The 71,433-nt window shown below is 48.6% G+C and overlaps 1 protein-coding gene across 3 annotated transcripts; it reads right to left on the reverse strand.

Moving 5' to 3' along the window:
* Window positions 1–26,904: 26,904 nt before the first annotated feature.
* LOC102165146 (MLV-related proviral Env polyprotein) lies at window positions 26,905–35,103 on the reverse strand. 3 transcript variants are annotated; one of them, XR_014836228.1, is made up of 2 exons: window positions 31,069–35,103; window positions 26,905–29,794 (listed from the first exon to the last, which is right to left on the reverse strand). XR_014836228.1 is itself a non-coding variant. In XM_085009086.1 (2 exons), exon 2 carries the CDS (start codon window positions 29,557–29,559, stop codon window positions 27,595–27,597), a length of 1,965 nt encoding a protein of 654 aa, XP_084865212.1. In that variant the 5' UTR covers window positions 29,560–29,794; window positions 33,658–35,103; the 3' UTR covers window positions 26,905–27,594. The 3 variants fall into 3 exon arrangements, 2 of the variants coding, with proteins under 2 accessions (XP_084865212.1, XP_084865211.1); XM_085009086.1 differs by having other exon boundaries at window positions 33,658–35,103; XM_085009085.1 differs by having other exon boundaries at window positions 26,905–30,234.
* Window positions 35,104–71,433: the final 36,330 nt, after the last annotated feature.

The raw sequence follows: 71,433 nt of genomic DNA on the forward strand, positions 1-71,433 counted from the left end.
ACATTCCAGAGCTCAAACCATAAAAAGAGGCCCCACTGCTTTCAGCCAAGGACGAGGCCCTCAATATCCAACCTGTGGAAATACTGGAATGGGGGGAAGGACCATTCCCTGCTTCGGAACATACACGTCAATAGATGAAATCACACACTAGCTATCCACAGTAACAAATTTCCCGAGAATGAAGCTGGGATACGTCTTGTGGGTATTTCACAGGTTGATAAGAATACGTCCAGTCTAATGGGGTGCTGGATGGAAATGGGTGACTAGTTCCACTGCTGGCTTGTTTGTGGTGTACGCCATTGTCAGGAATTTAAGGAGTCTCTCTTCTTATCAACCATGAGCCCTCTGATGAGGGCTACATGGGCAGGTCTTGAAGTTTCCCCCTTGGACGAGCGGGGCCTCTGGCCTGCCAATTGAGGGTCTAGAGAAGGAGGAGGATGGTCCCAAATGGAGACTGGTTTGAGGGGACCGAATCCTGGAACTCTGTCCCATTGTCATTCAGACCCTGCTGAAGGGTGCTCAGACCCCTTCTTAGATGCCAAGTCACTGAGACATGGAGAGGCAGAGAATTCATGTCCTAACACCCCTTAGAAAGAGTCGAGAGATCCACCTCACCAGCAACCTCACAGACCTGATCCCACACGTGGGGTGTGCTGCAGAGAAGTGAATTCTCACTAGGCCCCTTATGTGTGGGTGGTTGAAAAGATGTTGAGCTGTGAGTCAAATCTGTGACCATGTAGAATGCAGTACAAATGGGATGGTTATCTGTCAGTGTGAAGGGCTGACCATGGTAAGATAGGGCTACACTGTGTAAGGTGGAATATCTCCATACAAACAGAGGAGTTATTTTAGGAAAAATGCTTTCATTTTTGATAGGCGTTTGGAAGACTGATGGAAAATCGTGGTTGAAGAATTTGACTGCTCTCCTGGCTGAGATATGCCAACCTGGACCAGCACAGATAACCTTGGATGAGGAGGATTTGAGAGAATGTGAAGGGAGGAAGAAGCCGAGAGAGAGAGTGAGAGAGAGAGTGAGAGAGAGAGTGAGAGAGAGAGTGAGAGAGAGAGAGAGAGAGAGAGAGAGAGAGAGAGAGAGATTTGGATACAAGCCACATTCCAAAGCACAATTTCATTCCCAAGCCCTTGTCTGTGTTTCCGGGGAGTATTAGACACAAAGGCTACAAAAGGACTCTTGCATGAGATTTTCACTCGTTCTTGGCCTGTCTCTAGAAATATGACGGTTGCAAGCAGTCCTCCCTGCTTGGCGCCCATGTCTTCTCAAATGACACGAGGTGTGGGTCAAGTTAAATGACACCCTCTATTTTCCCTAAGCAGAAAATCCCTTCCTATTGAAAGGGCAGCTCAGAGGGTGTCCTTCCTCAGTCGTCCCATGATTTAATTGTCCAGGTGATATTTTGTTTCTGTGTTTGGAGTGACATCTTTTCTCTCCAAAAGAGATTCTGTCCTGTGTATTCGTGTGAGGCAGTGACTGAGAAAGTCCTTGACCCTGAGGTGCTACACAAGTTATCAGAGATCCATCATGATAGAGAAAATTGGGTTCTCCAGGGTGTGGAGTTGCTCTCCTTCTGAAAGGTGCAGTCCCAGAGGTGGCCATGGCACTGATATTATGCCCATATCATATTTTTTCTGTGAGAAAAGAGGAGTGTGATGGGCCATATGTGGGACATTCTCACCCTCAAACCTTGAGAGTTCAATGATGGACACCATGAGCTCTAGCTCTGGAGGTATGTCGTAGTTGATGGAAAGGAGGATCCATCAGATGGGTGCTCCTCTTGGATGAACACTATTATCTCCATCTGTAGACTCATAGCCACCACTCTCATCAGGCTCCCAAGCTCAATGTGGATTCTAGAGGCTTGGTGTTTGCACATGTGATATCTTCAGGGGATCAGTGGGCAGAATACCTCAGGGGAGTTCCTACATGTGAACAAAGAATTGTGCTTCATGGCCATTTGAAACAAGACATCCCAGGGCACAAACAAGGAAGCCATGCCCCAATGCTCCCCACCAAGCGTGAGGCCCTGGATGTAACCCCTGAAGAAGACATTCCCAATGGGGCATTTTCAGCTCCACACTTCTGAATCCATATTTCCATAGCCTAAGCCACAGGGGAGCCCTCCAAACAGAGGCATTTTAACCGAGAGGTAACCGGTCTATTTCAGGTGCCTTTTCCACAGGTGGATAAAAACAAGCCCTCCTTCTCATGGAGTGCTTACTGGGAGTGTGGTGCCTGGGGCCACTGCCAGTGTGTTTGTTGTGTCTACAAGCATAAGGAAGGAAAGGTGGGTCGAATGTCAGATCTTCCAGGAGCCCTGTGGTGATGCCTGCAATTTCGAGGGTATTGAAAGTTCCATCCTGGAAGGGAGTGGGCTCTGTCCCTGACACTCCTGAGGCTAGAGAATGAGGAGGTCTCTTCCATAGAGACTGGTTTTGGTTGACAGACATCTTGCACTCTGGGCTATGGTTGGCCAGCCCACTGGCCAAAGATGCTCAGACCATTGTTTGGATGCCCAATCATTGAGACATGAAGAGTCCTAGACTTCATATTCTATATCCCCTAAGAACGAGTCCAGAGATCCACACCCGAGCAAATCCACCATACCTCATGGACCAGGTAGGGAATGCTGCAGAGAAGCCATTTCTTGGGAGAGCACTCATGTGAACGTTGTTTCAAGGGTGTTGGTCTCTGAGTCCAATATGGGACCCTCCAGACCGAAGTACATATGAAGTGGTCAGCGTGCCCATAAGAAGGGCTGAATATGGGAAGTGTTGTGGTAGGATGACTTGGTTGCGGTGTCTCCACACAGCACAGGAAGTCTTTCTGGACCACGGAATTTATATGTGATCAGACCTAGGATGACAGGGAGAAAAGGCTGGGGGATCACTTGGACCATTCTCTTGGCTACGATATTTCATCCATTATCACCACAGGTCAACTTGTAGCAGGAGGATTCAAGAGAAATTGAAGGGGGCAAAGGGGAGTGTGAGAGAGCTAGAGAGAAGGAGATCAAAAGAAGGAGAGAGAGAGGTACAGGAGCTGTTGAGTCTAGCAACGGTCAATGGCAGCATTATTTCTCCAAGGACATGTCTTGGTTTAAGGTGGATATCCCACAAATGGGACAAACCAGCACACGTGTACGAGGGTGTTCTTCCTTCCGGGCCTGAATCCCAAAATGTGTCCATTACAATCCCTGCTCCCTACTGGAAACAGGTTTGAAAGCCTTGGTATGGTCCCTATACCTTCTCCAATGGCTTGGGTGGGGGGAAAAGTGTTAAAAGATATTCCATAGTTTCCTTCCCTGGAGAAGCCTCCTCCCATGGAAAGGGATGCTCGTATGTTGTTCTTCCTCCACCGTCCATTGATTTCCTGTTCAGGCTCCGTGGGGCGTGGGTCTTGTCAATCCCATATTTTCTTTCCACATGAGATTGTAGACTGTGTATTCCTGGGAAGCAGTTCTTGAACCACCGTGTTGAGCCTGACACACGTTCAGGGGAAGAGCCATCCTTCTGTAGAGAGCAGGTGGGCTCAGAGGAGGCGGAGTTGCCTTCCATCTGAGAAGTTCAGACCCAGGGGTTGCCATGGCAATGGCATGCTGCCCACCAAGCCTTGTGACACCACAGACCCTCTGTGAGAAGAGAGGCGAGGGATGGGCCCAAAGTGGGAAGCTCTCACCGTCACCCCTCAATTGATGTATATTGGGCAGCCTGAGCTCATGATCTGGAGGTACGTTGATACTAAATTAAAGGAGGATCCATTGCATGTATTGGACACTTGGGTGATAAGTATTCTTTCCAGCATTCTTCCCACGGACACCATTCTCATCCGGCTCCTGAGTACATAAATATCCATGGCTCAGGCTTGCGTTTGCATTATGATATATCTAAAAGGAACCAGTGAGCTTATCACTGCCCGTCTTCTCCCACAGGGGAAAAAAGACTACTAAGTATTCCCGGGATGATAAGTCACATTCCAGAGCTCAAACCATAAAAAGAGGCCCCACTGCTTTCAGCCAAGGACGAGGCCCTCAATATCCAACCTGTGGAAATACTGGAATGGGGGGAAGGACCATTCCCTGCTTCGGAACATACACGTCAATAGATGAAATCACACACTAGCTATCCACAGTAACAAATTTCCCGAGAATGAAGCTGGGATACGTCTTGTGGGTATTTCACAGGTTGATAAGAATAAGTCCAGTCTAATGGGGTGCTGGATGGAAATGGGTGACTAGTTCCACTGCTGGCTTGTTTGTGGTGTACGCCATTGTCAGGAATTTAAGGAGTCTCTCTTCTTATCCACCATGAGCCCTGTGTTGAGGGCTACATGGGCAGGTCTTGAAGTTTCCCCCTTGGACGAGCGGGGCCTCTGGCCTGCCAATTGAGGGTCTAGAGAAGGAGGAGGATGGTCCCAAATGGAGACTGGTTTGAGGGGACCGAATCCTGGAACTCTGTCCCATTGTCATTCAGACCCTGCTGAAGGGTGCTCAGACCCCTTCTTAGATGCCAAGTCACGGAGACATGGAGAGGCAGAGAATTCATGTCCTAACACCCCTTAGAAAGAGGCGAGAGATCCAACTCACCAGCAACCTCACAGACCTGATCCCACACGTGGGGTGTGCTGCAGAGAAGTGAATTCTCACTAGGCCCCTTATGTGTGGGTGGTTGAAAAGATGTTGATCTGTGAGTCAAATCTGGGACCATGTAGAATGCAGTACAAATGGGATGGTTATCTGTCAGTGTGAAGGGCTGACCATGGTAAGATAGGGCTACACTGTGTAAGGTGGAATATCTCCATACAAACAGAGGAGTTATTTTAGGAAAAATGCTTTCATTTTTGATAGGCGTTTGGAAGACTGATGGAAAATCGTGGTTGAAGAATTTGACTGCTCTCCTGGCTGAGATATGCCAACCTGGACCAGCACAGATAACCTTGGATGAGGAGGATTTGAGAGAATGTGAAGGGAGGAAGAAGCCGAGAGAGAGAGTGAGAGAGAGAGTGAGAGAGAGAGTGAGAGAGAGAGAGAGAGAGAGAGAGAGAGAGAGAGAGATTTGGATACAAGCCACATTCCAAAGCACAATTTCATTCCCAAGCCCTTGTCTGTGTTTCCGGGGAGTATTAGACACAAAGGCTACAAAAGGACTCTTGCATGAGATTTTCACTCGTTCTTGGCCTGTCTCTAGAAATATGACGGTTGCAAGCAGTCCTCCCTGCTTGGCGCCCATGTCTTCTCAAATGACACGAGGTGTGGGTCAAGTTAAATGACACCCTCTATTTTCCCTAAGCAGAAAATCCCTTCCTATTGAAAGGGCAGCTCAGAGGGTGTTCTTCCTCAGTCGTCCCTTGATTTCATTGTCCAGGTGATTTTGTTTGGGTGTTTGGAGTGACATCTTTTCTCTCCAAAAGAGATTCTGTCCTGTGTATTCGTGTGAGGCAGTGACTGAGAAAGCCCTTGACCCTGAGGTGCTACACAAGTTATCAGAGATCCATCATGATAGAGAAAATTGGGTTCTCCAGGGTGTGGAGTTGCTCTCCTTCTGCAAGGTGCAGTCCCAGAGGTGGCCATGGCACTGATATTATGCCCATATCATATTTTTTCTGTGAGAAAAGAGGTGTGTGATGGGCCATATGTGGGACATTCTCACCCTCAAACCTTGAGAGTTCAATGATGGACACCATGAGCTCTTGCTCTGGAGGTATGTCGAAGTTGATGGAATGGAGGATCCATCAGATGGGTGCTCCTCTTGGATGAACACTATTATCTCCATCTGTAGACTCATAGCCACCACTCTCATCAGGCTCCCAAGCTCAATGTGGATTCTAGAGGCTTGGTGTTTGCACATGTGATATCTTCAGGGGATCAGTGGGCAGAATACCTCAGGGGAGTTCCTACATGTGAAAAAAGAATTGTGCTTCATGGCCATTTGAAACAAGACATCCCAGGGCACAAACAAGGAAGCCATGCCCCAATGCTCCCCACCAAGCGTGAGGCCCTGGATGTAAGCCCTGAAGAAGACATTCCCAATGGGGCATTTTCAGCTCCACACTTCTGAATCCATATTTCCATAGCCTAAGCCACAGGGGAGCCCTCCAAACAGAGGCATTTTAACCGAGAGGTAACCGGTCTATTTCAGGTGCCTTTTCCACAGGTGGATAAAAACAAGCCCTCCTTCTCATGGAGTGCTTACTGGGAGTGTGGCGCCTGGGGCCAGTGCCAGTGTGTTTGTTGTGTCTACAAGCATAAGGAAGGAAAGGTGGGTCGAATGTCGGATCTTCCAGGAGCCCTGTGGTGATGCCTGCAATTTCGAGGGTATTGAAAGTTCCCTCCTGGAAGGGAGTGGGCTCTGTCCCTGACACTCCTGAGGCTAGAGAATGAGGAGGTCTCTTCCATAGAGACTGGTTTTGGTTGACAGACATCTTGCACTCTGGGCTATGGTTGGCCAGCCCACTCGCCAAGGATGCTCAGACCATTGTTTGGATGCCCAATCATTGAGACATGAAGAGTCCTAGACTTCATATTCTATATCCCCTAAGAACGAGTCCAGAGATCCGCACATGAGCAAATCCACCATACCTCATGGACCAAGTAGGGAATGCTGCAGATCAGCACTTTCTTGGGAGAGCACTCATGGGAACGTTGTTTCAAGTGTGTTGCTCTCTGCGTCCAATATGGGACCCTCGAGACCGAAGTACATATGAAGTGGTCAGCGTGTCCATAGGAAGGGATGAATATGGGAAGTATGGTTTAAGGCTGACCTAGTTGGGGTGTCTCCACACAGCACAGGAAGTCTTTCAGGACCACGGAATTTATATGTGATCAGACCTAGGATGACAGGGAGAAAAGGCTGGGGGATAACTTGGAGCATTCTCTTGGCTAATATATTTGATCCATTATTACCCCAGGTCGAATTGTAGCAGGAGGATACAGGAGATATTGAAGGGGCGCAAAGGGGAGAGTGAGAGAGCTAGAGAGAAGGATATCAAAAGTAGGAGAGAGAGAGGTAAAGGAGCTGTTGTTTCAAGCAACTGTCAATGGCAGGATAATTTCTCCAAGGACGTGTCTTTCTTTAAGGTGGCTAGCACACAAATGGGACAAACCAGCACACTTGTACCAGAGTCTTCTCTCCTTCATGGCCTGACGCCCACAATGTGTCTATTACAATCCCTGCTCCATCCTGGAAGACAGGTTTGAAAGCCTTGCTGTGGTCCCTATATCTTCTCCAATGGCATGGGGTGGAAATCAGAGTAAAAGATATTCCATAGTTTCCTTCAGGGGAAAAGCCTCCTCCCATGGAAAGAGATGCTCGTGTGTTGTTCTTCCTCCATCGGCCATTGTTTTCCTGTTCAGGCTCCGTGGGGAGTGGGTCTTTTTCAATGCCATATTTTCTTTCCTAATGAGGTTGTAGACTGTGTATTCCTGGGAAGCAGTTGTGGAACCACCGTGTTGAGCCTGACACACGTTCAGGGGAAGAGGCATCCTTCTGTAGAGAGCAGGTGGGCACAGAGGAGGTGGAGTTGCCTTCCATCTGAGAAGTTCAGGCCCAATGGTTGCCATGGCAAGGGCATGCTGCGCACCAAGTATTGTGACACCACACACCCTCTGTGAGAAGAGAGGCGAGGGATGGGCCCAAAGTGGGAAGCTCTCACCGTCACCCCCAATTGGTTGTACCTCGGGCAGCCTGATCTCATGATCTGGAGGTATGTTGATACTAAATTAAAGCATGACCCATTGGATGTATTGGACAAATGGATGATAAGTAGTATTTCCAGCATTCTTCTCATGGCCACCATTCTCATCAGGCTGCTGAGTAAATAGGCACTGCTCAGGCTTGCTTTTGGATGATGATCCATTTGAAAGGGACCAGTGAGCCTATCCCTTCCAGTCTTTTCCAACAGGGAAAAAAAGACTCCTAAGTATGACCGGGATGATAAATCTCATTCCAGATCTCAAAGCATGAAAATTGGCCACTCAGCCTTCCAAAAAAGACGAGGCCCTCAACATCAACCCTTACGAAATACTGCAATGGGGGCAAGGACCATTCCTTGCTTCGGAACGTACACGTCCATAGATGAAATCACAAACTAGCTCTCCACAGTAACAAATTTCCCAAGAATGAAGCTGGGATATGTCTGGTGGGTATTTCACAGGTTGATAAGAATAAGTCCAGTCTAATGGGGTGCTGGATGGAAGTGGGGTGACTAGTTCCACTGCTGGCTGTTTGTGGGGTACACAGTTGTCAGGAATTTAAGGAGTCTCTCTTGTTATCTTCCGTGAGCCCTGTGGTGAGGGCTCACCTTGGGCAGGACTTGAGGTTTCGCTCTTGGACGAGAGGGGCCTCTGGCCTGCCAATGGAGGGTCTAGAGAAGGAGGAGGATTGTCCCAAATGGAGACTGGTTTGAGGGGACCGAATCCTGGAACTCTGTCCCATTGTCATTCAGACCCTGCTGAAGGGTGCTCAGACCCCTTCTTAGATGCCAAATCACTGAGACATGGAGAGGCAGAGAATTCATGTCCTAACGCCCCTTAGAAAGAGGCGAGAGATCCACCTCACCAGCCACTTCACAGACCTGATCCCACACGTGGGGTGTTGCAGATAAGTGAATTCTCATTAGGTCCCTTATGTGTAGGTGGTTGAAAAGATGTTGATCTCGGAGTCAAATGTGTGATCATGTAGAACGCAGAGGCAATGGGATGGTTATCTGTCAGTGTGAAGGGCTGAGAATGGTAAGGTATGGGTGCACGGTGTAAGGTGAAATATCTCCATACAAGAAGCGGAGTTACTTCCTGCGAAAAGAATTTGTAGTTGATAGGAGTTTGGAAGACTGATGGAAAATCTAGGTTAAAGAATTTGACTGCTCTCCTGGCTGAGATTTGCCAACCTGGACCAGCACAGATAACCTTGGCTGAGGAGGATTCGAGAGAATGTGAAGGAGGAAGAAGCCGAGAGAGAGAGAGAGATGAAATTTGGATACAAGCCACATTCCAGGGCACAGTTTCATTCCCAAGCCCTTGTCTGTGTTTCCGGGGACTATTAGACACGAAGGCTATATCAGGACTCTTGCATGAGATTTTCACTCATTCTTGGCCTTTCTCTAGAAGTACGTCGATTGCAAGCAGTCCTCCGTGCTTGGCACCCATGTCTTCTCAAAGTACACGAGGTGTGGGTCAGTTAAATGACACCCTATATTTTCCCTAATCGGCAAAGACACTTCCTATTGAAATGGCAGCTCATAGGGTGTCCTTCCACAGTCGTTCCTTGATTTCATTGTCCAGGGGCCTTTAGTTTGGGCGTTTGGAATGATGTCTTTTCTCTCCAAAAGAGATTCTATACTGTGTATTCGTGTGAAGCAGTGACTGAGAAAGCACTTGACCCTGAAGTGCTGCACATGTTATCAGATATCCATCATGATAGAGAAAATTGGGCTCCCCAGTGTGTGGAGTTGCCTTCCTTCGGAAAGGTGCAGTCCCAGAGGTGGCCATGGTTCTGATATCATGCCCATGGAGCCTTGTGCCCAAAACAACCTCTCTGTGAGAAAAGAGGAGTGTGATGGGCCATATGTGGGAAGGTCTCACCCTCAAACCTTGAGAGTTAAAGGATGGACACCCTGAGCTCTTGCTCTGGAGGTCTGTCGAAGTTGATGGAAAGGAGGATCCATCAGATGGGTGGTCCTTTTGGATGAACACTATTATCTCCATCTGTAGACTCATAGCCACCACTCTCATCAGGCTCCCAAGCTCAATGTGGATTCTAGAGGCTTGGTGTTTGCACATGTGATATCTTCAGGGGATCCGTGGGCAGAATACCTCACGGGAGTTCCTCCATGTGAAAAAATAGTTGTGCTTCAGGGCCATTTGAAACAATACCTCCCACGGCACAAAGAAGGAATCCATGCCCGAATGCTCTCCACCAAGCGTGAGGCCCTGGATGTAACCCCTCAAAGAGACTTTCCCAATGGGGCATTTTCAGCTCCACACTTCTGAATCCATATTTCCATAGCCTAAGCCACAGGGGAGCCCTCCAAACAGAGGCCTTTAAACCAAGATGTATCCGGTCTATTTCAGGTGCCTTTTCCACAGGTGGATAAGAACAAGCCCTCCCACTCATTGAGTGCTTACTGGGAGTGTGGTGCCTGGGGCCAGGGCCAGTGTGTTTGTTCTATCTACAATCATAAGGAAGGAAGCTGGGACGAAGATCTGATCTTCCAGGAGCGCTGTGATGATGCCTGCAATGTGAGGGTATTGAAAGTTCCCTCCTGGAAGGGAGTGGGCTCTGTCCCTGACACTCCTGAGGCTAGAGAATGAGGAGGTCTAATCCATAGAGACTGGTTTTGTTGACAGACATCTTGCACTCTGAGCTATTGTTGGCCAGCCCACTCGCCAAGGATGCTCAGACCATTGTTTGGATGCCCAATCATTGAGACATGAAGAGTCCTAGACTTCATATTCTATATCCCCTAAGAACGAGTCCAGAGATCCTCACATGAGCAAATCCACCATACCTCATGGACCAGGTAGGGAATGCTGCAGATCAGCACTTTCTTGGGAGAGCACTCATGGGAACGTTGTTTCAAGTGTGTTGCTCTCTGCGTCCAATATGGGACCCTCGAGACCGAAGTACATATGAAGTGGTCAGCGTGTCCATAGGAAGGGATGAATATGGGAAGTATGGTTTAAGGCTGACCTAGTTGGGGTGTCTCCACACAGCACAGGAAGTCTACCAGGACCACGGAATTTATATGCGATCAGACCTAGGATGACAGGGAGAAAAGGCTGGGGGATAACTTGGAGCATTCTCTTGGCTAATATATTTGATCCATTATTACCCCAGGTCGAATTGTAGCAGGAGGAAACAGGAGAAATTGAAGGGGGGCAAAGGGGAGAGTGAGAGAGCTAGAGAGAAGGAGATGAAAAGAAGGAGAGAGAGAGGTAAAGGAGCTGTTGTTTCAAGCAACTGTCAATGGCAGGGTAATTTCTCCAAGGACGTGTCTTTCTTTAAGGTGGCTAGCACACAAATGGGACAAACCAGCACACTTGTACCAGAGTCTTCTCTCCTTCATGGCCTGACGACCAAAATGTGTCTACTACAATCCCTGCTCCATCCTGGAAGACAGGTTTGAAAGCCTTGCTGTGGTCCCTATATCTTCTCCAATGGCATGGGGTGGAAATCAGAGTAAAAGATATTCCATAGTTTCCTTCAGGGGAAAAGCCTCCTCCCATGGAAAGAGATGCTCGTGTGTTGTTCTTCCTCCATCGGCCATTGTTTTCCTGTTCAGGCTCCGTGGGGAGTGGGTCTTTTTCAATGCCATATTTTCTTTCCTAATGAGGTTGTAGACTGTGTATTCCTGGGAAGCAGTTGTGGAACCACCGTGTTGAGCCTGACACACGTTCAGGGGAAGAGGCATCCTTCTGTAGAGAGCAGGTGGGCACAGAGGAGGTGGAGTTGCCTTCCATCTGAGAAGTTCAGGCCCAATGGTTGCCATGGCAAGGGCATGCTGCGCACCAAGTATTGTGACACCACACACCCTCTGTGAGAAGAGAGGCGAGGGATGGGCCCAAAGTGGGAAGCTCTCACCGTCACCCCCAATTGGTTGTACCTCGGGCAGCCTGATCTCATGATCTGGAGGTATGTTGATACTAAATTAAAGCATGACCCATTGGATGTATTGGACAATTGGATGATAAGTAGTATTTCCAGCATTCTTCTCATGGCCACCATTCTCATCAGGCTGCTGAGTAAATAGGCACTGCTCAGGCTTGCTTTTGGATGATGATCCATTTGAAAGGGACCAGTGAGCCTATCCCTTCCAGTCTTTTCCAACAGGGAAAAAAAGACTCCTAAGTATGACCGGGATGATAAATCTCATTCCAGATCTCAAAGCATGAAAATTGGCCACTCAGCCTTCCAAAAAAGACGAGGCCCTCAACATCAACCCTTACGAAATACTGGAATGGGGGCAAGGACCATTCCTTGCTTCGGAACGTACACGTCCATAGATGAAATCACAAACTAGCTCTCCACAGTAACAAATTTCCCAAGAATGAAGCTGCGATATGTCTGGTGGGTATTTCACAGGTTGATAAGAATAAGTCCAGTCTAATGGGGTGCTGGATGGAAGTGGGGTGACTAGTTCCACTGCTGGCTGTTTGTGGGGTACACAGTTGTCAGGAATTTAAGGAGTCTCTCTTGTTATCTTCCGTGAGCCCTGTGGTGAGGGCTCCCCTTGGGCAGGACTTGAGGTTTCGCTCTTGGACGAGAGGGGCCTCTGGCCTGCCAATGGAGGGTCTAGAGAAGGAGGAGGATTGTCCCAAATGGAGACTGGTTTGAGGGGACCGAATCCTGGAACTCTGTCCCATTGTCATTCAGACCCTGCTGAAGGGTGCTCAGACCCCTTCTTAGATGCCAAATCACTGAGACATGGAGAGGCAGAGAATTCATGTCCTAACGCCCCTTAGAAAGAGGCGAGAGATCCACCTCACCAGCCACTTCACAGACCTGATCCCACACATGGGGTGTTGCAGATAAGTGAATTCTCATTAGGTCCCTTATGTGTAGGTGGTGGAAAAGATGTTGATCTCGGAGTCAAATGTGTGATCATGTAGAACGCAGAGGCAATGGGATGGTTATCTGTCAGTGTGAAGGGCTGAGAATGGTAAGGTATGGGTGCACGGTGTAAGGTGAAATATCTCCATACAAGAAGCGGAGTTACTTCCTGCGAAAAGAATTTGTAGTTGATAGGAGTTTGGAAGACTGATGGAAAATCTAGGTTAAAGAATTTGACTGCTCTCCTGGCTGAGATTTGCCAACCTGGACCAGCACAGATAACCTTGGCTGAGGAGGATTCGAGAGAATGTGAAGGAGGAAGAAGCCGAGAGAGAGAGAGAGATGAAATTTGGATACAAGCCACATTCCAGGGTACAGTTTCATTCCCAAGCCCTTGTCTGTGTTTCCGGGCACTATTAGACACGAAGGCTATATCAGGACTCTTGCATGAGATTTTCACTCATTCTTGGCCTTTCTCTAGAAGTACGTCGATTGCAAGCAGTCCTCCGTGCTTGGCACCCATGTCTTCTCAAAGTACACGAGGTGTGGGTCAGTTAAATGACACCCTATATTTTCCCTAAGCGGCAAAGACACTTCCTATTGAAATGGCAGCTCATAGGGTGTCCTTCCTCAGTCGTTTCTTGATTTCATTGTCCAGGGGCCTTTAGTTTGGGCGTTTGGAATGATGTCTTTTCTCTCCAAAAGAGATTCTATACTGTGTATTCGTGTGAAGCAGTGACTGAGAAAGCACTTGACCCTGAAGTGCTGCACATGTTATCAGATATCCATCATGATAGAGAAAATTGGGCTCCCCAGTGTGTGGAGTTGCCTTCCTTCGGAAAGGTGCAGTCCCAGAGGTGGCCATGGTTCTGATATCATGCCCATGGAGCCTTGTGCCCAAAACAACCTCTCTGTGAGAAAAGAGGAGTGTGATGGGCCATATGTGGGAAGGTCTCACCCTCAAACCTTGAGAGTTAAAGGATGGACACCCTGAGCTCTTGCTCTGGAGGTCTGTCGAAGTTGATGGAAAGGAGGATCCATCAGATGGGTGGTCCTTTTGGATGAACACTATTATCTCCATCTGTAGACTCATAGCCACCACTCTCATCAGGCTCCCAAGCTCAATGTGGATTCTAGAGGCTTGGTGTTTGCACATGTGATATCTTCAGGGGATCCGTGGGCAGAATACCTCACGGGAGTTCCTCCATGTGAAAAAATAGTTGTGCTTCAGGGCCATTTGAAACAATACCTCCCACGGCACAAAGAAGGAATCCATGCCCGAATGCTCTCCACCAAGCGTGAGGCCCTGGATGTAACCCCTCAAAGAGACTTTCCCAATGGGGCATTTTCAGCTCCACACTTCTGAATCCATATTTCCATAGCCTAAGCCACAGGGGAGCCCTCCAAACAGAGGCCTTTAAACCAAGATGTATCCGGTCTATTTCAGGTGCCTTTTCCACAGGTGGATAAGAACAAGCCCTCCCACTCATTGAGTGCTTACTGGGAGTGTGGTGCCTGGGGCCAGGGCCAGTGTGTTTGTTCTATCTACAATCATAAGGAAGGAAGCTGGGACGAAGATCTGATCTTCCAGGAGCGCTGTGATGATGCCTGCAATGTGAGGGTATTGAAAGTTCCCTCCTGGAAGGGAGTGGGCTCTGTCCCTGACACTCCTGAGGCTAGAGAATGAGGAGGTCTAATCCATAGAGACTGGTTTTTGTTGACAGACATCTTGCACTCTGAGCTATTGTTGGCCAGCCCACTCGCCAAGGATGCTCAGACCATTGTTTGGATGCCCAATCATTGAGACATGAAGAGTCCTAGACTTCATATTCTATATCCCCTAAGAACGAGTCCAGAGATCCTCACATGAGCAAATCCACCATACCTCATGGACCAGGTAGGGAATGCTGCAGATCAGCACTTTCTTGGGAGAGCACTCATGGGAACGTTGTTTCAAGTGTGTTGCTCTCTGCGTCCAATATGGGACCCTCGAGACCGAAGTACATATGAAGTGGTCAGCGTGTCCATAGGAAGGGATGAATATGGGAAGTATGGTTTAAGGCTGACCTAGTTGGGGTGTCTCCACACAGCACAGGAAGTCTACCAGGACCACGGAATTTATATGCGATCAGACCTAGGATGACAGGGAGAAAAGGCTGGGGGATAACTTGGAGCATTCTCTTGGCTAATATATTTGATCCATTATTACCCCAGGTCGAATTGTAGCAGGAGGATACAGGAGAAATTGAAGGGGGGCAAAGGGGAGAGTGAGAGAGCTAGAGAGAAGGAGATGAAAAGAAGGCGAGAGAGAGGTAAAGGAGCTGTTGTTTCAAGCAACTGTCAATGGCAGGGTAATTTCTCCAAGGACGTGTCTTTCTTTAAGGTGGCTAGCACACAAATGGGACAAACCAGCACACTTGTACCAGAGTCTTCTCTCCTTCATGGCCTGACGACCAAAATGTGTCTACTACAATCCCTGCTCCATCCTGGAAGACAGGTTTGAAAGCCTTGCTGTGGTCCCTATATCTTCTCCAATGGCATGGGGTGGAAATCAGAGTAAAAGATATTCCATAGTTTCCTTCAGGGGAAAAGCCTCCTCCCATGGAAAGAGATGCTCGTGTGTTGTTCTTCCTCCATCGGCCATTGTTTTCCTGTTCAGGCTCCGTGGGGAGTGGGTCTTTTTCAATGCCATATTTTCTTTCCTAATGAGGTTGTAGACTGTGTATTCCTGGGAAGCAGTTGTGGAACCACCGTGTTGAGCCTGACACACGTTCAGGGGAAGAGGCATCCTTCTGTAGAGAGCAGGTGGGCACAGAGGAGGTGGAGTTGCCTTCCATCTGAGAAGTTCAGGCCCAATGGTTGCCATGGCAAGGGCATGCTGCGCACCAAGTATTGTGACACAGCACACGCTATGTGAGAAGAGAGGCGAGGGATGGGCCCAAAGTGGGAAGCTCTCACCGTCACCCCCAATTGGTTGTACCTCGGGCAGCCTGATCTCATGATCTGGAGGTATGTTGATACTAAATTAAAGCATGACCCATTGGATGTATTGGACAAATGGATGATAAGTAGTATTTCCAGCATTCTTCTCATGGCCACCATTCTCATCAGGCTGCTGAGTAAATAGGCACTGCTCAGGCTTGCTTTTGGATGATGATCCATTTGAAAGGGACCAGTGAGCCTATCCCTTCCAGTCTTTTCCAACAGGGAAAAAAAGACTCCTAAGTATGACCGGGATGATAAATCTCATTCCAGATCTCAAAGCATGAAAATTGGCCACTCAGCCTTCCAAAAAAGACGAGGCCCTCAACATCAACCCTTACGAAATACTGGAATGGGGGCAAGGACCATTCCTTGCTTCGGAACGTACACGTCCATAGATGAAATCACAAACTAGCTCTCCACAGTAACAAATTTCCCAAGAATGAAGCTGCGATATGTCTGGTGGGTATTTCACAGGTTGATAAGAATAAGTCCAGTCTAATGGGGTGCTGGATGGAAGTGGGGTGACTAGTTCCACTGCTGGCTGTTTGTGGGGTACACAGTTGTCAGGAATTTAAGGAGTCTCTCTTGTTATCTTCCGTGAGCCCTGTGGTGAGGGCTCCCCTTGGGCAGGACTTGAGGTTTCGCTCTTGGACGAGAGGGGCCTCTGGCCTGCCAATGGAGGGTCTAGAGAAGGAGGAGGATTGTCCCAAATGGAGACTGGTTTGAGGGGACCGAATCCTGGAACTCTGTCCCATTGTCATTCAGACCCTGCTGAAGGGTGCTCAGACCCCTTCTTAGATGCCAAATCACTGAGACATGGAGAGGCAGAGAATTCATGTCCTAACGCCCCTTAGAAAGAGGCGAGAGATCCACCTCACCAGCCACTTCACAGACCTGATCCCACACATGGGGTGTTGCAGATAAGTGAATTCTCATTAGGTCCCTTATGTGTAGGTGGTGGAAAAGATGTTGATCTCGGAGTCAAATGTGTGATCATGTAGAACGCAGAGGCAATGGGATGGTTATCTGTCAGTGTGAAGGGCTGAGAATGGTAAGGTATGGGTGCACGGTGTAAGGTGAAATATCTCCATACAAGAAGCGGAGTTACTTCCTGCGAAAAGAATTTGTAGTTGATAGGAGTTTGGAAGACTGATGGAAAATCTAGGTTAAAGAATTTGACTGCTCTCCTGGCTGAGATTTGCCAACCTGGACCAGCACAGATAACCTTGGCTGAGGAGGATTCGAGAGAATGTGAAGGAGGAAGAAGCCGAGAGAGAGAGAGAGATGAAATTTGGATACAAGCCACATTCCAGGGTACAGTTTCATTCCCAAGCCCTTGTCTGTGTTTCCGGGCACTATTAGACACGAAGGCTATATCAGGACTCTTGCATGAGATTTTCACTCATTCTTGGCCTTTCTCTAGAAGTACGTCGATTGCAAGCAGTCCTCCGTGCTTGGCACCCATGTCTTCTCAAAGTACACGAGGTGTGGGTCAGTTAAATGACACCCTATATTTTCCCTAAGCGGCAAAGACACTTCCTATTGAAATGGCAGCTCATAGGGTGTCCTTCCTCAGTCGTTTCTTGATTTCATTGTCCAGGGGCCTTTAGTTTGGGCGTTTGGAATGATGTCTTTTCTCTCCAAAAGAGATTCTATACTGTGTATTCGTGTGAAGCAGTGACTGAGAAAGCACTTGACCCTGAAGTGCTGCACATGTTATCAGATATCCATCATGATAGAGAAAATTGGGCTCCCCAGTGTGTGGAGTTGCCTTCCTTCGGAAAGGTGCAGTCCCAGAGGTGGCCATGGTTCTGATATCATGCCCATGGAGCCTTGTGCCCAAAACAACCTCTCTGTGAGAAAAGAGGAGTGTGATGGGCCATATGTGGGAAGGTCTCACCCTCAAACCTTGAGAGTTAAAGGATGGACACCCTGAGCTCTTGCTCTGGAGGTCTGTCGAAGTTGATGGAAAGGAGGATCCATCAGATGGGTGGTCCTTTTGGATGAACACTATTATCTCCATCTGTAGACTCATAGCCACCACTCTCATCAGGCTCCCAAGCTCAATGTGGATTCTAGAGGCTTGGTGTTTGCACATGTGATATCTTCAGGGGATCCGTGGGCAGAATACCTCACGGGAGTTCCTCCATGTGAAAAAATAGTTGTGCTTCAGGGCCATTTGAAACAATACCTCCCACGGCACAAAGAAGGAATCCATGCCCGAATGCTCTCCACCAAGCGTGAGGCCCTGGATGTAACCCCTCAAAGAGACTTTCCCAATGGGGCATTTTCAGCTCCACACTTCTGAATCCATATTTCCATAGCCTAAGCCACAGGGGAGCCCTCCAAACAGAGGCCTTTAAACCAAGATGTATCCGGTCTATTTCAGGTGCCTTTTCCACAGGTGCATAAGAACAAGCCCTCCCACTCATTGAGTGCTTACTGGGAGTGTGGTGCCTGGGGCCAGGGCCAGTGTGTTTGTTCTATCTACAATCATAAGGAAGGAAGCTGGGACGAAGATCTGATCTTCCAGGAGCGCTGTGATGATGCCTGCAATGTGAGGGTATTGAAAGTTCCCTCCTGGAAGGGAGTGGGCTCTGTCCCTGACACTCCTGAGGCTAGAGAATGAGGAGGTCTAATCCATAGAGACTGGTTTTTGTTGACAGACATCTTGCACTCTGAGCTATTGTTGGCCAGCCCACTCGCCAAGGATGCTCAGACCATTGTTTGGATGCCCAATCATTGAGACATGAAGAGTCCTAGACTTCATATTCTATATCCCCTAAGAACGAGTCCAGAGATCCTCACATGAGCAAATCCACCATACCTCATGGACCAGGTAGGGAATGCTGCAGATCAGCACTTTCTTGGGAGAGCACTCATGGGAACGTTGTTTCAAGTGTGTTGCTCTCTGCGTCCAATATGGGACCCTCGAGACCGAAGTACATATGAAGTGGTCAGCGTGTCCATAGGAAGGGATGAATATGGGAAGTATGGTTTAAGGCTGACCTAGTTGGGGTGTCTCCACACAGCACAGGAAGTCTACCAGGACCACGGAATTTATATGCGATCAGACCTAGGATGACAGGGAGAAAAGGCTGGGGGATAACTTGGAGCATTCTCTTGGCTAATATATTTGATCCATTATTACCCCAGGTCGAATTGTAGCAGGAGGATACAGGAGAAATTGAAGGGGGGCAAAGGGGAGAGTGAGAGAGCTAGAGAGAAGGAGATGAAAAGAAGGCGAGAGAGAGGTAAAGGAGCTGTTGTTTCAAGCAACTGTCAATGGCAGGGTAATTTCTCCAAGGACGTGTCTTTCTTTAAGGTGGCTAGCACACAAATGGGACAAACCAGCACACTTGTACCAGAGTCTTCTCTCCTTCATGGCCTGACGACCAAAATGTGTCTACTACAATCCCTGCTCCATCCTGGAAGACAGGTTTGAAAGCCTTGCTGTGGTCCCTATATCTTCTCCAATGGCATGGGGTGGAAATCAGAGTAAAAGATATTCCATAGTTTCCTTCAGGGGAAAAGCCTCCTCCCATGGAAAGAGATGCTCGTGTGTTGTTCTTCCTCCATCGGCCATTGTTTTCCTGTTCAGGCTCCGTGGGGAGTGGGTCTTTTTCAATGCCATATTTTCTTTCCTAATGAGGTTGTAGACTGTGTATTCCTGGGAAGCAGTTGTGGAACCACCGTGTTGAGCCTGACACACGTTCAGGGGAAGAGGCATCCTTCTGTAGAGAGCAGGTGGGCACAGAGGAGGTGGAGTTGCCTTCCATCTGAGAAGTTCAGGCCCAATGGTTGCCATGGCAAGGGCATGCTGCGCACCAAGTATTGTGACACAGCACACGCTATGTGAGAAGAGAGGCGAGGGATGGGCCCAAAGTGGGAAGCTCTCACCGTCACCCCCAATTGGTTGTACCTCGGGCAGCCTGATCTCATGATCTGGAGGTATGTTGATACTAAATTAAAGCATGACCCATTGGATGTATTGGACAAATGGATGATAAGTAGTATTTCCAGCATTCTTCTCATGGCCACCATTCTCATCAGGCTGCTGAGTAAATAGGCACTGCTCAGGCTTGCTTTTGGATGATGATCCATTTGAAAGGGACCAGTGAGCCTATCCCTTCCAGTCTTTTCCAACAGGGAAAAAAAGACTCCTAAGTATGACCGGGATGATAAATCTCATTCCAGATCTCAAAGCATGAAAATTGGCCACTCAGCCTTCCAAAAAAGACGAGGCCCTCAACATCAACCCTTACGAAATACTGGAATGGGGGCAAGGACCATTCCTTGCTTCGGAACGTACACGTCCATAGATGAAATCACAAACTAGCTCTCCACAGTAACAAATTTCCCAAGAATGAAGCTGCGATATGTCTGGTGGGTATTTCACAGGTTGATAAGAATAAGTCCAGTCTAATGGGGTGCTGGATGGAAGTGGGGTGACTAGTTCCACTGCTGGCTGTTTGTGGGGTACACAGTTGTCAGGAATTTAAGGAGTCTCTCTTGTTATCTTCCGTGAGCCCTGTGGTGAGGGCTCCCCTTGGGCAGGACTTGAGGTTTCGCTCTTGGACGAGAGGGGCCTCTGGCCTGCCAATGGAGGGTCTAGAGAAGGAGGAGGATTGTCCCAAATGGAGACTGGTTTGAGGGGACCGAATCCTGGAACTCTGTCCCATTGTCATTCAGACCCTGCTGAAGGGTGCTCAGACCCCTTCTTAGATGCCAAATCACTGAGACATGGAGAGGCAGAGAATTCATGTCCTAACGCCCCTTAGAAAGAGGCGAGAGATCCACCTCACCAGCCACTTCACAGACCTGATCCCACACATGGGGTGTTGCAGATAAGTGAATTCTCATTAGGTCCCTTATGTGTAGGTGGTGGAAAAGATGTTGATCTCGGAGTCAAATGTGTGATCATGTAGAACGCAGAGGCAATGGGATGGTTATCTGTCAGTGTGAAGGGCTGAGAATGGTAAGGTATGGGTGCACGGTGTAAGGTGAAATATCTCCATACAAGAAGCGGAGTTACTTCCTGCGAAAAGAATTTGTAGTTGATAGGAGTTTGGAAGACTGATGGAAAATCTAGGTTAAAGAATTTGACTGCTCTCCTGGCTGAGATTTGCCAACCTGGACCAGCACAGATAACCTTGGCTGAGGAGGATTCGAGAGAATGTGAAGGAGGAAGAAGCCGAGAGAGAGAGAGAGATGAAATTTGGATACAAGCCACATTCCAGGGTACAGTTTCATTCCCAAGCCCTTGTCTGTGTTTCCGGGCACTATTAGACACGAAGGCTATATCAGGACTCTTGCATGAGATTTTCACTCATTCTTGGCCTTTCTCTAGAAGTACGTCGATTGCAAGCAGTCCTCCGTGCTTGGCACCCATGTCTTCTCAAAGTACACGAGGTGTGGGTCAGTTAAATGACACCCTATATTTTCCCTAAGCGGCAAAGACACTTCCTATTGAAATGGCAGCTCATAGGGTGTCCTTCCTCAGTCGTTTCTTGATTTCATTGTCCAGGGGCCTTTAGTTTGGGCGTTTGGAATGATGTCTTTTCTCTCCAAAAGAGATTCTATACTGTGTATTCGTGTGAAGCAGTGACTGAGAAAGCACTTGACCCTGAAGTGCTGCACATGTTATCAGATATCCATCATGATAGAGAAAATTGGGCTCCCCAGTGTGTGGAGTTGCCTTCCTTCGGAAAGGTGCAGTCCCAGAGGTGGCCATGGTTCTGATATCATGCCCATGGAGCCTTGTGCCCAAAACAACCTCTCTGTGAGAAAAGAGGAGTGTGATGGGCCATATGTGGGAAGGTCTCACCCTCAAACCTTGAGAGTTAAAGGATGGACACCCTGAGCTCTTGCTCTGGAGGTCTGTCGAAGTTGATGGAAAGGAGGATCCATCAGATGGGTGGTCCTTTTGGATGAACACTATTATCTCCATCTGTAGACTCATAGCCACCACTCTCATCAGGCTCCCAAGCTCAATGTGGATTCTAGAGGCTTGGTGTTTGCACATGTGATATCTTCAGGGGATCCGTGGGCAGAATACCTCACGGGAGTTCCTCCATGTGAAAAAATAGTTGTGCTTCAGGGCCATTTGAAACAATACCTCCCACGGCACAAAGAAGGAATCCATGCCCGAATGCTCTCCACCAAGCGTGAGGCCCTGGATGTAACCCCTCAAAGAGACTTTCCCAATGGGGCATTTTCAGCTCCACACTTCTGAATCCATATTTCCATAGCCTAAGCCACAGGGGAGCCCTCCAAACAGAGGCCTTTAAACCAAGATGTATCCGGTCTATTTCAGGTGCCTTTTCCACAGGTGGATAAGAACAAGCCCTCCCACTCATTGAGTGCTTACTGGGAGTGTGGTGCCTGGGGCCAGGGCCAGTGTGTTTGTTCTATCTACAATCATAAGGAAGGAAGCTGGGACGAAGATCTGATCTTCCAGGAGCGCTGTGATGATGCCTGCAATGTGAGGGTATTGAAAGTTCCCTCCTGGAAGGGAGTGGGCTCTGTCCCTGACACTCCTGAGGCTAGAGAATGAGGAGGTCTAATCCATAGAGACTGGTTTTTGTTGACAGACATCTTGCACTCTGAGCTATTGTTGGCCAGCCCACTCGCCAAGGATGCTCAGACCATTGTTTGGATGCCCAATCATTGAGACATGAAGAGTCCTAGACTTCATATTCTATATCCCCTAAGAACGAGTCCAGAGATCCTCACATGAGCAAATCCACCATACCTCATGGACCAGGTAGGGAATGCTGCAGATCAGCACTTTCTTGGGAGAGCACTCATGGGAACGTTGTTTCAAGTGTGTTGCTCTCTGCGTCCAATATGGGACCCTCGAGACCGAAGTACATATGAAGTGGTCAGCGTGTCCATAGGAAGGGATGAATATGGGAAGTATGGTTTAAGGCTGACCTACTTGGGGTGTCTCCACACAGCACAGGAAGTCTACCAGGACCACGGAATTTATATGCGATCAGACCTAGGATGACAGGGAGAAAAGGCTGGGGGATAACTTGGAGCATTCTCTTGGCTAATATATTTGATCCATTATTACCCCAGGTCGAATTGTAGCAGGAGGATACAGGAGAAATTGAAGGGGGGCAAAGGGGAGAGTGAGAGAGCTAGAGAGAAGGAGATGAAAAGAAGGCGAGAGAGAGGTAAAGGAGCTGTTGTTTCAAGCAACTGTCAATGGCAGGGTAATTTCTCCAAGGACGTGTCTTTCTTTAAGGTGGCTAGCACACAAATGGGACAAACCAGCACACTTGTACCAGAGTCTTCTCTCCTTCATGGCCTGACGACCAAAATGTGTCTACTACAATCCCTGCTCCATCCTGGAAGACAGGTTTGAAAGCCTTGCTGTGGTCCCTATATCTTCTCCAATGGCATGGGGTGGAAATCAGAGTAAAAGATATTCCATAGTTTCCTTCAGGGGAAAAGCCTCCTCCCATGGAAAGAGATGCTCGTGTGTTGTTCTTCCTCCATCGGCCATTGTTTTCCTGTTCAGGCTCCGTGGGGAGTGGGTCTTTTTCAATGCCATATTTTCTTTCCTAATGAGGTTGTAGACTGTGTATTCCTGGGAAGCAGTTGTGGAACCACCGTGTTGAGCCTGACACACGTTCAGGGGAAGAGGCATCCTTCTGTAGAGAGCAGGTGGGCACAGAGGAGGTGGAGTTGCCTTCCATCTGAGAAGTTCAGGCCCAATGGTTGCCATGGCAAGGGCATGCTGCGCACCAAGTATTGTGACACCACACACCCTCTGTGAGAAGAGAGGCGAGGGATGGGCCCAAAGTGGGAAGCTCTCACCGTCACCCCCAATTGGTTGTACCTCGGGCAGCCTGATCTCATGATCTGGAGGTATGTTGATACTAAATTAAAGCATGACCCATTGGATGTATTGGACAATTGGATGATAAGTAGTATTTCCAGCATTCTTCTCATGGCCACCATTCTCATCAGGCTGCTGAGTAAATAGGCACTGCTCAGGCTTGCTTTTGGATGATGATCCATTTGAAAGGGACCAGTGAGCCTATCCCTTCCAGTCTTTTCCAACAGGGAAAAAAAGACTCCTAAGTATGACCGGGATGATAAATCTCATTCCAGATCTCAAAGCATGAAAATTGGCCACTCAGCCTTCCAAAAAAGACGAGGCCCTCAACATCAACCCTTACGAAATACTGGAATGGGGGCAAGGACCATTCCTTGCTTCGGAACGTACACGTCCATAGATGAAATCACAAACTAGCTCTCCACAGTAACAAATTTCCCAAGAATGAAGCTGGGATATGTCTGGTGGGTATTTCACAGGTTGATAAGAATAAGTCCAGTCTAATGGGGTGCTGGATGGAAGTGGGGTGACTAGTTCCACTGCTGGCTGTTTGTGGGGTACACAGTTGTCAGGAATTTAAGGAGTCTCTCTTGTTATCTTCCGTGAGCCCTGTGGTGAGGGCTCCCCTTGGGCAGGACTTGAGGTTTCGCTCTTGGACGAGAGGGGCCTCTGGCCTGCCAATGGAGGGTCTAGAGAAGGAGGAGGATTGTCCCAAATGGAGACTGGTTTGAGGGGACCGAATCCTGGAACTCTGTCCCATTGTCATTCAGACCCTGCTGAAGGGTGCTCAGACCCCTTCTTAGATGCCAAATCACTGAGACATGGAGAGGCAGAGAATTCATGTCCTAACGCCCCTTAGAAAGAGGCGAGAGATCCACCTCACCAGCCACTTCACAGACCTGATCCCACACGTGGGGTGTTGCAGATAAGTGAATTCTCATTAGGTCCCTTATGTGTAGGTGGTTGAAAAGATGTTGATCTCGGAGTCAAATGTGTGATCATGTAGAACGCAGAGGCAATGGGATGGTTATCTGTCAGTGTGAAGGGCTGAGAATGGTAAGGTATGGGTGCACGGTGTAAGGTGAAATATCTCCATACAAGAAGCGGAGTTACTTCCTGCGAAAAGAATTTGTAGTTGATAGGAGTTTGGAAGACTGATGGAAAATCTAGGTTAAAGAATTTGACTGCTCTCCTGGCTGAGATTTGCCAACCTGGACCAGCACAGATAACCTTGGCTGAGGAGGATTCGAGAGAATGTGAAGGAGGAAGAAGCCGAGAGAGAGAGAGAGATGAAATTTGGATACAAGCCACATTCCAGGGCACAGTTTCATTCCCAAGCCCTTGTCTGTGTTTCCGGGCACTATTAGACACGAAGGCTATATCAGGACTCTTGCATGAGATTTTCACTCATTCTTGGCCTTTCTCTAGAAGTACGTCGATTGCAAGCAGTCCTCCGTGCTTGGCACCCATGTCTTCTCAAAGTACACGAGGTGTGGGTCAGTTAAATGACACCCTATATTTTCCCTAAGCGGCAAAGACACTTCCTATTGAAATGGCAGCTCATAGGGTGTCCTTCCTCAGTCGTTCCTTGATTTCATTGTCCAGGGGCCTTTAGTTTGGGCGTTTGGAATGATGTCTTTTCTCTCCAAAAGAGATTCTATACTGTGTATTCGTGTGAAGCAGTGACTGAGAAAGCACTTGACCCTGAAGTGCTGCACATGTTATCAGATATCCATCATGATAGAGAAAATTGGGCTCCCCAGGGTGTGGAGTTGCCTTCCTTCGGAAAGGTGCAGTCCCAGAGGTGGCCATGGTTCTGATATCATGCCCATGGAGCCTTGTGCCCAAAACAACCTCTCTGTGAGAAAAGAGGAGTGTGATGGGCCATATGTGGGAAGGTCTCACCCTCAAACCTTGAGAGTTAAAGGATGGACACCCTGAGCTCTTGCTCTGGAGGTCTGTCGAAGTTGATGGAAAGGAGGATCCATCAGATGGGTGGTCCTTTTGGATGAACACTATTATCTCCATCTGTAGACTCATAGCCACCACTCTCATCAGGCTCCCAAGCTCAATGTGGATTCTAGAGGCTTGGTGTTTGCACATGTGATATCTTCAGGGGATCCGTGGGCAGAATACCTCACGGGAGTTCCTCCATGTGAAAAAATAGTTGTGCTTCAGGGCCATTTGAAACAATACCTCCCACGGCACAAAGAAGGAATCCATGCCCGAATGCTCTCCACCAAGCGTGAGGCCCTGGATGTAACCCCTCAAAGAGACTTTCCCAATGGGGCATTTTCGGCTCCACACTTCTGAATCCATATTTCCATAGCCTAAGCCACAGGGGAGCCCTCCAAACAGAGGCCTTTAAACCAAGATGTATCCGGTCTATTTCAGGTGCCTTTTCCACAGGTGGATAAGAACAAGCCCTCCCACTCATTGAGTGCTTACTGGGAGTGTGGTGCCTGGGGCCAGGGCCAGTGTGTTTGTTCTATCTACAATCATAAGGAAGGAAGCTGGGACGAAGTTCTGATCTTCCAGGAGCGCTGTGATGATGCCTGCAATGTGAGGGTATTGAAAGTTCCCTCCTGGAAGGGAGTGGGCTCTGTCCCTGACACTCCTGAGGCTAGAGAATGAGGAGGTCTAATCCATAGAGACTGGTTTTTGTTGACAGACATCTTGCACTCTGAGCTCTTGTTGGCCAGCCCACTCGCCAAGGATGCTCAGACCATTGTTTGGATGCCCAATCATTGAGACATGAAGAGTCCTAGACTTCATATTCTATATCCCCTAAGAACGAGTCCAGAGATCCTCACATGAGCAAATCCACCATACCTCATGGACCAGGTAGGGAATGCTGCAGATCAGCACTTTCTTGGGAGAGCACTCATGGGAACGTTGTTTCAAGTGTGTTGCTCTCTGCGTCCAATATGGGACCCTCGAGACCGAAGTACATATGAAGTGGTCAGCGTGTCCATAGGAAGGGATGAATATGGGAAGTATGGTTTAAGGCTGACCTAGTTGGGGTGTCTCCACACAGCACAGGAAGTCTACCAGGACCACGGAATTTATATGCGATCAGACCTAGGATGACAGGGAGAAAAGGCTGGGGGATAACTTGGAGCATTCTCTTGGCTAATATATTTGATCCATTATTACCCCAGGTCGAATTGTAGCAGGAGGATACAGGAGAAATTGAAGGGGGGCAAAGGGGAGAGTGAGAGAGCTAGAGAGAAGGAGATGAAAAGAAGGCGAGAGAGAGGTAAAGGAGCTGTTGTTTCAAGCAACTGTCAATGGCAGGGTAATTTCTCCAAGGACGTGTCTTTCTTTAAGGTGGCTAGCACACAAATGGGACAAACCAGCACACTTGTACCAGAGTCTTCTCTCCTTCATGGCCTGACGACCAAAATGTGTCTACTACAATCCCTGCTCCTGAAAGGCCAGTCGAGTTAAAATCCCTCTCGTCCTGACTCGGAAGAGGCGACACCCCAAATCACTCACGAGAAGCGGTCTTGATGCAAACAGCAAGAGGATTTTTATTCCGAGCGCGCTGGGGCCCACAGTCGTACGCCACGCAGGGGTAGAGGACTGCGGCCCCGAGTGTGGAGTCGGGACAGCTTTTATGGGGTTCACAACAAAGCCCGCGCTTTTACAAACTAATCATTTTTAAAATATCGCAAACCAGTCAATTCAAAACTTCGAGAGCCCGCGCTTTGTGGACCAATTAATTTTAAGTTGTTCTGGAGTTACATGTTTGTGCCTGTCTCTGGGTGGGGGAGACATATTGTCACCAAGATATATTTATCAGGATTTTCAACATTTTGTGGCACGCCCGATCTTACTGGGGTCCGTTAGGCAATTGACTTCTCCTCTTTTTATCTTATGCAAGCAGGTTTACAGAAGCCAAACAAGCAGTTAGGAGCAGTTTCAAGAAGTTTCAAGCATAGAGGCACATACTCAGGGGCCTGTTTTTCCCCTTCCACAAAGTTTTGTACAGAGCAGAAAGCAAGCCCTAAAACAGCAAAAAGTATGATCTTTTACCTATAGGGAACAGGGTCTGGAATTCGAGGGCATTTAGAGCTTCTTATTAACTTCCTGGGTTCTGGGAGAGTCAGGTTGCATTTTCATCCTTTCATTCCCCACTTCTTCTCTTGTTAATAGTTCTAATCTTAGAACTAGGAAGGCTAAAGGTCAGTTTCTCCTTAGCTTGGAAGGCCTTGGTACTGCTGTCTAAGTACCATGATCCGAACTGCACTCACTTGTTCTCTAACAAAGGCAACAAACCGATTAATTAAGCAAGGCCCAACTGTAAGCAACAGGAGCAGTATTACTAGGGGTCCTGTTAGAGCAGAAAGCAGGGTGGTCACCCATGGGGACTTGTTGAACCATCCCTCAAACCATCCTTGGCCAGCCTCTTTTTCTTTGTGACGTTTTTCTAACCTTTCTCTGAGCTTGCTCATGGAGTCCCTGATAGCTCCTGAATGATCCACATAAAAGCAGCATTCCTCTTTTAAGGCTACACATAACCCTCCTTCTTTTAGAAATAACAGATCTAACCCCCTTCTGTTCTGTAGAACCACTTCAGATAAGGAGGTTAGGGATTCCTCCAGGTTACTGACAGATTTTTCTAGGGCTTGGAGATCTTCCGTTACAATTCGATGTAGGTTACTAAGTCCTTTCTCCAGCTGTTGCGGTCCTGTGATTAGGGCAGCCGTTCCTGTTCCCACGCCTGCAGCCACTCCCAATCCGAGCATTACAGCTAGTGTCAGGGATATGGGCTCTCTTTTTGGCCGATTATATCTATAGTCATATTCATCAAGGACTGCTTTTTCGGGATAGTAGTACACCCGGGGGACAATTTGGACCATAACGCAAAAGTCTTTAGTTTGGTTGAAAACCAAGGTGGAAACACAAGGGGTTAATCCAGTATTACATGCCCACCACCTGTCATAACCAGGTACCAGATACTGACTCTCAGAGGTTCGATTAAAGGCTTCAGTGTGGTTACAAAGGTGTTGGTGGGATGGGGGAACCATCCCTATGCAGGTGCCTTTTCCAGAAACCTCAGTAAGGGTAAGCTTATTTTGGGATCCCCATGTACATTGGTCTCTATGTTCCTTTGTCACATTGAATTTCCCTCCTCTAGCCATTCCCTCATAGTAAGGTGGGCCCGAAGCTAAGCAAAGCCAACAAGAAGAGGTAGCCTCTGGAGTCGTGGAGTTAAGAGCTTGAAAAGCTCCCTGGATGAGGTTAAAAAGTTTCGCCCCTGTTTTAATAGTGATGTTAGGCTCAGTGGGGACTGATCCAGAGGTTGTATTGTAATCAGAGGGGTTAGGAGATGGCCTCTGTTCTTGGATTGGAGGTCCTTGTTCGGCCAAACCCTTATTTGGTCCTATAGCAACCGGAGGTTCCATCTGAGTTTCTATTCTGAGGCGAATAGTCAGAACAGATCCTTTCTTTCTCCCAGAGCCTCCATAGTACACTATTCCCCAAGACATACCATTTACCCACTTTTGAATATTTTCTTGTTTTCCTTTTTCAGTGAAACTTATTTTTAAGTAATCTAGGTCTAACGAATGACAGCTTATTTGCTTATTTCGTACATCTTTTTGTACCCGCTGTTGCCAATCTTTCCATCTCCCATGGCCATAATTAAATTGATTATAACTGGTAGGATTGTTAACAAAAGAGTAACTTACTCTGTCTTGCTGAGAGACTGGCCATTTCCAATTCCCATCATTAGAAGTTACGCAGCTCCATTGCTTGCAAAAGAAATCCTGAGGATTTCCACAATATTCTTCATTATTTGGGGGTCCTGGGCAAACGTAAAACCCGTAAGCACGGAGTACATCGGGGGGTGTGGCCTGGTCATTGAGACCAGGGATTACTGATCGAAGGCAGACATATAATTCAGGCCACCAGGTCCCCAAGGGAGCCTCCCCTTGAGTGCTGTTAATATTAATACCTGTACCGGAGTCAGTAAGTAACCAGGTGAGAGATAAGGGTTTATGGGAGTTCGGGCTGTCCACAAGGCGTTTACCATTAACTTGAGGAGTTATTGACAGAGTAAGGAACCACGCGATGGAGGCGAAGCTTAAGGGGATTTTCAGTCTTTTCGGCTTTCCACCCCGAATCGGGAGGTGGCGCCGGCTTAACGTGGGATGCATGGATCCAGGTGGGGATTCCTTCGACTTTCACAGCCGTTGGTGTGGTCAAAAGTACGAGATAAGGTCCCTTCCACCGAGTCTCGAGGTTTCCTGCACGGTGGCGTCTAACATAGACTGAATCTCCAACTTGGAAGCGATGTGGAACTTGCAAGTCTCCTCCTGAGTAGGCCTCCCGGAGCTGCTTCCACGCTCGCTGCCTCACCCACTCGAGCGCCTTGAGCCTAGAGAACAAAGGCTGGGAAAGCAGCACATCAGCACTATGTGCAAAGGCAATTTCTGCCAACGGGGGGGGTCCCCCGTAGAGCAATTCATAGGGGGTCAGCCCAAACTGTCCAGGGGTGTTCCTCACCCTAAAAAGCACAAAGGGCAGGAGAGCCATCCAATCATTAATGCCAGTCTCTGTGGTCAATTTGGTAAGGGTCTCTTTAATGGTTCTATTCATCCTCTCTACCTGTCCTGAGCTTTGGGGTCTGTATGCACAATGCAGTTTCCAATCAATCCCCAATATCTTGGCCAGTCCCTGACTTACCTGGGCAACGAAAGCTGGACCATTGTCTGACCCTATTACCTTAGGTATTCCAAATCTTGGAAAAATTTCCTCCAGTATTTTCTTAGCCACCACGGTTGAAGTCTCTTTCTTAGTAGGATAAGCCTCTACCCATCCTGAAAAGGTGTCTACAAAAACCAATAGATATTTGTTTCCGTATTTAGCCGGCTTTACCTCAGTGAAGTCCACTTCCCAGTGAGCGCCTGGGTGGCTTCCCCTTAGTCTCTTTCCTGGAGGTATTCTGGAAGGATTAGCATTAACCAGCTGGCAGGGCACACAATGTTTGACCACCGAGTCAGCCACTCCTGGTAGCCTCAGAACATGATAAGGGGATGTTCTGACCAACTGCTGCAGGTGTTTAGTTCCTAGGTGGGTTAGACGATGTATCTGTTGGACATATTCTAACCCTTCTTTGTGGGGCAGGATTTCCTTCCCATCTGAGGTATAGCAGGTCCCCTCCGGAGTTTCAGAGAACTGGTCTATCTTTTTTATTTCTTGCCAGTCTTCTAGGGTGTACTGTCGTCCGGGTTCTGGGGCTTTGGGTGTTTCTATCATAGGCAGAAGGTTAACACCCTGGGCTGCCTGCTTGGCAACCCGGTCAGCCATCTGGTTCCCTCTGGATATGGGATCTTTGGCTTTCTGATGTCCAGGACAGTGTATAATAGCTAGCCTTTTTGGCAAATGTAAGGCTTCTAATAGGCTTAGAATTTCCTCTTTGTTCTTTATTTCCCTCCCTGCTGAGGTAAGCAACCCCCTTTGCTTATAGATGGCCCCGTGTACGTGTGCAGTCGCAAAGGCATACCTGCTGTCTGTATAAATGTTTATGGATTTCCCTTCGGCCAGCCGCAAAGCTTGCGTGAGGGCCATGAGCTCAGCCTTTTGTGCTGAAGTTCCTTCCGGCAGGCTGCTGGCCCAGATCGTGCGGGTCCCGTCCACCACCGCCGCCCCAGCCATCCTCTTACCTTCCACCACATAGCTGCTTCCGTCAGTGAACCAGGTTAACACTTCTCCAGTCAGCGGTATGTCTGTAAGGTCCTTGCGGACCCCAGTCTCCTCAATCAATAGTTGATGGCAATCATGAGTCACTGGTTCATCAGTCTCTTCAGGCAGAAGAGTGGCAGGGTTGAGAGCGGCTGGTGGAGCGAACGTGACCCTCTCTGTGAGAAGCAGGCTTTGATAGTGGGTCATGCGGGCGTTGGTCATCCATCGGTCTGGGGGCTGCCGAACGATGTTCTCCAACGCATGGGGGGCTATTACAGTTATATTCTGTCCCAAAGTCAATTTGTCAGCGTCCTTGACCAGTATGGCCACAGCTGCGATAGCCTTCAGGCATACGGGCCAACCACTGGCTACAGGATCGAGCTTCTTTGACAGGTAGGCAACAGGTCTCCTCCATGGTCCTAGAGTTTGGGTTAAAACTCCCCGGGCTACTCCCTTACGCTCATCCACATAAAGGGTAAAGGGTTTAGTCACGTCAGGGAGGGCCAGAGCAGGTGCGCTCAGCAGGGCCTTTTTGATAGCATCAAATGCCTTCTGGTGCTCAGGAGCCCAGGAGAATTCCCCTTTTTCTTTGGTTAGTGGGTAGAGTGGGGCTGCTAAGGTCGCAAACCCCGGGATCCACAGTCTGCAAAATCCAGCTGTCCCCAAAAACTCTCTCACTTGTTTGGCTGTGGTTGGGGCCGGTATCTGGACTACAGTTCTCTTCCGTGCCTCCGTCAGCCATCGCTGCCCGCCCCGCAAACTGTACCCCAAGTATGTTACCTCTCTCCTGCAAATCTGGGCCTTCTTAGCGGAGGCTCTGTAGCCTAGGTCAGACAATTCCAGCAGTAGTGCCTTCGTACCTTCTAAGCAGTCCTGTTTGGTGGCTCCCGCCAGAAGCAGGTCATCCACGTACTGGAGGAGGGTCACCTGGGGGTGTTGGATCCTGAAGTTGGCCAGGTCTCTGTGTAGGGCTTCGTCAAAGATGGTCGGGGAGTTTTTGAACCCTTGGGGCAGTCGAGTCCAAGTGAGCTGCCCGGTTCTTCCCGCACCTGGATCTCTCCATTCGAAGGCAAAAAGTGGTTGGCTAGTGGGATGTAGTCTCAGGCAGAAGAAGGCATCCTTTAAGTCCAATACTGTATACCAGCTCCGTTGGGGTGGGAGAGCACACAAGAGGTTATAAGGGTTCGGGACTGTTGGGTGTATATCCTGCACCCGTTTATTGACCTCTCTCAAGTCCTGTACTGGTCGATAGTCATTAGTCCCAGGCTTTCTAACCGGTAGCAGGGGAGTATTCCAGGGAGATTGGACAGGAACTAGGATGCCCTGTTGGATTAATCTTTGAACATGCGGCCGAATTCCTTCTCGAGCTTCTTTACTCAAGGGGTACTGTCTGACTGACACTGGTGCAGCACTGGCTTTCAGTTGAATAACCTGTGGGGGAACTTGCTTTGCCAAACCCATCCCTGCGGTTTCTGCCCAGGCTTGGGGAAACTGTTCCAACCAGAATTGTATATTTTGATCAGGCTTTACTAGGGGAGAATATAGTCGATATTCGTCATCTAATTGGAGGGTCAACACAGTGATAGGTTTGTTATTTGCAGACACTTCTGGTTTCCCTTGTTCAAAAGAAATTTGTGCTCCCATCTTGGTCAGTAAGTCTCTACCTAAGAGGGGTGCTGGGCACTCAGGTATGACCAGAAACGAGTGGGTTACCCGTCCCACTCCCAAGTCAACTGTTCTTCGGGTAGTCCATGGATATTGTTGTTGCCCTGTGGCACCCATCACCCAGGATTTTTTATCTTTTAGTTTTCCTAATGGCTGTAGTAGCACTGAATGTTTCGCTCCGGTATCAACCAGAAACTCAACTGGTTGCCCCTCCACCTTTAAAGTTACCCTGGGCTCGGGGAGGGGGTCCGAACCCCGTCTTCCCTAGTCTTTATCTTCTTCCAGAGCTAAGACCTTCAGTCCTTTGTTTCCCTTCTTGGGGCAGTCCCTTGCCCAGTGTCCTTTTTCTTTACAATATGCACATTGGTCCTTGTCGAGTGGGGTCCTATTGCCCAGGTTCCCTGACTGTCTAGGGCCTGACCTAATTTTCCTAAAATCTCTCTCTCTTTCCCTATTGCTTTTCCCTTCAACCACTGCAGCCAAGATCTTAGTCAAATTCTTCTCTTGCCGTTTATTACGTCTTTCCTCCCTTTCCTCTCTTTCTCTCTCTTTTCTTTGTTCCCTTTCTTCTTCTGTCTCCCTTTTGTAATACACTTTCTCTGCCTCCTTCACTAGATCACGTAACTCAGCCTCCTGTAACCCTTCCAGTCTCTGAAGCTTCTTTCTGATATCCAGGGCTGACTGTCCTATGAAGGCCAGAGCCACTGAGGCTTTCTGAGCCTCCGAGGTAGGATCAAAAGGGGTGAACCGCCTGAAGGCTTCCATGAGCCTCTCAAGAAAAACTGAGGGAGGTTCATTCGGTCCCTGCATCACCTCTCTTACCTTAGCCAAGTTAGTGGGCCGTCTTGAGGCGCCCCGGAGACCCGCCACCAGAGCCTGGCGATAGATTTTCAAGCTCTCCCTACCTTCAGCCGTGTTGTAGTCCCAACCGGGGCGAGTCAAGGGAAATCCCATGTCAATCTCATTTTGCAACTGCGTGGGTCGCCCGTCGGCCCCAGGAACATTTTTTCTAGCCTCTAACAGAATTCTCTCTCGCTCCTCGGTTGTGAAGAGTGTCTGCAGCAGCTGTTGACAATCATCCCAAGTAGGCTGGTGAGAGAACATAAGGGACTCCACCAACCCCGTGAGGCGTTGGGGATCCTCCGAGAAAGGGGGATGGTTAGTTTTCCAATTATAGAGATCTGCAGAAGAAAAGGGCCAATACTGGAGGGGCTGCAATTGGCCCCCCGGTATGGGAGGGCCGTACGTGCGCAGCGGTAATGTCGCGATCTCGTCTGTCCGCTCCGGGGTGGCGCCCCTCCGGCTCCGAGTCCCTGCAGCAGGTCCCTCCACCGCCGGAGCTCCAGGAGGGGCAGAGGGTCCCCTCGCAGCACCCTGTGCCGGATAAGGGGGTGGGGGAACAGATTGGGGTTCCGGCCAAGCCGGCGGCTCCTCAATCTCGGGGTAGATATGAGGAGAGGGCTTGACTTTTTCAGCCGAGTGTTTGTTTTTCTCTCCAAGAGCCAGAATTCGGGGACCTGGCTTTCTTGGCTTATTCAGCCAAGGTTTAACCCATGGCGGAGGATCCTCTGCCAAATCTTGCCACGTAAGGATATAGGGCTCCTGATCGGGATGAGAGCCGGGTCCAGTCTGAAAAATAATTGCTTTAACAGCCAGGATAATCTCAGAATTAAAGGTCCCCTCTGATGGCCATCCAACATCGAATGTCGGCCATTCAGAGACACAGAAAGTCTGCCAAGGTCCCTTCTTAACCTGAACTGACAAATTATGAGCCCTGGATTTAACTTCAGTCCAATGGTCGAGAGTCAAACTAAGAGGGGTCGTCACCGTCTGTCCCATATTAAAACTGTAGACAAGGACGCACAAGACAAAGACACACAAAACAGAAACCAACAGATCCAGACACACGCGACCCGTCCGCGTCTTCCACAAGCAGGCAAAAGAGTCGGACGGCCGCGGAGGGGGAAGCTTTCGCTTCAACAACAGAACTCGGTCCTCTGACCGACAGAAGGAGACCACCAGGCGTCCCTGGCTCTCCCCACCTCCCGGGGCGTCCCCCAGGGTGGCAGCCTGTGATCCTCCTAGCACGTCTGCTGATCACAGTCCCCCAGTCCTTACGGTCTGAGAGGACAGCTGCAAACCGAAAGCGCGCATCACCGAAAACAGACACTCAGAACAGAGACGCCAGCCGACACACACACTCACACGTTCCAAAGGGGATCCCTTTACCTCCAAGTCGGTTCTCGGGTGTGAGGGGTAGTCGCGGGTTTCCCGGCCAACGCACCAAACTGAAAGGCCAGTCGAGTTAAAATCCCTCTCGTCCTGACTCGGAAGAGGCGACACCCCAAATCACTCACGAGAAGCGGTCTTGATGCAAACAGCAAGAGGATTTTTATTCCGAGCGCGCTGGGGCCCACAGTCGTACGCCACGCAGGGGTAGAGGACTGCGGCCCCGAGTGTGGAGTCGGGACAGCTTTTATGGGGTTCACAACAAAGCCCGCGCTTTTACAAACTAATCATTTTTAAAATATCGCAAACCAGTCAATTCAAAACTTCGAGAGCCCGCGCTTTGTGGACCAATTAATTTTAAGTTGTTCTGGAGTTACATGTTTGTGCCTGTCTCTGGGTGGGGGAGACATATTGTCACCAAGATATATTTATCAGGATTTTCAACATTTTGTGGCACGCCCGATCTTACTGGGGTCCGTTAGGCAATTGACTTCTCCTCTTTTTATCTTATGCAAGCAGGTTTACAGAAGCCAAACAAGCAGTTAGGAGCAGTTTCAAGAAGTTTCAAGCATAGAGGCACATACTCAGGGGCCTGTTTTTCCCCTTCCACAAAGTTTTGTACAGAGCAGAAAGCAAGCCCTAAAACAGCAAAAAGTATGATCTTTTACCTATAGGGAACAGGGTCTGGAATTCGAGGGCATTTAGAGCTTCTTATTAACTTCCTGGGTTCTGGGAGAGTCAGGTTGCATTTTCATCCTTTCACTCCATCCTGGAAGACAGGTTTGAAAGCCTTGCTGTGGTCCCTATATCTTCTCCAATGGCATGGGGTGGAAATCAGAGTAAAAGATATTCCATAGTTTCCTTCAGGGGAAAAGCCTCCTCCCATGGAAAGAGATGCTCGTGTGTTGTTCTTCCTCCATCGGCCATTGTTTTCCTGTTCAGGCTCCGTGGGGAGTGGGTCTTTTTCAATGCCATATTTTCTTTCCTAATGAGGTTGTAGACTGTGTATTCCTGGGAAGCAGTTGTGGAACCACCGTGTTGAGCCTGACACACGTTCAGGGGAAGAGGCATCCTTCTGTAGAGAGCAGGTGGGCACAGAGGAGGTGGAGTTGCCTTCCATCTGAGAAGTTCAGGCCCAATGGTTGCCATGGCAAGGGCATGCTGCGCACCAAGTATTGTGACACCACACACCCTCTGTGAGAAGAGAGGCGAGGGATGGGCCCAAAGTGGGAAGCTCTCACCGTCACCCCCAATTGGTTGTACCTCGGGCAGCCTGATCTCATGATCTGGAGGTATGTTGATACTAAATTAAAGCATGACCCATTGGATGTATTGGACAATTGGATGATAAGTAGTATTTCCAGCATTCTTCTCATGGCCACCATTCTCATCAGGCTGCTGAGTAAATAGGCACTGCTCAGGCTTGCTTTTGGATGATGATCCATTTGAAAGGGACCAGTGAGCCTATCCCTTCCAGTCTTTTCCAACAGGGAAAAAAAGACTCCTAAGTATGACCGGGATGATAAATCTCATTCCAGATCTCAAAGCATGAAAATTGGCCACTCAGCCTTCCAAAAAAGACGAGGCCCTCAACATCAACCCTTACGAAATACTGGAATGGGGGCAAGGACCATTCCTTGCTTCGGAACGTACACGTCCATAGATGAAATCACAAACTAGCTCTCCACAGTAACAAATTTCCCAAGAATGAAGCTGGGATATGTCTGGTGGGTATTTCACAGGTTGATAAGAATAAGTCCAGTCTAATGGGGTGCTGGATGGAAGTGGGGTGACTAGTTCCACTGCTGGCTGTTTGTGGGGTACACAGTTGTCAGGAATTTAAGGAGTCTCTCTTGTTATCTTCCGTGAGCCCTGTGGTGAGGGCTCCCCTTGGGCAGGACTTGAGGTTTCGCTCTTGGACGAGAGGGGCCTCTGGCCTGCCAATGGAGGGTCTAGAGAAGGAGGAGGATTGTCCCAAATGGAGACTGGTTTGAGGGGACCGAATCCTGGAACTCTGTCCCATTGTCATTCAGACCCTGCTGAAGGGTGCTCAGACCCCTTCTTAGATGCCAAATCACTGAGACATGGAGAGGCAGAGAATTCATGTCCTAACGCCCCTTAGAAAGAGGCGAGAGATCCACCTCACCAGCCACTTCACAGACCTGATCCCACACGTGGGGTGTTGCAGATAAGTGAATTCTCATTAGGTCCCTTATGTGTAGGTGGTTGAAAAGATGTTGATCTCGGAGTCAAATGTGTGATCATGTAGAACGCAGAGGCAATGGGATGGTTATCTGTCAGTGTGAAGGGCTGAGAATGGTAAGGTATGGGTGCACGGTGTAAGGTGAAATATCTCCATACAAGAAGCGGAGTTACTTCCTGCGAAAAGAATTTGTAGTTGATAGGAGTTTGGAAGACTGATGGAAAATCTAGGTTAAAGAATTTGACTGCTCTCCTGGCTGAGATTTGCCAACCTGGACCAGCACAGATAACCTTGGCTGAGGAGGATTCGAGAGAATGTGAAGGAGGAAGAAGCCGAGAGAGAGAGAGAGATGAAATTTGGATACAAGCCACATTCCAGGGCACAGTTTCATTCCCAAGCCCTTGTCTGTGTTTCCGGGCACTATTAGACACGAAGGCTATATCAGGACTCTTGCATGAGATTTTCACTCATTCTTGGCCTTTCTCTAGAAGTACGTCGATTGCAAGCAGTCCTCCGTGCTTGGCACCCATGTCTTCTCAAAGTACACGAGGTGTGGGTCAGTTAAATGACACCCTATATTTTCCCTAAGCGGCAAAGACACTTCCTATTGAAATGGCAGCTCATAGGGTGTCCTTCCTCAGTCGTTCCTTGATTTCATTGTCCAGGGGCCTTTAGTTTGGGCGTTTGGAATGATGTCTTTTCTCTCCAAAAGAGATTCTATACTGTGTATTCGTGTGAAGCAGTGACTGAGAAAGCACTTGACCCTGAAGTGCTGCACATGTTATCAGATATCCATCATGATAGAGAAAATTGGGCTCCCCAGGGTGTGGAGTTGCCTTCCTTCGGAAAGGTGCAGTCCCAGAGGTGGCCATGGTTCTGATATCATGCCCATGGAGCCTTGTGCCCAAAACAACCTCTCTGTGAGAAAAGAGGAGTGTGATGGGCCATATGTGGGAAGGTCTCACCCTCAAACCTTGAGAGTTAAAGGATGGACACCCTGAGCTCTTGCTCTGGAGGTCTGTCGAAGTTGATGGAAAGGAGGATCCATCAGATGGGTGGTCCTTTTGGATGAACACTATTATCTCCATCTGTAGACTCATAGCCACCACTCTCATCAGGCTCCCAAGCTCAATGTGGATTCTAGAGGCTTGGTGTTTGCACATGTGATATCTTCAGGGGATCCGTGGGCAGAATACCTCACGGGAGTTCCTCCATGTGAAAAAATAGTTGTGCTTCAGGGCCATTTGAAACAATACCTCCCACGGCACAAAGAAGGAATCCATGCCCGAATGCTCTCCACCAAGCGTGAGGCCCTGGATGTAACCCCTCAAAGAGACTTTCCCAATGGGGCATTTTCGGCTCCACACTTCTGAATCCATATTTCCATAGCCTAAGCCACAGGGGAGCCCTCCAAACAGAGGCCTTTAAACCAAGATGTATCCGGTCTATTTCAGGTGCCTTTTCCACAGGTGGATAAGAACAAGCCCTCCCACTCATTGAGTGCTTACTGGGAGTGTGGTGCCTGGGGCCAGGGCCAGTGTGTTTGTTCTATCTACAATCATAAGGAAGGAAGCTGGGACGAAGATCTGATCTTCCAGGAGCGCTGTGATGATGCCTGCAATGTGAGGGTATTGAAAGTTCCCTCCTGGAAGGGAGTGGGCTCTGTCCCTGACACTCCTGAGGCTAGAGAATGAGGAGGTCTAATCCATAGAGACTGGTTTTTGTTGACAGACATCTTGCACTCTGAGCTATTGTTGGCCAGCCCACTCGCCAAGGATGCTCAGACCATTGTTTGGATGCCCAATCATTGAGACATGAAGAGTCCTAGACTTCATATTCTATATCCCCTAAGAACGAGTCCAGAGATCCTCACATGAGCAAATCCACCATACCTCATGGACCAGGTAGGGAATGCTGCAGATCAGCACTTTCTTGGGAGAGCACTCATGGGAACGTTGTTTCAAGTGTGTTGCTCTCTGCGTCCAATATGGGACCCTCGAGACCGAAGTACATATGAAGTGGTCAGCGTGTCCATAGGAAGGGATGAATATGGGAAGTATGGTTTAAGGCTGACCTAGTTGGGGTGTCTCCACACAGCACAGGAAGTCTACCAGGACCACGGAATTTATATGCGATCAGACCTAGGATGACAGGGAGAAAAGGCTGGGGGATAACTTGGAGCATTCTCTTGGCTAATATATTTGATCCATTATTACCCCAGGTCGAATTGTAGCAGGAGGATACAGGAGAAATTGAAGGGGGGCAAAGGGGAGAGTGAGAGAGCTAGAGAGAAGGAGATGAAAAGAAGGCGAGAGAGAGGTAAAGGAGCTGTTGTTTCAAGCAACTGTCAATGGCAGGGTAATTTCTCCAAGGACGTGTCTTTCTTTAAGGTGGCTAGCACACAAATGGGACAAACCAGCACACTTGTACCAGAGTCTTCTCTCCTTCATGGCCTGACGACCAAAATGTGTCTACTACAATCCCTGCTCCATCCTGGAAGACAGGTTTGAAAGCCTTGCTGTGGTCCCTATATCTTCTCCAATGGCATGGGGTGGAAATCAGAGTAAAAGATATTCCATAGTTTCCTTCAGGGGAAAAGCCTCCTCCCATGGAAAGAGATGCTCGTGTGTTGTTCTTCCTCCATCGGCCATTGTTTTCCTGTTCAGGCTCCGTGGGGAGTGGGTCTTTTTCAATGCCATATTTTCTTTCCTAATGAGGTTGTAGACTGTGTATTCCTGGGAAGCAGTTGTGGAACCACCGTGTTGAGCCTGACACACGTTCAGGGGAAGAGGCATCCTTCTGTAGAGAGCAGGTGGGCACAGAGGAGGTGGAGTTGCCTTCCATCTGAGAAGTTCAGGCCCAATGGTTGCCATGGCAAGGGCATGCTGCGCACCAAGTATTGTGACACCACACACCCTCTGTGAGAAGAGAGGCGAGGGATGGGCCCAAAGTGGGAAGCTCTCACCGTCACCCCCAATTGGTTGTACCTCGGGCAGCCTGATCTCATGATCTGGAGGTATGTTGATACTAAATTAAAGCATGACCCATTGGATGTATTGGACAATTGGATGATAAGTAGTATTTCCAGCATTCTTCTCATGGCCACCATTCTCATCAGGCTGCTGAGTAAATAGGCACTGCTCAGGCTTGCTTTTGGATGATGATCCATTTGAAAGGGACCAGTGAGCCTATCCCTTCCAGTCTTTTCCAACAGGGAAAAAAAGACTCCTAAGTATGACCGGGATGATAAATCTCATTCCAGATCTCAAAGCATGAAAATTGGCCACTCAGCCTTCCAAAAAAGACGAGGCCCTCAACATCAACCCTTACGAAATACTGGAATGGGGGCAAGGACCATTCCTTGCTACGGAACGTACACGTCCATAGATGAAATCACAAACTAGCTCTCCACAGTAACAAATTTCCCAAGAATGAAGCTGGGATATGTCTGGTGGGTATTTCACAGGTTGATAAGAATAAGTCCAGTCTAATGGGGTGCTGGATGGAAGTGGGGTGACTAGTTCCACTGCTGGCTGTTTGTGGGGTACATAGTTGTCAGGAATTTAAGGAGTCTCTCTTGTTATCTTCCGTGAGCCCTGTGGTGAGGGCTCACCTTGGGCAGGACTTGAGGTTTCGCTCTTGGACGAGAGGGGCCTCTGGCCTGCCAATGGAGGGTCTAGAGAAGGAGGAGGATTGTCCCAAATGGAGACTGGTTTGAGGGGACCGAATCCTGGAACTCTGTCCCATTGTCATTCAGACCCTGCTGAAGGGTGCTCAGACCCCTTCTTAGATGCCAAATCACTGAGACATGGAGAGGCAGAGAATTCATGTCCTAACGCCCCTTAGAAAGAGGCGAGAGATCCACCTCACCAGCCACTTCACAGACCTGATCCCACACGTGGGGTGTTGCAGATAAGTGAATTCTCATTAGGTCCCTTATGTGTAGGTGGTTGAAAAGATGTTGATCTCGGAGTCAAATGTGTGATCATGTAGAACGCAGAGGCAATGGGATGGTTATCTGTCAGTGTGAAGGGCTGAGAATGGTAAGGTATGGGTGCACGGTGTAAGGTGAAATATCTCCATACAAGAAGCGGAGTTACTTCCTGCGAAAAGAATTTGTAGTTGATAGGAGTTTGGAAGACTGATGGAAAATCTAGGTTAAAGAATTTGACTGCTCTCCTGGCTGAGATTTGCCAACCTGGACCAGCACAGATAACCTTGGCTGAGGAGGATTCGAGAGAATGTGAAGGAGGAAGAAGCCGAGAGAGAGAGAGAGATGAAATTTGGATACAAGCCACATTCCAGGGCACAGTTTCATTCCCAAGCCCTTGTCTGTGTTTCCGGGCACTATTAGACACGAAGGCTATATCAGGACTCTTGCATGAGATTTTCACTCATTCTTGGCCTTTCTCTAGAAGTACGTCGATTGCAAGCAGTCCTCCGTGCTTGGCACCCATGTCTTCTCAAAGTACACGAGGTGTGGGTCAGTTAAATGACACCCTATATTTTCCCTAAGCGGCAAAGACACTTCCTATTGAAATGGCAGCTCATAGGGTGTCCTTCCTCAGTCGTTCCTTGATTTCATTGTCCAGGGGCCTTTAGTTTGGGCGTTTGGAATGATATCTTTTCTCTCCAAAAGAGATTCTATACTGTGTATTCGTGTGCAGCAGTGACTGAGAAAGCACTTGACCCTGAAGTGCTGCACATGTTATCAGATATCCATCATGATAGAGAAAATTGGGCTCCCCAGTGTGTGGAGTTGCCTTCCTTCGGAAAGGTGCAGTCCCAGAGGTGGCCATGGTTCTGATATCATGCCCATGGAGCCTTGTGCCCAAAACAACCTCTCTGTGAGAAAAGAGGAGTGTGATGGGCCATATGTGGGAAGGTCTCACCCTCAAACCTTGAGAGTTAAAGGATGGACACCCTGAGCTCTTGCTCTGGAGGTCTGTCGAAGTTGATGGAAAGGAGGATCCATCAGATGGGTGGTCCTTTTGGATGAACACTATTATCTCCATCTGTAGACTCATAGCCACCACTCTCATCAGGCTCCCAAGCTCAATGTGGATTCTAGAGGCTTGGTGTTTGCACATGTGATATCTTCAGGGGATCCGTGGGCAGAATACCTCACGGGAGTTCCTCCATGTGAAAAAATAGTTGTGCTTCAGGGCCATTTGAAACAATACCTCCCACGGCACAAAGAAGGAATCCATGCCCGAATGCTCTCCACCAAGCGTGAGGCCCTGGATGTAACCCCTCAAAGAGACTTTCCCAATGGGGCATTTTCAGCTCCACACTTCTGAATCCATATTTCCATAGCCTAAGCCACAGGGGAGCCCTCCAAACAGAGGCCTTTAAACCAAGATGTATCCGGTCTATTTCAGGTGCCTTTTCCACAGGTGGATAAGAACAAGCCCTCCCACTCATTGAGTGCTTCCTGGGAGTGTGGTGCCTGGGGCCAGGGCCAGTGTGTTTGTTCTATCTACAATCATAAGGAAGGAAGCTGGGACGAAGATCTGATCTTCCAGGAGCGCTGTGATGATGCCTGCAATGTGAGGGTATTGAAAGTTCCCTCCTGGAAGGGAGTGGGCTCTGTCCCTGACACTCCTGAGGCTAGAGAATGAGGAGGTCTAATCCATAGAGACTGGTTTTTGTTGACAGACATCTTGCACTCTGAGCTATTGTTGGCCAGCCCACTCGCCAAGGATGCTCAGACCATTGTTTGGATGCCCAATCATTGAGACATGAAGAGTCCTAGACTTCATATTCTATATCCCCTAAGAACGAGTCCAGAGATCCTCACATGAGCAAATCCACCATACCTCATGGACCAGGTAGGGAATGCTGCAGATCAGCACTTTCTTGGGAGAGCACTCATGGGAACGTTGTTTCAAGTGTGTTGCTCTCTGCGTCCAATATGGGACCCTCGAGACCGAAGTACATATGAAGTGGTCAGCGTGTCCATAGGAAGGGATGAATATGGGAAGTATGGTTTAAGGCTGACCTAGTTGGGGTGTCTCCACACAGCACAGGAAGTCTACCAGGACCACGGAATTTATATGCGATCAGACCTAGGATGACAGGGAGAAAAGGCTGGGGGATAACTTGGAGCATTCTCTTGGCTAATATATTTGATCCATTATTACCCCAGGTCGAATTGTAGCAGGAGGAAACAGGAGAAATTGAAGGGGGGCAAAGGGGAGAGTGAGAGAGCTAGAGAGAAGGAGATGAAAAGAAGGCGAGAGAGAGGTAAAGGAGCTGTTGTTTCAAGCAACTGTCAATGGCAGGGTAATTTCTCCAAGGACGTGTCTTTCTTTAAGGTGGCTAGCACACAAATGGGACAAACCAGCACACTTGTACCAGAGTCTTCTCTCCTTCATGGCCTGACGACCAAAATGTGTCTACTACAATCCCTGCTCCATCCTGGAAGACAGGTTTGAAAGCCTTGCTGTGGTCCCTATATCTTCTCCAATGGCATGGGGTGGAAATCAGAGTAAAAGATATTCCATAGTTTCCTTCAGGGGAAAAGCCTCCTCCCATGGAAAGAGATGCTCGTGTGTTGTTCTTCCTCCATCGGCCATTGTTTTCCTGTTCAGGCTCCGTGGGGAGTGGGTCTTTTTCAATGCCATATTTTCTTTCCTAATGAGGTTGTAGACTGTGTATTCCTGGGAAGCAGTTGTGGAACCACCGTGTTGAGCCTGACACACGTTCAGGGGAAGAGGCATCCTTCTGTAGAGAGCAGGTGGGCACAGAGGAGGTGGAGTTGCCTTCCATCTGAGAAGTTCAGGCCCAATGGTTGCCATGGCAAGGGCATGCTGCGCACCAAGTATTGTGACACCACACACCCTCTGTGAGAAGAGAGGCGAGGGATGGGCCCAAAGTGGGAAGCTCTCACCGTCACCCCCAATTGGTTGTACCTCGGGCAGCCTGATCTCATGATCTGGAGGTATGTTGATACTAAATTAAAGCATGACCCATTGGATGTATTGGACAATTGGATGATAAGTAGTATTTCCAGCATTCTTCTCATGGCCACCATTCTCATCAGGCTGCTGAGTAAATAGGCACTGCTCAGGCTTGCTTTTGGATGACGATCCATTTGAAAGGGACCAGTGAGCCTATCCCTTCCAGTCTTTTCCAACAGGGAAAAAAAGACTCCTAAGTATGACCGGGATGATAAATCTCATTCCAGATCTCAAAGCATGAAAATTGGCCACTCAGCCTTCCAAAAAAGACGAGGCCCTCAACATCAACCCTTACGAAATACTGCAATGGGGGCAAGGACTATTCCTTGCTTCGGAACGTACACGTCCATAGATGAAATCACAAACTAGCTCTCCACAGTAACAAATTTCCCAAGAATGAAGCTGGGATATGTCTGGTGGGTATTTCACAGGTTGATAAGAATAAGTCCAGTCTAATGGGGTGCTGGATGGAAGTGGGGTGACTAGTTCCACTGCTGGCTGTTTGTGGGGTACACAGATGTCAGGAATTTAAGGAGTCTCTCTTGTTATCTTCCGTGAGCCCTGTGGTGAGGGCTCACCTTGGGCAGGACTTGAGGTTTCGCTCTTGGACGAGAGGGGCCTCTGGCCTGCCAATGGAGGGTCTAGAGAAGGAGGAGGATTGTCCCAAATGGAGACTGGTTTGAGGGGACCGAATCCTGGAACTCTGTCCCATTGTCATTCAGACCCTGCTGAAGGGTGCTCAGACCCCTTCTTAGATGCCAAATCACTGAGACATGGAGAGGCAGAGAATTCATGTCCTAACGCCCCTTAGAAAGAGGCGAGAGATCCACCTCACCAGCCACTTCACAGACCTGATCCCACACGTGGGGTGTTGCAGATAAGTGAATTCTCATTAGGTCCCTTATGTGTAGGTGGTTGAAAAGATGTTGATCTCGGAGTCAAATGTGTGATCATGTAGAACGCAGAGGCAATGGGATGGTTATCTGTCAGTGTGAAGGGCTGAGAATGGTAAGGTATGGGTGCAGGGTGTAAGGTGAAATATCTCCATACAAGAAGCGGAGTTACTTCCTGCGAAAAGAATTTGTAGTTGATAGGAGTTTGGAAGACTGATGGAAAATCTAGGTTAAAGAATTTGACTGCTCTCCTGGCTGAGATTTGCCAACCTGGACCAGCACAGATAACCTTGGCTGAGGAGGATTCGAGAGAATGTGAAGGAGGAAGAAGCCGAGAGAGAGAGAGAGATGAAATTTGGATACAAGCCACATTCCAGGGCACAGTTTCATTCCCAAGCCCTTGTCTGTGTTTCCGGGCACTATTAGACACGAAGGCTATATCAGGACTCTTGCATGAGATTTTCACTCATTCTTGGCCTTTCTCTAGAAGTACGTCGATTGCAAGCAGTCCTCCGTGCTTGGCACCCATGTCTTCTCAAAGTACACGAGGTGTGGGTCAGTTAAATGACACCCTATATTTTCCCTAAGCGGCAAAGACACTTCCTATTGAAATGGCAGCTCATAGGGTGTCCTTCCTCAGTCGTTCCTTGATTTCATTGTCCAGGGGCCTTTAGTTTGGGCGTTTGGAATGATATCTTTTCTCTCCCAAAGAGATTCTATACTGTGTATTCGTGTGAAGCAGTGACTGAGAAAGCACTTGACCCTGAAGTGCTGCACATGTTATCAGATATCCATCATGATAGAGAAAATTGGGCTCTCCAGTGTGTGGAGTTGCCTTCCTTCGGAAAGGTGCAGTCCCAGAGGTGGCCATGGTTCTGATATCATGCCCATGGAGCCTTGTGCCCAAAACAACCTCTCTGTGAGAAAAGAGGAGTGTGATGGGCCATATGTGGGAAGGTCTCACCTTGAGAGTTAAAGGATGGACACCCTGAGCTCTTGCTCTGGAGGTCTGTCGAAGTTGATGGAAAGGAGGATCCATCAGATGGGTGGTCCTTTTGGATGAACACTATTATCTCCATCTGTAGACTCATAGCCACCACTCTCATCAGGCTCCCAAGCTCAATGTGGATTCTAGAGGCTTGGTGTTTGCACATGTGATATCTTCAGGGGATCCGTGGGCAGAATACCTCACGGGAGTTCCTCCATGTGAAAAAATAGTTGTGCTTCAGGGCCATTTGAAACAATACCTCCCGCGGCACAAAGAAGGAATCCATGCCCGAATGCTCTCCACCAAGCGTGAGGCCCTGGATGTAACCCCTCAAAGAGACTTTCCCAATGGGGCATTTTCAGCTCCACACTTCTGAATCCATATTTCCATAGCCTAAGCCACAGGGGAGCCCTCCAAACAGAGGCCTTTAAACCAAGATGTATCCGGTCTATTTCAGGTGCCTTTTCCACAGGTGGATAAGAACAAGCCCTCCCACTCATTGAGTGCTTCCTGGGAGTGTGGTGCCTGGGGCCAGGGCCAGTGTGTTTGTTCTATCTACAATCATAAGGAAGGAAGCTGGGACGAAGATCTGATCTTCCAGGAGCGCTGTGATGATGCCTGCAATGTGAGGGTATTGAAAGTTCCCTCCTGGAAGGGAGTGGGCTCTGTCCCTGACACTCCTGAGGCTAGAGAATGAGGAGGTCTAATCCATAGAGACTGGTTTTTGTTGACAGACATCTTGCACTCTGAGCTATTGTTGGCCAGCCCACTCGCCAAGGATGCTCAGACCATTGTTTGGATGCCCAATCATTGAGACATGAAGAGTCCTAGACTTCATATTCTATATCCCCTAAGAACGAGTCCAGAGATCCTCACATGAGCAAATCCACCATACCTCATGGACCAGGTAGGGAATGCTGCAGATCAGCACTTTCTTGGGAGAGCACTCATGGGAACGTTGTTTCAAGTGTGTTGCTCTCTGCGTCCAATATGGGACCCTCGAGACCGAAGTACATATGAAGTGGTCAGCGTGTCCATAGGAAGGGATGAATATGGGAAGTATGGTTTAAGGCTGACCTAGTTGGGGTGTCTCCACACAGCACAGGAAGTCTACCAGGACCACGGAATTTATATGCGATCAGACCTAGGATGACAGGGAGAAAAGGCTGGGGGATAACTTGGAGCATTCTCTTGGCTAATATATTTGATCCATTATTACCCCAGGTCGAATTGTAGCAGGAGGATACAGGAGAAATTGAAGGGGGGCAAAGGGGAGAGTGAGAGAGCTAGAGAGAAGGAGATGAAAAGAAGGAGAGAGAGAGGTAAAGGAGCTGTTGTTTCAAGCAACTGTCAATGGCAGGGTAATTTCTCCAAGGACGTGTCTTTCTTTAAGGTGGCTAGCACACAAATGGGACAAACCAGCACACTTGTACCAGAGTCTTCTCTCCTTCATGGCCTGACGCCCACAATGTGTCTATTACAATCCCTGCTCCATCCTGGAAGACAGGTTTGAAAGCCTTGCTGTGGTCCCTATATCTTCTCCAATGGCATGGGGTGGAAATCAGAGTAAAAGATATTCCATAGTTTCCTTCAGGGGAAAAGCCTCCTCCCATGGAAAGAGATGCTCGTGTGTTGTTCTTCCTCCATCGGCCATTGTTTTCCTGTTCAGGCTCCGTGGGGAGTGGGTCTTTTTCAATGCCATATTTTCTTTCCTAATGAGGTTGTAGACTGTGTATTCCTGGGAAGCAGTTGTGGAACCACCGTGTTGAGCCTGACACACGTTCAGGGGAAGAGGCATCCTTCTGTAGAGAGCAGGTGGGCACAGAGGAGGTGGAGTTGCCTTCCATCTGAGAAGTTCAGGCCCAATGGTTGCCATGGCAAGGGCATGCTGCGCACCAAGTATTGTGACACCACACACCCTCTGTGAGAAGAGAGGCGAGGGATGGGCCCAAAGTGGGAAGCTCTCACCGTCACCCCCAATTGGTTGTACCTCGGGCAGCCTGATCTCATGATCTGGAGGTATGTTGATACTAAATTAAAGCATGACCCATTGGATGTATTGGACAAATGGATGATAAGTAGTATTTCCAGCATTCTTCTCATGGCCACCATTCTCATCAGGCTGCTGAGTAAATAGGCACTGCTCAGGCTTGCTTTTGGATGATGATCCATTTGAAAGGGACCAGTGAGCCTATCCCTTCCAGTCTTTTCCAACAGGGAAAAAAAGACTCCTAAGTATGACCGGGATGATAAATCTCATTCCAGATCTCAAAGCATGAAAATTGGCCACTCAGCCTTCCAAAAAAGACGAGGCCCTCAACATCAACCCTTACGAAATACTGCAATGGGGGCAAGGACCATTCCTTGCTTCGGAACGTACACGTCCATAGATGAAATCACAAACTAGCTCTCCACAGTAACAAATTTCCCAAGAATGAAGCTGGGATATGTCTGGTGGGTATTTCACAGGTTGATAAGAATAAGTCCAGTCTAATGGGGTGCTGGATGGAAGTGGGGTGACTAGTTCCACTGCTGGCTGTTTGTGGGGTACACAGTTGTCAGGAATTTAAGGAGTCTCTCTTGTTATCTTCCGTGAGCCCTGTGGTGAGGGCTCACCTTGGGCAGGACTTGAGGTTTCGCTCTTGGACGAGAGGGGCCTCTGGCCTGCCAATGGAGGGTCTAGAGAAGGAGGAGGATTGTCCCAAATGGAGACTGGTTTGAGGGGACCGAATCCTGGAACTCTGTCCCATTGTCATTCAGACCCTGCTGAAGGGTGCTCAGACCCCTTCTTAGATGCCAAATCACTGAGACATGGAGAGGCAGAGAATTCATGTCCTAACGCCCCTTAGAAAGAGGCGAGAGATCCACCTCACCAGCCACTTCACAGACCTGATCCCACACGTGGGGTGTTGCAGATAAGTGAATTCTCATTAGGTCCCTTATGTGTAGGTGGTTGAAAAGATGTTGATCTCGGAGTCAAATGTGTGATCATGTAGAACGCAGAGGCAATGGGATGGTTATCTGTCAGTGTGAAGGGCTGAGAATGGTAAGGTATGGGTGCACGGTGTAAGGTGAAATATCTCCATACAAGAAGCGGAGTTACTTCCTGCGAAAAGAATTTGTAGTTGATAGGAGTTTGGAAGACTGATGGAAAATCTAGGTTAAAGAATTTGACTGCTCTCCTGGCTGAGATTTGCCAACCTGGACCAGCACAGATAACCTTGGCTGAGGAGGATTCGAGAGAATGTGAAGGAGGAAGAAGCCGAGAGAGAGAGAGAGATGAAATTTGGATACAAGCCACATTCCAGGGCACAGTTTCATTCCCAAGCCCTTGTCTGTGTTTCCGGGCACTATTAGACACGAAGGCTATATCAGGACTCTTGCATGAGATTTTCACTCATTCTTGGCCTTTCTCTAGAAGTACGTCGATTGCAAGCAGTCCTCCGTGCTTGGCACCCATGTCTTCTCAAAGTACACGAGGTGTGGGTCAGTTAAATGACACCCTATATTTTCCCTAAGCGGCAAAGACACTTCCTATTGAAATGGCAGCTCATAGGGTGTCCTTCCTCAGTCGTTCCTTGATTTCATTGTCCAGGGGCCTTTAGTTTGGGCGTTTGGAATGATATCTTTTCTCTCCAAAAGAGATTCTATACTGTGTATTCGTGTGAAGCAGTGACTGAGAAAGCACTTGACCCTGAAGTGCTGCACATGTTATCAGATATCCATCATGATAGAGAAAATTGGGCTCCCCAGTGTGTGGAGTTGCCTTCCTTCGGAAAGGTGCAGTCCCAGAGGTGGCCATGGTTCTGATATCATGCCCATGGAGCCTTGTGCCCAAAACAACCTCTCTGTGAGAAAAGAGGAGTGTGATGGGCCATATGTGGGAAGGTCTCACCCTCAAACCTTGAGAGTTAAAGGATGGACACCCTGAGCTCTTGCTCTGGAGGTCTGTCGAAGTTGATGGAAAGGAGGATCCATCAGATGGGTGGTCCTTTTGGATGAACACTATTATCCCCATCTGTAGACTCATAGCCACCACTCTCATCAGGCTCCCAAGCTCAATGTGGATTCTAGAGGCTTGGTGTTTGCACATGTGATATCTTCAGGGGATCCGTGGGCAGAATACCTCACGGGAGTTCCTCCATGTGAAAAAATAGTTGTGCTTCAGGGCCATTTGAAACAATACCTCCCGCGGCACAAAGAAGGAATCCATGCCCGAATGCTCTCCACCAAGCGTGAGGCCCTGGATGTAACCCCTCAAAGAGACTTTCCCAATGGGGCATTTTCAGCTCCACACTTCTGAATCCATATTTCCATAGCCTAAGCCACAGGGGAGCCCTCCAAACAGAGGCCTTTAAACCAAGATGTATCCGGTCTATTTCTGGTGCCTTTTCCACAGGTGGATAAGAACAAGCCCTCCCACTCATTGAGTGCTTCCTGGGAGTGTGGTGCCTGGGGCCAGGGCCAGTGTGTTTGTTCTATCTACAATCATAAGGAAGGAAGCTGGGACGAAGATCTGATCTTCCAGGAGCGCTGTGATGATGCCTGCAATGTGAGGGTATTGAAAGTTCCCTCCTGGAAGGGAGTGGGCTCTGTCCCTGACACTCCTGAGGCTAGAGAATGAGGAGGTCTAATCCATAGAGACTGGTTTTTGTTGACAGACATCTTGCACTCTGAGCTATTGTTGGCCAGCCCACTCGCCAAGGATGCTCAGACCATTGTTTGGATGCCCAATCATTGAGACATGAAGAGTCCTAGACTTCATATTCTATATCCCCTAAGAACGAGTCCAGAGATCCTCACATGAGCAAATCCACCATACCTCATGGACCAGGTAGGGAATGCTGCAGATCAGCACTTTCTTGGGAGAGCACTCATGGGAACGTTGTTTCAAGTGTGTTGCTCTCTGCGTCCAATATGGGACCCTCGAGACCGAAGTACATATGAAGTGGTCAGCGTGTCCATAGGAAGGGATGAATATGGGAAGTATGGTTTAAGGCTGACCTAGTTGGGGTGTCTCCACACAGCACAGGAAGTCTACCAGGACCACGGAATTTATATGCGATCAGACCTAGGATGACAGGGAGAAAAGGCTGGGGGATAACTTGGAGCATTCTCTTGGCTAATATATTTGATCCATTATTACCCCAGGTCGAATTGTAGCAGGAGGATACAGGAGAAATTGAAGGGGGGCAAAGGGGAGAGTGAGAGAGCTAGAGAGAAGGAGATGAAAAGAAGGCGAGAGAGAGGTAAAGGAGCTGTTGTTTCAAGCAACTGTCAATGGCAGGGTAATTTCTCCAAGGACGTGTCTTTCTTTAAGGTGGCTAGCACACAAATGGGACAAACCAGCACACTTGTACCAGAGTCTTCTCTCCTTCATGGCCTGACGCCCACAATGTGTCTATTACAATCCCTGCTCCATCCTGGAAGACAGGTTTGAAAGCCTTGCTGTGGTCCCTATATCTTCTCCAATGGCATGGGGTGGAAATCAGAGTAAAAGATATTCCATAGTTTCCTTCAGGGGAAAAGCCTCCTCCCATGGAAAGAGATGCTCGTGTGTTGTTCTTCCTCCATCGGCCATTGTTTTCCTGTTCAGGCTCCGTGGGGAGTGGGTCTTTTTCAATGCCATATTTTCTTTCCTAATGAGGTTGTAGACTGTGTATTCCTGGGAAGCAGTTGTGGAACCACCGTGTTGAGCCTGACACACGTTCAGGGGAAGAGGCATCCTTCTGTAGAGAGCAGGTGGGCACAGAGGAGGTGGAGTTGCCTTCCATCTGAGAAGTTCAGGCCCAATGGTTGCCATGGCAAGGGCATGCTGCGCACCAAGTATTGTGACACCACACACCCTCTGTGAGAAGAGAGGCGAGGGATGGGCCCAAAGTGGGAAGCTCTCACCGTCACCCCCAATTGGTTGTACCTCGGGCAGCCTGATCTCATGATCTGGAGGTATGTTGATACTAAATTAAAGCATGACCCATTGGATGTATTGGACAATTGGATGATAAGTAGTATTTCCAGCATTCTTCTCATGGCCACCATTCTCATCAGGCTGCTGAGTAAATAGGCACTGCTCAGGCTTGCTTTTGGATGATGATCCATTTGAAAGGGACCAGTGAGCCTATCCCTTCCAGTCTTTTCCAACAGGGAAAAAAAGACTCCTAAGTATGACCGGGATGATAAATCTCATTCCAGATCTCAAAGCATGAAAATTGGCCACTCAGCCTTCCAAAAAAGACGAGGCCCTCAACATCAACCCTTACGAAATACTGGAATGGGGGCAAGGACCATTCCTTGCTTCGGAACGTACACGTCCATAGATGAAATCACAAACTAGCTCTCCACAGTAACAAATTTCCCAAGAATGAAGCTGGGATATGTCTGGTGGGTATTTCACAGGTTGATAAGAATAGGTCCAGTCTAATGGGGTGCTGGATGGAAGTGGGGTGACTAGTTCCACTGCTGGCTGTTTGTGGGGTACACAGTTGTCAGGAATTTAAGGAGTCTCTCTTGTTATCTTCCGTGAGCCCTGTGGTGAGGGCTCACCTTGGGCAGGACTTGAGGTTTCGCTCTTGGACGAGAGGGGCCTCTGGCCTGCCAATGGAGGGTCTAGAGAAGGAGGAGGATTGTCCCAAATGGAGACTGGTTTGAGGGGACCGAATCCTGGAACTCTGTCCCATTGTCATTCAGACCCTGCTGAAGGGTGCTCAGACCCCTTCTTAGATGCCAAATCACTGAGACATGGAGAGGCAGAGAATTCATGTCCTAACGCCCCTTAGAAAGAGGCGAGAGATCCACCTCACCAGCCACTTCACAGACCTGATCCCACACGTGGGGTGTTGCAGATAAGTGAATTCTCATTAGGTCCCTTATGTGTAGGTGGTTGAAAAGATGTTGATCTCGGAGTCAAATGTGTGATCATGTAGAACGCAGAGGCAATGGGATGGTTATCTGTCAGTGTGAAGGGCTGAGAATGGTAAGGTATGGGTGCACGGTGTAAGGTGAAATATCTCCATACAAGAAGCGGAGTTACTTCCTGCGAAAAGAATTTGTAGTTGATAGGAGTTTGGAAGACTGATGGAAAATCTAGGTTAAAGAATTTGACTGCTCTCCTGGCTGAGATTTGCCAACCTGGACCAGCACAGATAACCTTGGCTGAGGAGGATTCGAGAGAATGTGAAGGAGGAAGAAGCCGAGAGAGAGAGAGAGATGAAATTTGGATACAAGCCACATTCCAGGGCACAGTTTCATTCCCAAGCCCTTGTCTGTGTTTCCGGGCACTATTAGACACGAAGGCTATATCAGGACTCTTGCATGAGATTTTCACTCATTCTTGGCCTTTCTCTAGAAGTACGTCGATTGCAAGCAGTCCTCCGTGCTTGGCACCCATGTCTTCTCAAAGTACACGAGGTGTGGGTCAGTTAAATGACACCCTATATTTTCCCTAAGCGGCAAAGACACTTCCTATTGAAATGGCAGCTCATAGGGTGTCCTTCCTCAGTCGTTCCTTGATTTCATTGTCCAGGGGCCTTTAGTTTGGGCGTTTGGAATGATATCTTTTCTCTCCAAAAGAGATTCTATACTGTGTATTCGTGTGAAGCAGTGACTGAGAAAGCACTTGACCCTGAAGTGCTGCACATGTTATCAGATATCCATCATGATAGAGAAAATTGGGCTCCCCAGTGTGTGGAGTTGCCTTCCTTCGGAAAGGTGCAGTCCCAGAGGTGGCCATGGTTCTGATATCATGCCCATGGAGCCTTGTGCCCAAAACAACCTCTCTGTGAGAAAAGAGGAGTGTGATGGGCCATATGTGGGAAGGCCTCACCCTCAAACCTTGAGAGTTAAAGGATGGACACCCTGAGCTCTTGCTCTGGAGGTCTGTCGAAGTTGATGGAAAGGAGGATCCATCAGATGGGTGCTCCTCTTGGATGAACACTATTATCTCCATCTGTAGACTCATAGCCACCACTCTCATCAGGCTCCCAAGCTCAATGTGGATTCTAGAGGCTTGGTGTTTGCACATGTGATATCTTCAGGGGATCCGTGGGCAGAATACCTCACGGGAGTTCCTCCATGTGAAAAAATAGTTGTGCTTCAGGGCCATTTGAAACAATACCTCCCACGGCACAAAGAAGGAATCCATGCCCGAATGCTCTCCACCAAGCGTGAGGCCCTGGATGTAACCCCTCAAAGAGACTTTCCCAATGGGGCATTTTCAGCTCCACACTTCTGAATCCATATTTCCATAGCCTAAGCCACAGGGGAGCCCTCCAAACAGAGGCCTTTAAACCAAGATGTATCCGGTCTATTTCAGGTGCCTTTTCCACAGGTGGATAAGAACAAGCCCTCCCACTCATTGAGTGCTTCCTGGGAGTGTGGTGCCTGGGAGTGTGGGCCAGTGTGTTTGTTCTATCTACAGTCATAAGGAAGGAAGCTGGGACGAAGATCTGATCTTCCAGGAGCGCTGTGATGATGCCTGCAATGTGAGGGTATTGAAAGTTCCCTCCTGGAAGGGAGTGGGCTCTGTCCCTGACACTCCTGAGGCTAGAGAATGAGGAGGTCTAATCCATAGAGACTGGTTTTTGTTGACAGACATCTTGCACTCTGAGCTATTGTTGGCCAGCCCACTCGCCAAGGATGCTCAGACCATTGTTTGGATGCCCAATCATTGAGACATGAAGAGTCCTAGACTTCATATTCTATATCCCCTAAGAACGAGTCCAGAGATCCTCACATGAGCAAATCCACCATACCTCATGGACCAGGTAGGCAATGCTGCAGATCAGCACTTTCTTGGGAGAGCACTCATGGGAACGTTGTTTCAAGTGTGTTGCTCTCTGCGTCCAATATGGGACCCTCGAGACCGAAGTACATATGAAGTGGTCAGCGTGTCCATAGGAAGGGATGAATATGGGAAGTATGGTTTAAGGCTGACCTAGTTGGGGTGTCTCCACACAGCACAGGAAGTCTACCAGGACCACGGAATTTATATGCGATCAGACCTAGGATGACAGGGAGAAAAGGCTGGGGGATAACTTGGAGCATTCTCTTGGCTAATATATTTGATCCATTATTACCCCAGGTCGAATTGTAGCAGGAGGATACAGGAGAAATTGAAGGGGGGCAAAGGGGAGAGTGAGAGAGCTAGAGAGAAGGAGATGAAAAGAAGGAGAGAGAGAGGTAAAGGAGCTGTTGTTTCAAGCAACTGTCAATGGCAGGGTAATTTCTCCAAGGACGTGTCTTTCTTTAAGGTGGCTAGCACACAAATGGGACAAACCAGCACACTTGTACCAGAGTCTTCTCTCCTTCATGGCCTGACGCCCACAATGTGTCTATTACAATCCCTGCTCCATCCTGGAAGACAGGTTTGAAAGCCTTGCTGTGGTCCCTATATCTTCTCCAATGGCATGGGGTGGAAATCAGAGTAAAAGATATTCCATAGTTTCCTTCAGGGGAAAAGCCTCCTCCCATGGAAAGAGATGCTCGTGTGTTGTTCTTCCTCCATCGGCCATTGTTTTCCTGTTCAGGCTCCGTGGGGAGTGGGTCTTTTTCAATGCCATATTTTCTTTCCTAATGAGGTTGTAGACTGTGTATTCCTGGGAAGCAGTTGTGGAACCACCGTGTTGAGCCTGACACACGTTCAGGGGAAGAGGCATCCTTCTGTAGAGAGCAGGTGGGCACAGAGGAGGTGGAGTTGCCTTCCATCTGAGAAGTTCAGGCCCAATGGTTGCCATGGCAAGGGCATGCTGCGCACCAAGTATTGTGACACCACACACCCTCTGTGAGAAGAGAGGCGAGGGATGGGCCCAAAGTGGGAAGCTCTCACCGTCACCCCCAATTGGTTGTACCTCGGGCAGCCTGATCTCATGATCTGGAGGTATGTTGATACTAAATTAAAGCATGACCCATTGGATGTATTGGACAAATGGATGATAAGTAGTATTTCCAGCATTCTTCTCATGGCCACCATTCTCATCAGGCTGCTGAGTAAATAGGCACTGCTCAGGCTTGCTTTTGGATGATGATCCATTTGAAAGGGACCAGTGAGCCTATCCCTTCCAGTCTTTTCCAACAGGGAAAAAAAGACTCCTAAGTATGACCGGGATGATAAATCTCATTCCAGATCTCAAAGCATGAAAATTGGCCACTCAGCCTTCCAAAAAAGACGAGGCCCTCAACATCAACCCTTACGAAATACTGGAATGGGGGCAAGGACCATTCCTTGCTTCGGAACGTACACGTCCATAGATGAAATCACAAACTAGCTCTCCACAGTAACAAATTTCCCAAGAATGAAGCTGGGATATGTCTGGTGGGTATTTCACAGGTTGATAAGAATAAGTCCAGTCTAATGGGGTGCTGGATGGAAGTGGGGTGACTAGTTCCACTGCTGGCTGTTTGTGGGGTACACAGTTGTCAGGAATTTAAGGAGTCTCTCTTGTTATCTTCCGTGAGCCCTGTGGTGAGGGCTCACCTTGGGCAGGACTTGAGGTTTCGCTCTTGGACGAGAGGGGCCTCTGGCCTGCCAATGGAGGGTCTAGAGAAGGAGGAGGATTGTCCCAAATGGAGACTGGTTTGAGGGGACCGAATCCTGGAACTCTGTCCCATTGTCATTCAGACCCTGCTGAAGGGTGCTCAGACCCCTTCTTAGATGCCAAATCACTGAGACATGGAGAGGCAGAGAATTCATGTCCTAACGCCCCTTAGAAAGAGGCGAGAGATCCACCTCACCAGCCACTTCACAGACCTGATCCCACACGTGGGGTGTTGCAGATAAGTGAATTCTCATTAGGTCCCTTATGTGTAGGTGGTTGAAAAGATGTTGATCTCGGAGTCAAATGTGTGATCATGTAGAACGCAGAGGCAATGGGATGGTTATCTGTCAGTGTGAAGGGCTGAGAATGGTAAGGTATGGGTGCACGGTGTAAGGTGAAATATCTCCATACAAGAAGCGGAGTTACTTCCTGCGAAAAGAATTTGTAGTTGATAGGAGTTTGGAAGACTGATGGAAAATCTAGGTTAAAGAATTTGACTGCTCTCCTGGCTGAGATTTGCCAACCTGGACCAGCACAGATAACCTTGGCTGAGGAGGATTCGAGAGAATGTGAAGGAGGAAGAAGCCGAGAGAGAGAGAGAGATGAAATTTGGATACAAGCCACATTCCAGGGCACAGTTTCATTCCCAAGCCCTTGTCTGTGTTTCCGGGCACTATTAGACACGAAGGCTATATCAGGACTCTTGCATGAGATTTTCACTCATTCTTGGCCTTTCTCTAGAAGTACGTCGATTGCAAGCAGTCCTCCGTGCTTGGCACCCATGTCTTCTCAAAGTACACGAGGTGTGGGTCAGTTAAATGACACCCTATATTTTCCCTAAGCGGCAAAGACACTTCCTATTGAAATGGCAGCTCATAGGGTGTCCTTCCTCAGTCGTTCCTTGATTTCATTGTCCAGGGGCCTTTAGTTTGGGCGTTTGGAATGATATCTTTTCTCTCCAAAAGAGATTCTATACTGTGTATTCGTGTGAAGCAGTGACTGAGAAAGCACTTGACCCTGAAGTGCTGCACATGTTATCAGATATCCATCATGATAGAGAAAATTGGGCTCCCCAGTGTGTGGAGTTGCCTTCCTTCGGAAAGGTGCAGTCCCAGAGGTGGCCATGGTTCTGATATCATGCCCATGGAGCCTTGTGCCCAAAACAACCTCTCTGTGAGAAAAGAGGAGTGTGATGGGCCATATGTGGGAAGGCCTCACCCTCAAACCTTGAGAGTTAAAGGATGGACACCCTGAGCTCTTGCTCTGGAGGTCTGTCGAAGTTGATGGAAAGGAGGATCCATCAGATGGGTGCTCCTCTTGGATGAACACTATTATCTCCATCTGTAGACTCATAGCCACCACTCTCATCAGGCTCCCAAGCTCAATGTGGATTCTAGAGGCTTGGTGTTTGCACATGTGATATCTTCAGGGGATCCGTGGGCAGAATACCTCACGGGAGTTCCTCCATGTGAAAAAATAGTTGTGCTTCAGGGCCATTTGAAACAATACCTCCCACGGCACAAAGAAGGAATCCATGCCCGAATGCTCTCCACCAAGCGTGAGGCCCTGGATGTAACCCCTCAAAGAGACTTTCCCAATGGGGCATTTTCAGCTCCACACTTCTGAATCCATATTTCCATAGCCTAAGCCACAGGGGAGCCCTCCAAACAGAGGCCTTTAAACCAAGATGTATCCGGTCTATTTCAGGTGCCTTTTCCACAGGTGGATAAGAACAAGCCCTCCCACTCATTGAGTGCTTCCTGGGAGTGTGGTGCCTGGGGCCAGGGCCAGTGTGTTTGTTCTATCTACAATCATAAGGAAGGAAGCTGGGACGAAGATCTGATCTTCCAGGAGCGCTGTGATGATGCCTGCAATGTGAGGGTATTGAAAGTTCCCTCCTGGAAGGGAGTGGGCTCTGTCCCTGACACTCCTGAGGCTAGAGAATGAGGAGGTCTAATCCATAGAGACTGGTTTTTGTTGACAGACATCTTGCACTCTGAGCTATTGTTGGCCAGCCCACTCGCCAAGGATGCTCAGACCATTGTTTGGATGCCCAATCATTGAGACATGAAGAGTCCTAGACTTCATATTCTATATCCCCTAAGAACGAGTCCAGAGATCCTCACATGAGCAAATCCACCATACCTCATGGACCAGGTAGGGAATGCTGCAGATCAGCACTTTCTTGGGAGAGCACTCATGGGAACGTTGTTTCAAGTGTGTTGCTCTCTGCGTCCAACATGGGACCCTCGAGACCGAAGTACATATGAAGTGGTCAGCGTGTCCATAGGAAGGGATGAATATGGGAAGTATGGTTTAAGGCTGACCTAGTTGGGGTGTCTCCACACAGCACAGGAAGTCTACCAGGACCACGGAATTTATATGCGATCAGACCTAGGATGACAGGGAGAAAAGGCTGGGGGATAACTTGGAGCATTCTCTTGGCTAATATATTTGATCCATTATTACCCCAGGTCGAATTGTAGCAGGAGGATACAGGAGAAATTGAAGGGGGGCAAAGGGGAGAGTGAGAGAGCTAGAGAGAAGGAGATGAAAAGAAGGAGAGAGAGAGGTAAAGGAGCTGTTGTTTCAAGCAACTGTCAATGGCAGGGTAATTTCTCCAAGGACGTGTCTTTCTTTAAGGTGGCTAGCACACAAATGGGACAAACCAGCACACTTGTACCAGAGTCTTCTCTCCTTCATGGCCTGACGCCCACAATGTGTCTATTACAATCCCTGCTCCATCCTGGAAGACAGGTTTGAAAGCCTTGCTGTGGTCTCTATATCTTCTCCAATGGCATGGGGTGGAAATCAGAGTAAAAGATATTCCATAGTTTCCTTCAGGGGAAAAGCCTCCTCCCATGGAAAGAGATGCTCGTGTGTTGTTCTTCCTCCATCGGCCATTGTTTTCCTGTTCAGGCTCCGTGGGGAGTGGGTCTTTTTCAATGCCATATTTTCTTTCCTAATGAGGTTGTAGACTGTGTATTCCTGGGAAGCAGTTGTGGAACCACCGTGTTGAGCCTGACACACGTTCAGGGGAAGAGGCATCCTTCTGTAGAGAGCAGGTGGGCACAGAGGAGGTGGAGTTGCCTTCCATCTGAGAAGTTCAGGCCCAATGGTTGCCATGGCAAGGGCATGCTGCGCACCAAGTATTGTGACACCACACACCCTCTGTGAGAAGAGAGGCGAGGGATGGGCCCAAAGTGGGAAGCTCTCACCGTCACCCCCAATTGGTTGTACCTCGGGCAGCCTGATCTCATGATCTGGAGGTATGTTGATACTAAATTAAAGCATGACCCATTGGATGTATTGGACAAATGGATGATAAGTAGTATTTCCAGCATTCTTCTCATGGCCACCATTCTCATCAGGCTGCTGAGGAAATAGGCACTGCTCAGGCTTGCTTTTGGATGATGATCCATTTGAAAGGGACCAGTGAGCCTATCCCTTCCAGTCTTTTCCAACAGGGAAAAAAAGACTCCTAAGTATGACCGGGATGATAAATCTCATTCCAGATCTCAAAGCATGAAAATTGGCCACTCAGCCTTCCAAAAAAGACGAGGCCCTCAACATCAACCCTTACGAAATACTGGAATGGGGGCAAGGACCATTCCTTGCTTCGGAACGTACACGTCCATAGATGAAATCACAAACTAGCTCTCCACAGTAACAAATTTCCCAAGAATGAAGCTGCGATATGTCTGGTGGGTATTTCACAGGTTGATAAGAATAAGTCCAGTCTAATGGGGTGCTGGATGGAAGTGGGGTGACTACTTCCACTGCTGGCTGTTTGTGGGGTACACAGATGTCAGGAATTTAAGGAGTCTCTCTTGTTATCTTCCGTGAGCCCTGTGGTGAGGGCTCACCTTGGGCAGGACTTGAGGTTTCGCTCTTGGACGAGAGGGGCCTCTGGCCTGCCAATGGAGGGTCTAGAGAAGGAGGAGGATTGTCCCAAATGGAGACTGGTTTGAGGGGACCGAATCCTGGAACTCTGTCCCATTGTCATTCAGACCCTGCTGAAGGGTGCTCAGACCCCTTCTTAGATGCCAAATCACTGAGACATGGAGAGGCAGAGAATTCATGTCCTAACGCCCCTTAGAAAGAGGCGAGAGATCCACCTCACCAGCCACTTCACAGACCTGATCCCACACGTGGGGTGTTGCAGATAAGTGAATTCTCATTAGGTCCCTTATGTGTAGGTGGTTGAAAAGATGTTGATCTCGGAGTCAAATGTGTGATCATGTAGAACGCAGAGGCAATGGGATGGTTATCTGTCAGTGTGAAGGGCTGAGAATGGTAAGGTATGGGTGCACGGTGTAAGGTGAAATATCTCCATACAAGAAGCGGAGTTACTTCCTGCGAAAAGAATTTGTAGTTGATAGGAGTTTGGAAGACTGATGGAAAATCTAGGTTAAAGAATTTGACTGCTCTCCTGGCTGAGATTTGCCAACCTGGACCAGCACAGATAACCTTGGCTGAGGAGGATTCGAGAGAATGTGAAGGAGGAAGAAGCCGAGAGAGAGAGAGAGATGAAATTTGGATACAAGCCACATTCCAGGGCACAGTTTCATTCCCAAGCCCTTGTCTGTGTTTCCGGGCACTATTAGACACGAAGGCTATATCAGGACTCTTGCATGAGATTTTCACTCATTCTTGGCCTTTCTCTAGAAGTACGTCGATTGCAAGCAGTCCTCCGTGCTTGGCACCCATGTCTTCTCAAAGTACACGAGGTGTGGGTCAGTTAAATGACACCCTATATTTTCCCTAAGCGGCAAAGACACTTCCTATTGAAATGGCAGCTCATAGGGTGTCCTTCCTCAGTCGTTCCTTGATTTCATTGTCCAGGGGCCTTTAGTTTGGGCGTTTGGAATGATATCTTTTCTCTCCAAAAGAGATTCTATACTGTGTATTCGTGTGAAGCAGTGACTGAGAAAGCACTTGACCCTGAAGTGCTGCACATGTTATCAGATATCCATCATGATAGAGAAAATTGGGCTCCCCAGTGTGTGGAGTTGCCTTCCTTCGGAAAGGTGCAGTCCCAGAGGTGGCCATGGTTCTGATATCATGCCCATGGAGCCTTGTGCCCAAAACAACCTCTCTGTGAGAAAAGAGGAGTGTGATGGGCCATATGTGGGAAGGCCTCACCCTCAAACCTTGAGAGTTAAAGGATGGACACCCTGAGCTCTTGCTCTGGAGGTCTGTCGAAGTTGATGGAAAGGAGGATCCATCAGATGGGTGCTCCTCTTGGATGAACACTATTATCTCCATCTGTAGACTCATAGCCACCACTCTCATCAGGCTCCCAAGCTCAATGTGGATTCTAGAGGCTTGGTGTTTGCACATGTGATATCTTCAGGGGATCCGTGGGCAGAATACCTCACGGGAGTTCCTCCATGTGAAAAAATAGTTGTGCTTCAGGGCCATTTGAAACAATACCTCCCACGGCACAAAGAAGGAATCCATGCCCGAATGCTCTCCACCAAGCGTGAGGCCCTGGATGTAACCCCTCAAAGAGACTTTCCCAATGGGGCATTTTCAGCTCCACACTTCTGAATCCATATTTCCATAGCCTAAGCCACAGGGGAGCCCTCCAAACAGAGGCCTTTAAACCAAGATGTATCCGGTCTATTTCAGGTGCCTTTTCCACAGGTGGATAAGAACAAGCCCTCCCACTCATTGAGTGCTTCCTGGGAGTGTGGTGCCTGGGGCCAGGGCCAGTGTGTTTGTTCTATCTACAATCATAAGGAAGGAAGCTGGGACGAAGATCTGATCTTCCAGGAGCGCTGTGATGATGCCTGCAATGTGAGGGTATTGAAAGTTCCCTCCTGGAAGGGAGTGGGCTCTGTCCCTGACACTCCTGAGGCTAGAGAATGAGGAGGTCTAATCCATAGAGACTGGTTTTTGTTGACAGACATCTTGCACTCTGAGCTATTGTTGGCCAGCCCACTCGCCAAGGATGCTCAGACCATTGTTTGGATGCCCAATCATTGAGACATGAAGAGTCCTAGACTTCATATTCTATATCCCCTAAGAACGAGTCCAGAGATCCTCACATGAGCAAATCCACCATACCTCATGGACCAGGTAGGGAATGCTGCAGATCAGCACTTTCTTGGGAGAGCACTCATGGGAACGTTGTTTCAAGTGTGTTGCTCTCTGCGTCCAACATGGGACCCTCGAGACCGAAGTACATATGAAGTGGTCAGCGTGTCCATAGGAAGGGATGAATATGGGAAGTATGGTTTAAGGCTGACCTAGTTGGGGTGTCTCCACACAGCACAGGAAGTCTACCAGGACCACGGAATTTATATGCGATCAGACCTAGGATGACAGGGAGAAAAGGCTGGGGGATAACTTGGAGCATTCTCTTGGCTAATATATTTGATCCATTATTACCCCAGGTCGAATTGTAGCAGGAGGATACAGGAGAAATTGAAGGGGGGCAAAGGGGAGAGTGAGAGAGCTAGAGAGAAGGAGATGAAAAGAAGGAGAGAGAGAGGTAAAGGAGCTGTTGTTTCAAGCAACTGTCAATGGCAGGGTAATTTCTCCAAGGACGTGTCTTTCTTTAAGGTGGCTAGCACACAAATGGGACAAACCAGCACACTTGTACCAGAGTCTTCTCTCCTTCATGGCCTGACGCCCACAATGTGTCTATTACAATCCCTGCTCCATCCTGGAAGACAGGTTTGAAAGCCTTGCTGTGGTCTCTATATCTTCTCCAATGGCATGGGGTGGAAATCAGAGTAAAAGATATTCCATAGTTTCCTTCAGGGGAAAAGCCTCCTCCCATGGAAAGAGATGCTCGTGTGTTGTTCTTCCTCCATCGGCCATTGTTTTCCTGTTCAGGCTCCGTGGGGAGTGGGTCTTTTTCAATGCCATATTTTCTTTCCTAATGAGGTTGTAGACTGTGTATTCCTGGGAAGCAGTTGTGGAACCACCGTGTTGAGCCTGACACACGTTCAGGGGAAGAGGCATCCTTCTGTAGAGAGCAGGTGGGCACAGAGGAGGTGGAGTTGCCTTCCATCTGAGAAGTTCAGGCCCAATGGTTGCCATGGCAAGGGCATGCTGCGCACCAAGTATTGTGACACCACACACCCTCTGTGAGAAGAGAGGCGAGGGATGGGCCCAAAGTGGGAAGCTCTCACCGTCACCCCCAATTGGTTGTACCTCGGGCAGCCTGATCTCATGATCTGGAGGTATGTTGATACTAAATTAAAGCATGACCCATTGGATGTATTGGACAAATGGATGATAAGTAGTATTTCCAGCATTCTTCTCATGGCCACCATTCTCATCAGGCTGCTGAGGAAATAGGCACTGCTCAGGCTTGCTTTTGGATGATGATCCATTTGAAAGGGACCAGTGAGCCTATCCCTTCCAGTCTTTTCCAACAGGGAAAAAAAGACTCCTAAGTATGACCGGGATGATAAATCTCATTCCAGATCTCAAAGCATGAAAATTGGCCACTCAGCCTTCCAAAAAAGACGAGGCCCTCAACATCAACCCTTACGAAATACTGGAATGGGGGCAAGGACCATTCCTTGCTTCGGAACGTACACGTCCATAGATGAAATCACAAACTAGCTCTCCACAGTAACAAATTTCCCAAGAATGAAGCTGCGATATGTCTGGTGGGTATTTCACAGGTTGATAAGAATAAGTCCAGTCTAATGGGGTGCTTGATGGAAGTGGGGTGACTACTTCCACTGCTGGCTGTTTGTGGGGTACACAGATGTCAGGAATTTAAGGAGTCTCTCTTGTTATCTTCCGTGAGCCCTGTGGTGAGGGCTCACCTTGGGCAGGACTTGAGGTTTCGCTCTTGGACGAGAGGGGCCTCTGGCCTGCCAATGGAGGGTCTAGAGAAGGAGGAGGATTGTCCCAAATGGAGACTGGTTTGAGGGGACCGAATCCTGGAACTCTGTCCCATTGTCATTCAGACCCTGCTGAAGGGTGCTCAGACCCCTTCTTAGATGCCAAATCACTGAGACATGGAGAGGCAGAGAATTCATGTCCTAACGCCCCTTAGAAAGAGGCGAGAGATCCACCTCACCAGCCACTTCACAGACCTGATCCCACACGTGGGGTGTTGCAGATAAGTGAATTCTCATTAGGTCCCTTATGTGTAGGTGGTTGAAAAGATGTTGATCTCGGAGTCAAATGTGTGATCATGTAGAACGCAGAGGCAATGGGATGGTTATCTGTCAGTGTGAAGGGCTGAGAATGGTAAGGTATGGGTGCACGGTGTAAGGTGAAATATCTCCATACAAGAAGCGGAGTTACTTCCTGCGAAAAGAATTTGTAGTTGATAGGAGTTTGGAAGACTGATGGAAAATCTAGGTTAAAGAATTTGACTGCTCTCCTGGCTGAGATTTGCCAACCTGGACCAGCACAGATAACCTTGGCTGAGGAGGATTCGAGAGAATGTGAAGGAGGAAGAAGCCGAGAGAGAGAGAGAGATGAAATTTGGATACAAGCCACATTCCAGGGCACAGTTTCATTCCCAAGCCCTTGTCTGTGTTTCCGGGCACTATTAGACACGAAGGCTATATCAGGACTCTTGCATGAGATTTTCACTCATTCTTGGCCTTTCTCTAGAAGTACGTCGATTGCAAGCAGTCCTCCGTGCTTGGCACCCATGTCTTCTCAAAGTACACGAGGTGTGGGTCAGTTAAATGACACCCTATATTTTCCCTAAGCGGCAAAGACACTTCCTATTGAAATGGCAGCTCATAGGGTGTCCTTCCTCAGTCGTTCCTTGATTTCATTGTCCAGGGGCCTTTAGTTTGGGCGTTTGGAATGATATCTTTTCTCTCCAAAAGAGATTCTATACTGTGTATTCGTGTGAAGCAGTGACTGAGAAAGCACTTGACCCTGAAGTGCTGCACATGTTATCAGATATCCATCATGATAGAGAAAATTGGGCTCCCCAGTGTGTGGAGTTGCCTTCCTTCGGAAAGGTGCAGTCCCAGAGGTGGCCATGGTTCTGATATCATGCCCATGGAGCCTTGTGCCCAAAACAACCTCTCTGTGAGAAAAGAGGAGTGTGATGGGCCATATGTGGGAAGGCCTCACCCTCAAACCTTGAGAGTTAAAGGATGGACACCCTGAGCTCTTGCTCTGGAGGTCTGTCGAAGTTGATGGAAAGGAGGATCCATCAGATGGGTGCTCCTCTTGGATGAACACTATTATCTCCATCTGTAGACTCATAGCCACCACTCTCATCAGGCTCCCAAGCACAATGTGGATTCTAGAGGCTTGGTGTTTGCACATGTGATATCTTCAGGGGATCCGTGGGCAGAATACCTCACGGGAGTTCCTCCATGTGAAAAAATAGTTGTGCTTCAGGGCCATTTGAATCAATACCTCCCACGGCACAAAGAAGGAATCCATGCCCGAATGCTCTCCACCAAGCGTGAGGCCCTGGATGTAACCCCTCAAAGAGACTTTCCCAATGGGGCATTTTCAGCTCCACACTTCTGAATCCATATTTCCATAGCCTAAGCCACAGGGGAGCCCTCCAAACAGAGGCCTTTAAACCAAGATGTATCCGGTCTGTTTCAGGTGCCTTTTCCACAGGTGGATAAGAACAAGCCCTCCCACTCATTGAGTGCTTCCTGGGAGTGTGGTGCCTGGGGCCAGGGCCAGTGTGTTTGTTCTATCTACAATCATAAGGAAGGAAGCTGGGACGAAGATCTGATCTTCCAGGAGCGCTGTGATGATGCCTGCAATGTGAGGGTATTGAAAGTTCCCTCCTGGAAGGGAGTGGGCTCTGTCCCTGACACTCCTGAGGCTAGAGAATGAGGAGGTCTAATCCATAGAGACTGGTTTTTGTTGACAGACATCTTGCACTCTGAGCTATTGTTGGCCAGCCCACTCGCCAAGGATGCTCAGACCATTGTTTGGATGCCCAATCATTGAGACATGAAGAGTCCTAGACTTCATATTCTATATCCCCTAAGAACGAGTCCAGAGATCCGCACATGAGCAAATCCACCATACCTCATGGACCAGGTAGGGAATGCTGCAGATCAGCACTTTCTTGGGAGAGCACTCATGGGAACGTTGTTTCAAGTGTGTTGCTCTCTGCGTCCAATATGGGACCCTCGAGACCGAAGTACATATGAAGTGGTCAGCGTGTCCATAGGAAGGGATGAATATGGGAAGTATGGTTTAAGGCTGACCTAGTTGGGGTGTCTCCACACAGCACAGGAAGTCTACCAGGACCACGGAATTTATATGCGATCAGACCTAGGATGACAGGGAGAAAAGGCTGGGGGATAACTTGGAGCATTCTCTTGGCTAATATATTTGATCCATTATTACCCCAGGTCGAATTGTAGCAGGAGGATACAGGAGAAATTGAAGGGGGGCAAAGGGGAGAGTGAGAGAGCTAGAGAGAAGGAGATGAAAAGAAGGAGAGAGAGAGGTAAAGGAGCTGTTGTTTCAAGCAACTGTCAATGGCAGGGTAATTTCTCCAAGGACGTGTCTTTCTTTAAGGTGGCTAGCACACAAATGGGACAAACCAGCACACTTGTACCAGAGTCTTCTCTCCTTCATGGCCTGACGCCCACAATGTGTCTATTACAATCCCTGCTCCATCCTGGAAGACAGGTTTGAAAGCCTTGCTGTGGTCTCTATATCTTCTCCAATGGCATGGGGTGGAAATCAGAGTAAAAGATATTCCATAGTTTCCTTCAGGGGAAAAGCCTCCTCCCATGGAAAGAGATGCTCGTGTGTTGTTCTTCCTCCATCGGCCATTGTTTTCCTGTTCAGGCTCCGTGGGGAGTGGGTCTTTTTCAATGCCATATTTTCTTTCCTAATGAGGTTGTAGACTGTGTATTCCTGGGAAGCAGTTGTGGAACCACCGTGTTGAGCCTGACACACGTTCAGGGGAAGAGGCATCCTTCTGTAGAGAGCAGGTGGGCACAGAGGAGGTGGAGTTGCCTTCCATCTGAGAAGTTCAGGCCCAATGGTTGCCATGGCAAGGGCATGCTGCGCACCAAGTATTGTGACACCACACACCCTCTGTGAGAAGAGAGGCGAGGGATGGGCCCAAAGTGGGAAGCTCTCACCGTCACCCCCAATTGGTTGTACCTCGGGCAGCCTGATCTCATGATCTGGAGGTATGTTGATACTAAATTAAAGCATGACCCATTGGATGTATTGGACAAATGGATGATAAGTAGTATTTCCAGCATTCTTCTCATGGCCACCATTCTCATCAGGCTGCTGAGTAAATAGGCACTGCTCAGGCTTGCTTTTGGATGATGATCCATTTGAAAGGGACCAGTGAGCCTATCCCTTCCAGTCTTTTCCAACAGGGAAAAAAAGACTCCTAAGTATGACCGGGATGATAAATCTCATTCCAGATCTCAAAGCATGAAAATTGGCCACTCAGCCTTCCAAAAAAGACGAGGCCCTCAACATCAACCCTTACGAAATACTGGAATGGGGGCAAGGACCATTCCTTGCTTCGGAACGTACACGTCCATAGATGAAATCACAAACTAGCTCTCCACAGTAACAAATTTCCCAAGAATGAAGCTGCGATATGTCTGGTGGGTATTTCACAGGTTGATAAGAATAAGTCCAGTCTAATGGGGTGCTGGATGGAAGTGGGGTGACTAGTTCCACTGCTGGCTGTTTGTGGGGTACACAGATGTCAGGAATTTAAGGAGTCTCTCTTGTTATCTTCCGTGAGCCCTGTGGTGAGGGCTCCCCTTGGGCAGGACTTGAGGTTTCGCTCTTGGACGAGAGGGGCCTCTGGCCTGCCAATGGAGGGTCTAGAGAAGGAGGAGGATTGTCCCAAATGGAGACTGGTTTGAGGGGACCGAATCCTGGAACTCTGTCCCATTGTCATTCAGACCCTGCTGAAGGGTGCTCAGACCCCTTCTTAGATGCCAAATCACTGAGACATGGAGAGGCAGAGAATTCATGTCCTAACGCCCCTTAGAAAGAGGCGAGAGATCCACCTCACCAGCCACTTCACAGACCTGATCCCACACGTGGGGTGTTGCAGATAAGTGAATTCTCATTAGGTCCCTTATGTGTAGGTGGTTGAAAAGATGTTGATCTCGGAGTCAAATGTGTGATCATGTAGAACGCAGAGGCAATGGGATGGTTATCTGTCAGTGTGAAGGGCTGAGAATGGTAAGGTATGGGTGCACGGTGTAAGGTGAAATATCTCCATACAAGAAGCGGAGTTACTTCCTGCGAAAAGAATTTGTAGTTGATAGGAGTTTGGAAGACTGATGGAAAATCTAGGTTAAAGAATTTGACTGCTCTCCTGGCTGAGATTTGCCAACCTGGACCAGCACAGATAACCTTGGCTGAGGAGGATTCGAGAGAATGTGAAGGAGGAAGAAGCCGAGAGAGAGAGAGAGATGAAATTTGGATACAAGCCACATTCCAGGGCACAGTTTCATTCCCAAGCCCTTGTCTGTGTTTCCGGGCACTATTAGACACGAAGGCTATATCAGGACTCTTGCATGAGATTTTCACTCATTCTTGGCCTTTCTCTAGAAGTACGTCGATTGCAAGCAGTCCTCCGTGCTTGGCACCCATGTCTTCTCAAAGTACACGAGGTGTGGGTCAGTTAAATGACACCCTATATTTTCCCTAAGCGGCAAAGACACTTCCTATTGAAATGGCAGCTCATAGGGTGTCCTTCCTCAGTCGTTCCTTGATTTCATTGTCCAGGGGCCTTTAGTTTGGGCGTTTGGAATGATATCTTTTCTCTCCAAAAGAGATTCTATACTGTGTATTCGTGTGAAGCAGTGACTGAGAAAGCACTTGACCCTGAAGTGCTGCACATGTTATCAGATATCCATCATGATAGAGAAAATTGGGCTCCCCAGTGTGTGGAGTTGCCTTCCTTCGGAAAGGTGCAGTCCCAGAGGTGGCCATGGTTCTGATATCATGCCCATGGAGCCTTGTGCCCAAAACAACCTCTCTGTGAGAAAAGAGGAGTGTGATGGGCCATATGTGGGAAGGCCTCACCCTCAAACCTTGAGAGTTAAAGGATGGACACCCTGAGCTCTTGCTCTGGAGGTCTGTCGAAGTTGATGGAAAGGAGGATCCATCAGATGGGTGCTCCTCTTGGATGAACACTATTATCTCCATCTGTAGACTCATAGCCACCACTCTCATCAGGCTCCCAAGCACAATGTGGATTCTAGAGGCTTGGTGTTTGCACATGTGATATCTTCAGGGGATCCGTGGGCAGAATACCTCACGGGAGTTCCTCCATGTGAAAAAATAGTTGTGCTTCAGGGCCATTTGAATCAATACCTCCCACGGCACAAAGAAGGAATCCATGCCCGAATGCTCTCCACCAAGCGTGAGGCCCTGGATGTAACCCCTCAAAGAGACTTTCCCAATGGGGCATTTTCAGCTCCACACTTCTGAATCCATATTTCCATAGCCTAAGCCACAGGGGAGCCCTCCAAACAGAGGCCTTTAAACCAAGATGTATCCGGTCTGTTTCAGGTGCCTTTTCCACAGGTGGATAAGAACAAGCCCTCCCACTCATTGAGTGCTTCCTGGGAGTGTGGTGCCTGGGGCCAGGGCCAGTGTGTTTGTTCTATCTACAATCATAAGGAAGGAAGCTGGGACGAAGATCTGATCTTCCAGGAGCGCTGTGATGATGCCTGCAATGTGAGGGTATTGAAAGTTCCCTCCTGGAAGGGAGTGGGCTCTGTCCCTGACACTCCTGAGGCTAGAGAATGAGGAGGTCTAATCCATAGAGACTGGTTTTTGTTGACAGACATCTTGCACTCTGAGCTATTGTTGGCCAGCCCACTCGCCAAGGATGCTCAGACCATTGTTTGGATGCCCAATCATTGAGACATGAAGAGTCCTAGACTTCATATTCTATATCCCCTAAGAACGAGTCCAGAGATCCTCACATGAGCAAATCCACCATACCTCATGGACCAGGTAGGGAATGCTGCAGATCAGCACTTTCTTGGGAGAGCACTCATGGGAACGTTGTTTCAAGTGTGTTGCTCTCTGCGTCCAATATGGGACCCTCGAGACCGAAGTACATATGAAGTGGTCAGCGTGTCCATAGGAAGGGATGAATATGGGAAGTATGGTTTAAGGCTGACCTAGTTGGGGTGTCTCCACACAGCACAGGAAGTCTACCAGGACCACGGAATTTATATGCGATCAGACCTAGGATGACAGGGAGAAAAGGCTGGGGGATAACTTGGAGCATTCTCTTGGCTAATATATTTGATCCATTATTACCCCAGGTCGAATTGTAGCAGGAGGATACAGGAGAAATTGAAGGGGGGCAAAGGGGAGAGTGAGAGAGCTAGAGAGAAGGAGATGAAAAGAAGGAGAGAGAGAGGTAAAGGAGCTGTTGTTTCAAGCAACTGTCAATGGCAGGGTAATTTCTCCAAGGACGTGTCTTTCTTTAAGGTGGCTAGCACACAAATGGGACAAACCAGCACACTTGTACCAGAGTCTTCTCTCCTTCATGGCCTGACGCCCACAATGTGTCTATTACAATCCCTGCTCCATCCTGGAAGACAGGTTTGAAAGCCTTGCTGTGGTCCCTATATCTTCTCCAATGGCATGGGGTGGAAATCAGAGTAAAAGATATTCCATAGTTTCCTTCAGGGGAAAAGCCTCCTCCCATGGAAAGAGATGCTCGTGTGTTGTTCTTCCTCCATCGGCCATTGTTTTCCTGTTCAGGCTCCGTGGGGAGTGGGTCTTTTTCAATGCCATATTTTCTTTCCTAATGAGGTTGTAGACTGTGTATTCCTGGGAAGCAGTTGTGGAACCACCGTGTTGAGCCTGACACACGTTCAGGGGAAGAGGCATCCTTCTGTAGAGAGCAGGTGGGCACAGAGGAGGTGGAGTTGCCTT

This window comes from Sus scrofa, chromosome Y (genome assembly GCF_054392235.1).
Source record: "Sus scrofa isolate SSC_HxYL_T2T_F1_AM1 chromosome Y, Sscrofa_HxYL_maternal_Yorkshire_Landrace_v2.0, whole genome shotgun sequence".
Lineage (NCBI taxonomy): Eukaryota > Metazoa > Chordata > Mammalia > Artiodactyla > Suidae > Sus > Sus scrofa.

Bases quoted from the DNA above. Each gene is read 5' to 3' on its own strand.
- LOC102165146 (XM_085009085.1), bottom strand. From the start codon at position 32,869: ATGGGTGCCACAGGGCAACAACAATATCCATGGACTACCCGAAGAACA. The intron at 30,235-31,068 runs GTAAGAGGATGG...TGGTTTTTGTAG, and splicing joins AAGCAGCTATGTGGTGGAAG to ACACCTTTTCAGGATGGGTA.